At 43.9% G+C, this 62,579-nt stretch overlaps 2 protein-coding genes across 3 annotated transcripts in view; both read right to left on the minus strand.

The window, feature by feature from the left end:
* Nucleotides 1–3,228: 3,228 nt before the first annotated feature.
* CD8B (CD8 subunit beta) lies at nt 3,229–19,634 on the minus strand (the record flags this gene model as incomplete). The annotated part of the gene is made up of 6 exons (XM_081253674.1): nt 3,229–3,918; nt 6,323–6,359; nt 7,913–8,002; nt 12,709–12,798; nt 16,062–16,421; nt 19,592–19,634. The coding sequence occupies 6 exons, from the start codon at nt 19,632–19,634 to the stop codon at nt 3,906–3,908; spliced, it is 633 nt and encodes a 210-aa protein (XP_081109800.1). The 3' UTR covers nt 3,229–3,905.
* A 26,735-nt stretch (nt 19,635–46,369) lies between these two features.
* KRCC1 (lysine rich coiled-coil 1) overlaps nt 46,370–62,579 on the minus strand; it is a 19,003-nt gene continuing 2,793 nt past the window's right edge. The window contains exons 2-5 of one of the 2 annotated variants that reach the window (XM_081254613.1): nt 60,544–60,634; nt 56,010–56,116; nt 55,474–55,649; nt 46,370–47,405 (exon numbers count right to left, since the gene is read on the minus strand). In XM_081254613.1, the coding sequence (XP_081110739.1) occupies nt 46,613–47,386 (774 nt within the window). In that variant the 5' untranslated portion in view covers nt 47,387–47,405; nt 55,474–55,649; nt 56,010–56,116; nt 60,544–60,634 and the 3' untranslated portion in view covers nt 46,370–46,612. The remainder of the gene's footprint in view (nt 47,406–55,473; nt 55,650–56,009; nt 56,117–60,543; nt 60,635–62,579) is intronic. The other variant, XM_081254612.1, reaches the window with a different exon arrangement.

The following is a 62,579-nucleotide window of genomic DNA, read 5'->3' on the forward strand; positions in this document are numbered from 1 at the left end:
GTGACAGAGAAAACCTCTTTTGTCCTCCACACCTGGAAAGGCCTCTGAAGACAGGGCTCTTTCTCTCTTTCCCTTTGACTGGGTGGTAGATTCGGATCAGCTTTGTAGCCCACACAGGGCCGGGGATGACTTTCTGAAAACAAGTTGCTCACTTCCCACAGGTAGAGAGTGAGCGGCTGGGGTGAGGGGGTGGGGCTGAGTAAGGATGAAAAGGAAGGGGATGTGGGAGCCCCCTTCTTCCTTTGAACTTGGCCCCGCTGGGGCTGGGCGGGCGCCACACCTGCGAGCGGGGGCCCAGAATCCTCCACCCTTGCTTCCCACTAAGAGGAGGGGAGGGGAGGAAACAAGCACTGCCCCAGACCCCCCTCTCTGCGGTCATCCAAGGCCAACAACAAGACTGAGGAGGAGATGCTACTGGAGCCCCCATTTCAAAGGAAAGAACAGGCTCCCAGAGGTCAAGTAGCTCCCCCAAGGTCGTACAGCTGGTAGAGTTAGGTCTACCGGCTGTATCAGCGCGCATCACAGTGAGTTCTGTTGTACAGAGTTTTAAAAATCATGATTTATGAACAAATCCCTCACTGATGGATATTTAAACAGATTCCAATTTTTTAAGATTACAACCACCAGAGCCTCTTTTAAAACAAGTTGTTTCTTTTTTTCCAAACCTCCGTTTTTTTCCCCAATTTTAAAAGTAATAGATGATTATTGTAAAAATTCACAGACCACAGAAATGTACCAGGCAGAAATGGAAATTCCCCAGAGGAAATGCCATCAACAGTTTGGAGCATATCCTTCCAGACCTTTTTCTATTCATATAGGAACAAATATGTTCAGAGGTCTTGATTAGAGAAAAAAAATCAAGCAATAAGATTCAATATTCTATGTTATATATCGTATAGTATATTTTATAAGATTTCAATTTTCTGTTTAAAAAGTACATGCAGGAAAAATCTGGAAGAACAAGAAACTTTCAAATACCAACTTTACACATTTCTGAAATGTTCTGTACTTGGATTTTTAAATATCTTTTTTTTTTTTTTTTTTTTTTTGTGGTACGCGGGCCTCTCACTGCTGTGGCCTCTCCCGTTGCGGAGCACAGGCTCCGGGCGCGCAGGCTCAGCGGCCATGGCTCATGCGCCCAGCCGCTCCGCGGCATGTGGGATCATCCCGGACCGGGGCACGAACCTGTGTCCCCTGCATCGGCAGGCGGTCTCTCAACCACTGCCCCCCCAGGGAAGCCCTAAAATATCTCTTTATAGAAGTATAATGTATATCTATTTCCATAGCTAATATGAAAGTTGACATCTCATGACTGTACACCTCTATTGACTTTTCACAAATTGAACACACCCCTATGACCAGCTCCCACATGGAGAAACAGAACATGCCCACCCCAAACCTCCTACTCCCTTCTCATGATCATCCCTGCACCAAGGGTACCCATATCCTGACTTCTAACTTATATATATTTGCCTGTTTTTATCTGTGCTTGAACTTAACAGTGACAACGCATTACATTTAAAATGAGAATAATCAATACAGATGTTATAATAGATGCAGATGTAGCGGTCATCATCTGATGCCAGCGTATAGGCTTCTAGCTCATTCCTTCACAGCTGCGTGGAGTCCCTTGCATCACAACTGATCTAACTGGCTCCTTTTGAGGGACATTTGGATTGGTTCCAATTTTTGGCTAATAAGCAACGCTCCAAGGAACAATTTGATGCATATTTCTTTGCACACATCACTTTGAGATGTGTTTCTTTAAGATACGTGCCGAAGAGTGAAATTGCTAGTCAAAAGATAGCTAAATTAAGAAAAAAGTTTTTGATGTTTTGCCATAATGGCCCTCCAGAAAGTAGCAAATGCTCAGTTCCTTCTTCAAAACAAAAGTCAGGTGCTGAGTGCAGACCTCCTCACCGCAGCCCCTGCCGCTTGCAGCCAAACCAGTGCCAGCTCCCCGGGCAGATGGAGCCCAGGCTGCCCCAGCAGGTGCCTGTTGCACAGAAAACAGAAAGGCACCCCCCATCCTGAACCCCAAACCTCACCCCATGCAAACGCACAAACAACTAAACACAATCACAAAGACAGCAGCAGGGGGATGCAGCTAAATAGCAGAGCCCGTAGTGGGCTGGGGGGCCCTTGAGATCTGTTCTTACTTCCTCTGCGGACAGGGTGTGAGCCTTCAGGGAGGGTAGGCTGCATGTCTGGGCCTTAGTCTCTTATTAAACAGGGCGTCTCGGAGCAAAGTGAACCCCGGAGGAGTCTGGTCCAGGCTAACCCGGCCCTTTCCCATGACCTGTCAGCCTTGGGAGGCAGCCTGTTCTGTTGTCCTTACAGCTGATGGGCAGAATGTGTCAGTTTCTCTTGAGCACCTCCTGCATCTATGCCCTTCTAACTCCCACCCACCACAATTGGTCCTGCTGTGCCCCTGACTCCACGGGGAGCCTCTCAGATGCTGGGAGACGGTCACATTGGCCCTTCGTCACATTCTGCGGCTGCCAGAGGCCTCTGAAGACGGCCTGGTTTGCAATTGCCCTACTTAAATCCCACCTCCCAGCCCTGGGCTGGCCAGGAAAAGCAGGTGGGACTCTCTCCTCCTTTGACCTGGGCCAAGTGCTTCTGTTAATGCAGCCAAAGTTTGAATTCTTCTTTGGCTCAATAGCTCTTAAGTTGCTCAAGCCCAGGCTGGGGAACTAAGATAAGATCCAGGGGCTTTTACAACTCCTCCACCCCAGCTCAGCATTTTCTCCTTGCATCTTTCTTCTCCGACTATTGAAGCTGAGAGACAGTAAAATATTAACAGACGTGTGACAGAGACCCTGATGTGTCTCACCTTCTCTTTGGTGCAAGGTCGCCGGCCTCGTGGCCAGGAGTCCCTGGGGTTCCATGCTCGGTAGGAGTGAACAGGTGCTAGTGAAGGCAACTTGGGGGTGGGCTGGAGGGGGGGTGGCCCCTGGGGCACCTGCTACCTGGCTCTGGGTGCCTTGGGTGCTTCCAACCTGTCCAGGCTTTCTTTCTGCACCTACACAGTGGAGTACAGCACGTTTGGGGGCAAATGAAGAGCTTGACGCAAAATGAAGACATAGTCATTTTAACCTTCTCATCTCTTTTTAACTGAGCACCGACATCTTTGCTGCGTAGATGAGCTTTTGTGTGTTTACGTCACAGGAGTCATGTGCATCATTTACTCAAGACTTTATTTTTACAACCAAGATATTATCATAACAAGAACAGAGAGTAAGAGAAGAAACATACAAGCCATGGGAGGGCAGAAGTGAAAGCTGAAGGACTTCCTGGTGGGAGATCAAGTGGCCTCTTGTCCCCCAAGCCACAAGTTCCAAGCCCCAAAGGAGGTCCTCAGAATCTGAAGTGACCATGGAAGCCAGGTCAGTCCCTCTTGGAAGCCTCATTTCCAGTCTGGTTCTGCTCTCTGGGGCCTTCTGTGAGGAGGGTCAGCCCCAGCCTGGGAAGACAAAAGGGACCCATCCCAGCACCATCCCATGAGAGACTCGGGTCTCAATGTCACTGCCTTACCTGGGCAAAGCAAGGCGGTGGCTGGATGGCCAACACTGAAATTCCCAGCCCAACCCAGGAGGAGTACAGGAGCCGGAAGTGGTGCGTTGGGTGCCATTTTGTACTCAATCCTCCAGTGTGCCTTGCAAGTTGCAGAAAGTGCCCTGGGGTTCTGAAGCCTTCTCTCTAAGATTCCCGATGACCATGTTACAAGTTGCTCCCATGCATGAGGCCCACAGAAAGAACTTGCAGTAGTTAAAAGCAGGCAGCTTCAGCAGGTCAGTGACATTTCCATGGTTGAGCATGTCCTTTCTCTCTCATTTTTCCAGATCTCGCTCATCACTGACCAATGTATTTTTGTAGCAGGACACCAAAAACGTATCCTCTGCTCACTTACAAAACCTGAAAACAACAGCAAGCTGTGAAACCACTTATTATCAGGCAAATGCTATTGTATTTCCTGTAAGAGAGATAAATGGTGCATCAGGATGCAGGGCTCCACTCCAAGTAAGTAGCCTAGGGCCAAGAGTTTTGTGTTGGTATATTTTTAGGGCCCATCTCAGTCATTAAAAAAAATTGAAATGCTCAAAAAACGCAGCCCTAAGAACTCTAGCTTTGAATAGTGTTACTATCCTGCGGTACCTTCTAAGGTAAGCGATTCACCAATGCACACTAGGGGACCAGAGGAACGTGGCCTGCCGATAGATGATTTTCTAAGGCCAGTTAGAGGCTGGGGAATGTCTGCCCCAAATTGTAACTTGAATTAGTAACAGCTGATCTTTGAGGCCCAGGGACTATTTCATCCACACCTGGATCATGATAGCAAAACCAGAGGTGGTTTTCAAACTTCTTTTTAGCCACAAACCCTTTTGTTCAACGACATCTTACAGGTAAGTGTAATTACAGGCAACGGATGAAAGCAGCGCTGTTCGGAATGAAAAGGGTGAGGGGGGCTAGGGGCCCACCCGGGGCCACCCCCAGCCCCCTCCTCGCCTAAGCTGATCCTCGCAACCCCTGGGGTTTGCCATAGCATGAGGTCCTGCAGCCGATTCCTCCCAAACTGGCTTCAAATCACTGGGGAACAAGTTAAAACGAAGGGGTGAGTGGGAGGCACAGCACAGGCGGCTCCTTGAGGGGGAGTCGTTCTCCACAACAGGTCACCACAAGTTAGATTCTGAACAGAACATTCTGGAGGTCTAGAGTTCAACAAATACACTTAAGTTACTGTCTCTTAAGTACGGGGTAGTTTTTAAATCCAGCACATAAAGTGAAAATTGCACACCATCAAAATTACCATCTCAAATTGCCCATGAAATGCAGCAGGCATGTATAAGCAACTATACATATATACAAATATATACAAACACAATGTGTGTAATAATGTAGAGCAGACAGTAGAGTGAGCATATATGAAAATTTATCATTTCAGAGAATTTAAAAATACATTTTAGGTTGTACACCTGAAACGACTATAATATGGTCTGTCACTTATAATTCAACAAGAAAACATGTTGTTTCTTGGTTGTTGGGCTCATAAAGTTGCCTTTTGTAAGTAACATGAGCTGCTGCCTTGACTCCAAGGATCCAGGGGCTGTGCACTTAGACGGTGCTGCTTCAGTAAGTCCTTACAATAGGCATGTGGTTGGTACTGTTATCCCATTTTACAGATGAGGAATCAGGGGCTCAGAGAGGTGAAGTGACTTGCCTACAGTCCCAAGGCTGGTGAGTAGCAGACAGGACTCAAACCCAGATCTGCCTCACAACAGAGCCAGAGTTCTTGATCTTCAATCTAGGAGCGGGGGCTTTCTTTCTTTTTTTCAAACACTCTACATAGAGGGGGGTGTAATTAATGAGATAGGTAGATGTGAAACAATCTCTATTTTGAGGCAGAAAAGGCGGTCCAAGGGCACTGCCCGTGGCCAAACAGGGGTCCAGAGCCCTTGAGCCTGGGAGCCTCAGGCAGCCTTGGCCTCTGCCTTGGCTTCTGCTGGAGCTTACCCAGCTCAGTGGGCCTAAGCAGCGAGCCTTATAGCCCCTGTGTCTACGTGACTCAGCCAGTGGGTTTGCCAACTCCTGGGACCCAGGTGGGGTCAAGTGCAACACACAACACCAGGAGGGAAGGGATTCCACTGGTGGAGATGCTGGCCTTGGGGTGAACCGACTTGTCTTCGAGTTCAAGGCTGCGCTCTACTGTCCCTAATGCTTTGAGCAAGTCTTGACCTGTAAAAATAACCCTCCTAGGTCATGCAGGACCAAGCTGAATGAAATAACGGGTGGCAAAAAGTTTGGGATATCCTACTGGTTCTACCTATGCGGTAGTTGATTGTTTATTCAATATCTTGTAATAACGCATAATGGAAAAGAATCTGAAAAAGAATATATATAACTAAATCACTTTGCTGTACACCTGACGCTAACACAACATTGTACATCAACTATACTTCAATTTAAAAAAAAAAAGAGTTCACTATTATTCTCAGGAGAGCTAAGAGCTAAATCTTTTTTTTTCTTCCTCTAATCTTTTTTTTTTTTTTACAACTTTATTGGAGTGTAATTGCTTCTAAGAGCTAAATCTTACCATACTTGACATATACTTAGACGACTCATCGGTATTCTGTTTGCTTAGGTTCTCTCTTTGCCTGAACTCCATGAGCCCATCTATTAACACAGTGTGTGATTGTTTTGAAGGTGGTGTCTGTTTGGGGCTCTCGCAGTTGGAGGCTGTGGGCAGCAGCAGGGGCTGAGGAAGCCAGGGCCACACCCAGGGCTGCGGCCCAGGCAATTTCCCAAGGCCCCAACCACTTACTGTTTCAGGAGGCGAAGCCGAGCTCTCCTCTGCAGGCCTGGAAGGAGAAAACAAGACCGCTGGTTGGCATGGGCTCTGAGCCACTGACACCGAGCCCCAGAGAGGGAGGAGGGCGAAGAGAGGGGCAGCTGACACCTCGGGCCACTTCCTTGGTGCCAGGCTCTGCTCCAGACACCTCATGGGTTTTAACTCCCTTACTGCTCATGGCAAACCTAAGAGCTGGTACCCTTACTATCTCCGTTTTGCATATGGGGAAGCTGACGTAGACAGTGAGTGTGTTACTGAACGACTTGCCCAAAGTCACGTCGCTAGTAAGTGGCGGTCTGTGTGCCCTTAAATGCGCCACCTTGCCCTTCACAGCAGGTCAGGAAGCAGAGGTTGTACAGGCAGGTGGTCTTAAAGCAGAGCGTGTGTATTCTGGGGAAGTGCAAGATCTCCCCCTGGGATGAAGGAAGGAAAGATGAGCATGTCTATTTACATGTTTGTCTCATCCTTTTTATTTCTGAAGCACATTTAATAACATACATAGACTATTAAATAAACACAGCTAGCATAAATATTAATCATTTAAGAATATAAATATAGTTATAATTATATATTAAATATATACATACAGAATTTATTAAATAAATAAACATAGCTAATTGAAGTTAGGGTTTATAATTAAAAGACTTTTTTACTGATGAGGTCCTTGATCAAAAAAGTCTGCAGACCCCTGAACTCTAATGGTTTTTAGAATGGAATAAATGGATCCCTTTTTTGGGGGGCGGCAATTGTATGCAAAAATGTGCACATGGTGCATTTCTCTGCAGAGAGGGTCCATATTGCCATCATACGTTCAAAGGGGTCTGTGACCTATGAAAGAGCCACTGATCTAGTCCACATCCTTGTGGGCCACCCCGTCCCATTTTACAGAAGCCCAGAGAGGGTAAGTGACTTGCACAAGGTGGCACAGGCGAGCAGAAGAGTCAGGGCTAGAGTCTGGGGCTCTGGGCTCTTGGCCAGCTGTGTGGGCCTCCCTTGAAGCTCCCAGGGGGGCCTGTAGAAGGAGGTCATCCCACCTCTGAAGTGACAGGGTGCAGCAGCCATCTCTGAGTTTCCCCACAGCCTCACAGAGGGGAGGATTTCTAGCTTCTGGGAACATAACCCAAACCCTACCGCCATCTCTGTGCACTGCTTCCATCCCAACTGCTCACGGGTGTTCCTGATTACTGAGCCCATGCCCCGAGCCGGGCACTTGGGTGGGACTTAACAAAAGCAGCCCTGGGAAGTAGGTAACATGGTTACCCGGGGTGAGGCAGCTGAGGCTCAGGGAGGCCAGGGCATACGCCCAAGGTCACTAGATCAGGAATCAGCAGAGTCGGATTCAAATCCAAGTTTGCCTGACTGCAGAGACAGGGTGTCCTCTGATCCCTGAAGCTTGGCCTCAGGCCAAGAACCGCTTCTTGGAACTATCATGGGTTCGGGGTTGGAGGGACAAACTTCCAACAGGCTGCCATCCGCCCTGCTTCCCTAGAGAAGGAAGGACCCGCAGGGACACCTCCAACAGCAAAAGGGGTCGCCATGACGACCCAGGAGGGCACAACTTACAGTGTAGGTGAATGGCCACGCCCAAGGCCACCAGCAGGACAAGGACGGCAGCCACCAGTAGGCCGACAATGAGGGGGGCACAGGACGGGCCTGGAAAACACACACATTAACTAGTTGAGATGTGCAGATGAATACAAAGAGGGAAAAATCAACCGGAAGCCCCACCTCCCACAGAATACCGCTGTTTACATAGTTCCTTCCAGTCTTCTTTCTAGGCTCTTTAAACACACTGAGATCATTTCACATATAAAATTTCATGGCCCACGTGCAAATTTTAAAAATTAATAAACTCAGGAGCTATGTAGGTTCCAGTGAGATAGACAATTTGCATGCCTGGTAATGGGAGTTTTCTTATTTATTTTTAAAACCTTCAATTTCAGAAGAAATACCTGAATATATTTTCACTGTAAAAGGTTTAAGTATATGGTTAGAATGCCCCTTGGCGCTCCTTCACAGAAGTAACTGCCGTTGTTAATTTGCATGCACACATACATAATTTACATAGATACATCCCATATAGCTTTTAAAAACACAGAGGCTTATATAGTACAAATTGTTCTGCAACCAGGATTTCTTTTTTTCTTCACTTAAACGTGCCAGCACATTCTTTTTTTTTAAACAGGCATTTTGTTTGTTTCCTGTGTTTTACAAATACCTCTGCAGAAAACATCCAGGTACATTTCTTTCTTTATGCAGAAGCCTGCCGGAGGCAGATACTGTAAATGAGAACTACTAACCATAGACTATATCCATTTTCAATTATAACAGATACTGTGAAATGCCTTCCAAAGAGGCTGCAGTGAATTCCATTCCTAATCACCAGTGGTGCACCCTGCCGACCCTTGACATTATCGAAGTTTTTAGTTTTTGCCAGTCCAGTGGGTGAAAAATGATATTTCACTTCAATTCACCATTTGTCAATTTCAGCCTATTTTCATATATTGGCCTCGTATGATCTTTCGTCTATCAGTTGCCTATTTGTTCCTTTGCCCATTTTGTATGCTATGTAAACAGCAGAGTTTACATCATCGATGCCCCAAATCCTTCTCTGGCACCCTTCGTGTCCCTATGGCTGTAGCTGGGGAGCAGAACCAGGACCCATGGGTGAAAAGGGAAAGGCTGCAGATTTGGGCTCAAGGTTAAAAAAATTAGAGAGAGTTTTCGATGTCAGGGAAAGGTGAGAAGGTTTCCTGAAGACCTGCTATGTGCCAAGTATAGTACTAACTACAGACTTCCATCTTGTGAGGAAGGAAGGTATTACTGTCATTTTTATCTCTCATTTTTCAGTTCAGAAAAACCAAGATTCAGAGAAGTTCAATTACATGCCCTAGGTCACCTGGATACTAAAAGGCAGGGCCAGGATTTGGACCCAGATGCCCCGAGTTCTACAGCCCCTGCCAGTCCCATCGTGACAGCTTAAGGGCAGGAGAGGTGGCAGAAGGGATGGAGTGGGCTGCTCCGAGGGAGGGAGCCTGCCGTCACCAAGGCTGCGTGGTGCCACGTGCAGAGGAAGGTTGGCTGAGAGGCCCTTGGAAGTCCTTCCCACCTCTGATGTGTGAGGGTTTCTGTCTGCCTCCCTCTCATCTCCCCCATGTTCTCCCGACCTGGGGGAACCTCAGAAACATGGTGTGAAGTGAAAGAAACCAGGCATGAAAGACCACATATTCTATGACTCCATTTGTATGAAATGTTCAGAAGAGGGAAATCTATAGCAACAGAATGTAGATTAGCGGTTGCCAGGGGCTGGGGTGGGAACAGAGATTAGCTACAAACAGGCACAAGGGATCTGACAATTTGATGGAAATGTTCTAAACGTAGATCGTGGTGATGGTTGTATAACTCGGTAAATTTACTAAAAATCATTGACTCATGCGCTTAAAATGGGTGAATTTTATGACACGCAAATTATGCCTGGATAAAGTTTTTTTTTTTTTTTTTTTTTTTGCGGTACGCAGGCCTCTCACTGTTGCGGCCTCTCCCGTTGCGGAGCACAGGCTCTGGACGCGCAGGCTCAGCGGCCATGGCTCACGGGCCCAGCCACTCCGCGGCACGTGGGATCTTCCCGGACCGGGGCACGAACCCGTGTCCCCTGCATCGGCAGGCGGACTCTCAACCACTGCGCCACCAGGGAAGCCCACTGGATAAAGTTTTAAGTAAGGGAGGTGGACACAGGCTGCAGGGATAGGTGAGGGGTCAGGGGAGGCCTCCTGAGCTATGACCTGAACTAGAGGCCAAGAGACAGCTACCGGTCCTTGGGTCCTCGGTGAAACGTGATCACCTACCAGGAAAACTGCCGCTTCTAGTAAAGGTGGCGAAAAGCCTGCTTGGGCAGGGAGCCAGTGGCCAGTGACACTCAGCCCCACCTTCTTTGCCTCGCTCGGGTCTTGGGGTCTCCTGAGATCTGTATCTCACCACACTGTTCCTGTCACAGCACTTTAGAAATTGTCCCCTAGCACCTCCCCAGCTTGTCTCAAGGGGAGCAGGCCCCTCCCCATGGCGGCCTGTGGGTTTCTTTCATGATAACAAGCTTTGAGCTCTGCCTAGGTGCCCCGCCAAGCTGAGTGCCTTGTGTATAGTATCGCATTTTATCCTGCCTTGCCTGCAGCCAGGTGAGCATTCCCACTTGACAGGTGACAGAAACTGAGGTTCAGAGAGACTGAATCGCTTGCCCAAGGTCGCACAGTATAAGCAGCAGCAGACAGGGATTCAGACCTAGGCCTGGCTAACTTACCATTAGGCTACACTTCCCCATGGTCCCCACCCCCAATACAACCTCCACCTACTCCCCTTGACGCCCCTCCCCCCAACTTGGCCACCTTCACACACATCCTGGTTATTCTTAATAACCTACTAATGTTGGAATTGCATTTTACCCTGGGATTTTACTGAGGGTTGGTATCAGAAATGATGCAAAAAATCTGAAGACCATTTTTCCATCATTTATAAAGTGCTACTGAATTCACTATCGTGCAGCGGTCTTTACATAAGAACGAACAGAGCAGATTTTTTTCTAGAATTTAGTGCCAGGATGAAGGCTTTGATGCCCGGGTTGTTTCTTTATATCATTATGGTGGGAGGAGGGGTGTTAGTGGTGCTACGTGACTTGGGGTCTACTCTTTGCTTCACTGGGTTTTTTGGTTCCTCCAGAGCCAGGGCACAGACCCAGGTTTTGAATCCTCATCTTAGTGCCTCTACTGTCTTGGAGGCACTTTTGTGTCCTTTTTTGTGTCCTTTTTTGGGTTATACCCTGCCTGAAATCCTTTAGGCAAAGTTGGGGGGCATACTTTATAAAATGAGCTCATACTGTCTCCGCCTTTATGTTCCCTAAGACTCTGTCCTTCTGTACTTGGGTTCTGATTTGCTTTTTACTGTGAACTCATGTGACAGCTTCCCTCTCCCATGCCCTGGATCCTGCTAGATGCCTCCCCCCAGACTCTTTCTGATACTTTATATAAATATTTAAGACAAAGCAACACCAGTAGCATGAGGCGGCCCTGGTGTGGCTGCTTGTGGTTTGTCCTATGGGTGGGAGCAGGTGGCACTTTCTTTTTGTCACCAGTAACTTTTGGGGGGACAGAGGTCAGTGTTTTTCCAGAAACACATTTGGCTGATGGGTTCAAGGCAAGTGTGTGTGTGTGTGTGTGTGTGTGCGTGTGTACTCAGCTACGGTGTCTGGTTCTTGTAGCACAGAGCAGTGAGTTGGTTTACTCATTAGTAAACGTATATGAAGCACACACTGTGTGCTAGGTCTTCTATTAGGCATCAAAACTGGGGAAGGTTAAAGTGCTGGTCCTTTGTCTTTTTTTATTACTTTTTATTGGAGTCTAGTTGATTTACAATGTTGTGTTAGTTTCTGCTGTACCGTAAAGTGTATCAGTTACAATAGGCATATATCTACTAGTTTTTAGATTCTTTTTCCATATAGATCATTACAGAGTATGGAGAAGAGTTCCCTATGTTATACAGTAGGTTCTTATTAGCTATCTATTTTATATATAGTAGTGTGTATATGTCAGTCCCAAAGTGCTGGTCCTTTGGGTTGAGTTTTTTGTTTGTTAACAGCTCTATTAAGATATAATTTATATATTGTAAAGTTCACCTGTTTAAATTGTATAATCTAATGGTTTTTGTTATATTCACAGAGTTGTGCAACTATCGCCAGAATCTAATTTCAAACATTTTAATCCCCGCCAAGAGAAATCCTGTACCCATTAGCTGTCTTCCCCCCATTCCTTCCCCAACCCCCCAGCCTTAGGCAACCACTAATCTACTTTCTGTCTTCAAGGAATGTCATATTGTGGACATTTCATATCAAGGGGATCATATAATATACGGTCTTTTGTGACTGGCTTCTTCCATTGCAAAATATTTTCAAGATTCATCCATGTGGTGGCATATCAGTACTTCACTCTTGATTATGGCTAAATACTGTTCCACTGTATTGAGAGTCCATATTTTGTTAATCCATTTATCAGGTGGTAGACATTTGAGTGGTTTCTACTTTTTAATCCTGCTAGGAACACTTGTATGCAAGTTTTGGGTGGATGTATCCTTCATTGAGTTTTGTCCTGTGATGATTTGGGAGTGTGTCTCCCACTAGAGAGACTAGCTGTCTAGTGTGACTAGCTGTCGCACTCAGCTCCCTTTCAGACCCCCGCTCAGGGCTAGAGAAACAGGCTGGAGTCCACACTTGGGAAGGGCTTGAGGAAGGAAGGAAGGAAAGACGGGAGGGAGGGACGGAGGGAGGGAGGGTGTCTGCTGTCCTCCTGAGAATCCAGGGGTCTGGGAGAACTCACCCTTCAGGGTCACCAGGTTCGGGCACCGGAACACCTTCTTCTTGGGAGAGGTCTTCTTGGTGGGCTGCGGAGTGGTGGGAGGGACATCAACTACAAAAGCAAGACACATGTTTCAGCCAGGTAAACAGCAGGTGGATTCAGAGATAAAACTTACAACTGCACATCTTATATCCAGGTACTAAAGTCCTTCTCCGTGTTCCCTAGGCTGCTCTGGGGCTTGAAGGTCACCGATCACTGGGATTTTTGATCTACTTCCCCAACTCTCAGATTAATCTGAAGGCCTAGGGATGGGGGTCTGTTTGGTGTCCTGGAGAGAGGGGCTCTGGAGCCACCCAGATGTGAAAAGAGCCCCAGAACCCCTGATTAACCACTGCGTGACTTGGGGCAAGTCCTATCACTTTTCTGTGCCTCCGTTGCCCCCTTTTTAATCCAGTGTCACATGCTGAAGTGTTGGGACCGGGCAGAGGGACAAGCCCACAGGGCGAAGGGAGACACCGGAGGCTCGGAGGTGCTAAGGGAGGGGGGACACCGGGCGCCGCTGAATCCAACCCCTGCCTCTGACGGTTGGGGAAAGACATTTCACTGAAATGATTTTCTGCAAAATGGTAGGAGAGGGAATCGGGTGATACCATGAACTTGAACTCTAGAGTCAAGGGAAAAGGGAGGAGCAGCCAATGTTTGGGCCCGGTAGCTTCCATATAAAACGTGGACACTTCAGACGCTCACTGCCCTGAGCCATGAGCAGTAGAGAAAACGTGCCCCACTCTGCCTGCTCCATGAAGTTTCTAGAAGAGCCAGCTAACCAGAATTAACCCTTACCAAGCTCCCACCTCGGGCTACTGCCCATGCCAAGAGTGTCAGCTTAAGCTTATTGAACCCAACAGCTCTGGGGACTGGCACTATTTTCCGCATCTTATCTCCGAAGAAGCCTAGGCTCAAAAGGTTGAAATAAATCACTTGCTCAGAGTTCAAGAGCCACGAAACGGCAGGGCCGCCATCTGAGCCAAAAGATGCGTGTCCTAGGCTCTCACCCCACACACTGCTTCAAGAGCAAATGCGTTTTGACAAAAAGTTAAGCACATCAGGTCATCAGAGCGCTGTGGGAAACTCTTGTAAAAGGGGAAAACAGCCTCAGTCTCTTGCTCTGAAAGCCTGGGAGGAGCTCGGCCCTCTGCTGCGGTGTCTTGACCTTCCATTACCCCCTTTAGTCCGCACTGCCTTGGAAGTATTCATTCCCCTACTTCCTACACGTGGAGGCACAGAGGCTCCCAGCGGGGCAGTGGTGAGCCTGCGAGGGGGCAGCTCTGCCTGGGCACAGTGGCCTGGGGACGGATGGGGGTTTGTGGGGGAGACTTGTTCTATTTCAATGTCTTCTTGCCCAGAGGCAGGTACCCTTGATTCTTCCTGATACTACTCCGCCACACCCAGTTCTCCCCACTTCTCTCCTCTTGGAAAGGGGCAGGAGTTTTGAGCCCGTGGTGTCTTGAGGGGCCTGAAAAAGGCCCATCTTCTCTACCATCCAGGCTTCCTCCTTTAAAATGTACTGACCTTCTGGCAGGAGGGCAGGCTCTGACTCTGAATACCCGTACCCTGCAGAGATGATACGGTTGCCAGCACGTGTTTGGAGGAGGGACTGCCATTCCCGGGGAGCCAGGCAGTGAGAGGGGTTTGGGAAGATCAAAGCCAGGGGTGAGCGGGTGGTGGTACATGTGGCGGGAATCTTCTGAAAACCAGTTTTGCTTATTTCACCATCCACCTTTCCTAGACCCTGAAATCTCATGAGTGGGCAGTGTGAGGCTTAGAGAGACAAAATAAATCAAACCAAAACCCCAAACTCACAAAAGCCCAATTTTCAATACAAGAATCATTTGACACCCACCCCTCCAGGGATGCCTCAGCTTCTTGTCGGGAGAGCTCTCCCTACATTCCCTACCTCCTGATGTAAGACCCGAGGTTGGTGACATGTGACGAGGGCATCACTCTGGTTTGTGTCTTCCTGATTATGTCGCTATGCCTGCACCTCCCATGCTGAGTGGTCTATTCCTGGGGGTCCCCTTGTCACTCTCAATGCCCCCAGCCTGAAAAGATCCCAGGTGAGTGGGAAGCAAGACAGTGGGAGGCCCACTGGGCGTTGGCCTTCGCCAGGGGCTAACCTGGGGAGGGGGCCTTTGAGGATTCCTTCACACCCTTGATAGTTTAACCCTCACCATCCAATATGGCAGCCACCTGCCATGTGTGCTACAAAGCACTTGAAACGCGGCCAGTCTGACCCGAGATGTGCCGTACACATAAATATCGAGCACTTAGTATGAAAAGCGAATGTAAAATCTTTCAGTAATAATTTGTATACTGATTACACATTGAAATAATAATATCACTGATACACTGGGTTAAATAAAATATATTATTTAAATTAATTTTACTTGTTTCTTTTGATTTTTTTGAACGTGGCTATTAGAAAATCTTAAATTACATCTGTGGCTCAAAACATATTTCTACTGGACATGATGACTTAACTCCTGAGGAACTGCAGTTTCTAAGGGCTGGAGGGAGTCATGGAGGCCCTTAGCAGCCCCACAATACAGATGGGAAAACTGAGGCCCAGGGAGGGGAGTGACCTGCCCACAGGCATTGGGTAAATTTGCAGCAGAATTTGCAGCTGGGTCTGGGATCCAGCCTCCTCACTCCTTGCAACTCTGGGCGTGGGTTCAAGCTATGGGTCCCCATGCTCGTTCTTTCCCCGTGTGCACACTGGGAGGGGATTTCTGAGACCACTGGCAGGTCTGGGGACTCGGCCCAGTCCAGCCACAGCCTCAGGTGAACATAGAATGGCTGAAGGACAGTGCTGCCCTGTGTCTCCAGAAGAAGCAGTGATGCTCCTAAGCATCCTATCTGCAATGGGATCAAACAGCACCTGCCTCCCAGGGTGCTTGAGAGCATTAAGTGAAATAACTATGTACGACCCTGGTACCTGCTTGGCCCTGGGTTACTTTTTTTTTTTTTTTTTTCCCCCCCGGTACGCGGGCCTCTCACTGTTGTGGCCTCTCCCGTTGCGGAGCACAGGCTCCGGACGCGCAGGCTCAGCGGCCATGGCTCACGCGGCATGTGGGATCTTCCCGGACCGGGGCACGAACCCGCGTCCCCTGCCTCGGCAGGCGGACTCTCAACCGCTGCGCCACCGGGGAAGCCCTGGGTTAGTGTTTGTTTCTATTAGCGGTAGTGCTGTTGCTTCTGGAGGTCCTTCCCTCCTGCAGGGCGGGGCTCACTGAGAGTGGGATGTCCCAGGGCCTGGCACGCACCCGGCACCCAGTAGGTGCTCAGTGCTCATCTACAGCACTGAGCCAGATTCTTACCCACACTCAGCTGAGTTCCCTTCCCAAAGGTCAGGTCGGGGTTCCCAACCATCATGCAGAAGTAGACGCCGCTGTCGGAAGGCTTCACACTCTGGAGGCTGAGACTGTACCGGGAAGACTCTCGAAGCACAGTTAGCTTCTCCTGCTTTACCTCCTTGCCGTACACAGTCCCTCTGGTGAGATCCCAGAAGGCCAGGAACTCGTAGTGACTGTTAGAGCTCGGGGCCTGGTGTTGCCTCAGCCAGTAGATGCGAGAGTTCGTGGGGAAGGTTTTGGTTTCACAGGACAGCTTCACCGTCTGGTTGGTCTGAGCCGTCACGGACGCAGGGGTCTGCAGGAGTGCAGAGCTGCCACGCAGAGCTACGAGAAGCAGAAACAGCAGAGACCGTCAGCACCTTTTCTTGGCCAGGCTCCTGGGGCCTCAGCGTCACCCGTAGTCAAGTATGAGAGAAGTTATGAGAGCGCCTGCCCAGTTGCAGGGCCTGGGGAAATGCTGTGTGAAATGCAGCCGGTGGCCCCAGGACTCAGAGCTCGAGCACCCCATCCCCCATGCGATCATCCACCAGGCAGGTGTTCATGATGCCAGTCTGACAAAGGCGACAGGGGAGAGAGCGCCCCTTGTTGACTGCATGCTTATGCCTGGCTCTTTGCATAAATTACCTCAATCATGCCTCAGACTTACTTTGGGATTTTTATTCCCATTTCACAGATGAGGAACTGAGGCATGACATGACTTATTCAAAGTCCTGCTTACAGCTAGTAAGTGCCTGGGAGTCAAACTCAAGGATTCAATCTGAAGTCAAAGCTGGTTGCCTTTCACCTTGTCCTGCTGCTGCTCTATGTAGACCTTCAAAAGGCTCCAAGCAGCTGCAGGAGACCCAGGGCAAGCTCAGAGAGGAGCTCAGAATCACCGGCAGAGCACATGGCCGGTCTGGCCAACCTGAAAGAGGGCCAGCCACCGTTTCTGGACAGTGACAACCAGCAAGAGGAACTCACTCTCCCCTGGTAGGCACAATTCTAGCCCATTACTCCCCAAGCCCATAATCAACTGGTCTCTGGATCCCCATTCCCGAGTGGAAGGACAGACACCCCAGACGTGGCGCTGGGAGTTCATTTCAGTCGCAGATGGGAAGCCCCTGCAGGTAGGGGATTGTGCAGGAAAACTAGAGCAGAACACACAGACCTGGCCTCGAACCCCGTCTGTGCCCCATGCCAGTTGTGGGACCTCAGGCGAGTCGTGGAGCCTGTCTCCTCCTATAAAAGGAGGGCGGCTTGCTGCTGCTGTCCTGCCTGCTTCTGAGGCTTAGAATGTCCAAAAAAGCACTGCCAAGTGGAAAGTGCTCTATGTGGGTAAATCACTCACTGCCTGTGTGTCTCACATCTCAGGGGTTGTTACTGGTAGCAAATGAAATCGTAAGGAGAGGATTAGAATGGGTCCTTCACGGCCAAGTCCAACAAACTGAATGTGACCTGGCAAAGCTTTCATTTTAGCTGCGGGGCAGAGGAGACTGCAGACCAGGGCAGAGACCCAGGAGCATCAAGGTCCAGAGATGACACAGACCTGGATGGGCAGAGGAGGCCACAGAGTGTGTGTGTGTGTGTGTGTGTGTGTGTGTGTGTGTGTGTGTACCCAAGGCTTTCTGAGGTCGTGGCCCACATTCACAATCCTGCCTGTACTTGGGGCTCAGGCTCCCTGGCCCCAGAGTGACCTTCTCTAACACTGAAGAAATGAACTTAAACTTTTGGACTCCCCTCACACTCAGATGGCTCTAAGCTTCTGCTCGCACTGAGAATGAAAGGGTACCTGGGACCCAGGTGATTGCTGGGCCTTCTCTCTTCTCCCCAAAAGCCATACTGCCTTTTTAGCAGAGTAGAGATTCTTCATTGTTTGGGATCATTGACCTCCTGGGGGAGATAGTAAGAATCGACAGGGAATTCCCTGGCGGTCCAGTGGGTAGTACTCCTCTCTTCCACTGCTGGGGGTGCAGGTTCAATCCCTGATCAGGGAACTAAGATCCCGCATGCTGCGTGGCTTGGCCAAAAAAAAAAATAATAATAAATAAATAAAGAATCACTGTACTGAATATGGTACGTGCATTATTTTGTTTAATCCTCACCAAATCTTTTGGGAGGAAACATACCATTTTACACATGAGGAAACAGAGGCTCAGGAAGGTTAACACCGCTGCTTAACCTTATAACAGAGGCTGCTTAAGGTCACACAGCCTCTTTGTGGTGGATCCAGATTCAAACTCAGGTCTGGGACCCCAGAACCTGAGCTTTGAGCCACTCCTTGAATTGAGGAAACCCGGATCCACATCATGGGCTCATGTGCACGTAGTAGGGCTGCAAATAAGATTCCAGAAGCTCTATCAAGAAAGCCCAGAGTGGAGAGGGGTTGGAGGGGCCTTGGGCTCTGTGTACGATCCTCTCCTGCATCCTGACTTGAAGACTTCCTGGCTGAGACACACCCTGGTCTCTCTCGTGCCCACTTGCTTTTCAGCCCCTGGAGGCTGAACCCCCGGCTGTGGCTGAGTCCAGTCTGAACTCCGGACCCAGAGCCAGGCCTTACCACACACATGGTCTCATTTGATTCATTTGATGGTCTCAGTCCCCCCGTGACTCCACTCTCAGAGGGACCTGCTGTTTCTAAAATGACCCACAGTAACACTAGTAGCTTTGAATGGCCTAGACTAGCTTCTACTTGAGATGTCGTTGAGTTCATTAGGTCAAAGCCCAGGCAGGCAGGCTTTATCACCCTGGCAGGAGGATCAGCTTTGGACTTCTTGAACAAGACAGCAAATCAACCACAGGTTAGTGGGCAGCTTGGGGTGTGGAGATGTTTCTTCTAAAAAACAGACTGACTGGGCTTGGCCAGAGGGACAGACTCTGCTGTATTCTAACCCCAACATTCGAACTCCATCGCTGCTTGTCCGGGGAGCCACACTGCCTATGACACCCACGCCCAGGGAGTATTCGGGAAACTGGGGACCCTCAGGGGGTACCCTGACACTCCTGCCTGAGAACTGGCAACAGCCTGGTATTTGGCGGATTGTGCTACAGATACTTCCCCGGAAGTAATAAAAGTATGTCTACAGAACCCTGGACCAAGTGCACCAAAGCCAGAACTAGGCCCCTGGCCCCTTCCTGGGGGCACGTCTCGGCCAGACCTGGATAAGGGCATTTCCCCTTCCCCTCTGGACCTCCGTTCTCTCTTTTCTTCCTTCCCATCTCCTTCAACCCTCCCTCCTCCTTCCTTTCTCCCTCCTCTCTTCCTGTCTTCCCTTCTAGGTTCAGGCTTTGGGGCACTGAGGCTCCCGGGAGCCCTGGGGTCATGAGCTCCCTGGGGAGGTTTTCCACCCCCAGGGACTGTGCCTGCCGGCCGCCTCCCGGGCGCCACCGCAGCTCCGGGCTCTGGGTTGGGCATCCTACGGGGACAGTTTCCCCAAACTCCACGGCTCAGGCTCTTCCCGGGTCCAGCGAAGCCCACCCGCTCCGGCCCCGCGCGCCCCAGGGTCCCCCTGCCTTACCTGCCAGCTGCGCGGCGACAAGAAGCCAGAGCCGCGGCTGCATCTTGGCGCGCCCGGGACATCTGGTCCTGGCGGGGCTCGGCTAAGATGGTCTGGGCTGGGACCTGGCGGGGCAGCTGGGGGAGGGCGGAGCGGGTAGCAGGGAGGGAGGGACCTGGCGGGGGAGAGAGGCGGGAGTCTGGTGAGAGGATGTCGAGGTCTCTGCCCTCATCCTCCCCGCATTTCAAAGGTCTTGGCTGCGTCTCCAAGCAATCGCACGTGTGTGATCGCCTCCTGCCCTGGGAGGTCAGAACAGGATCTGCACTCCATGTGACCCCAGATGAGGCAACTGAGGCTCAGAGAAGTGAGGATGCTCAGGAGGGTCCCACGGGAGTGGTGGTGCAGCAGGACCTTAACTCCGGTCACTTCCTTCCTTTCTGAGTGGTTATTGACAGCCTCCTGTGCACTCCAGGGCCAGCTGGACCTGAAGTCACCAAGACCCAAGCCCTTCCCTCAAGGGCACAGAGTTGTGAGGGTGAAGGAAAGTTAACTGACAGTGACACGTAGTCTGACGCTGAGGAAGGTGAGCTGGGGAGCCAGCCTGGACCGGGGGCAAAGCCAGACCTTGACCTTCAGAGTCTGGAAGAGCTGAGAAGTTTAGGATGCTCTCTCTACCCCCCCCCACCCCCCAATGTGTAATTTCTGTTAAAATAACACTGAAATGGGGAGTTAGCAGAAGATCAACAAAGATGCCCGCCCACTTTGAAGCTGTGTGTGTGTGTGTGTGAGTGTGTGTGTGTGAGTGTGTGTGTGTGTGTGTGTGTGTGAGTGTGTGTGTCCTCTCGCCCTGCCTCTCCCCTCCTGCTGTGCAGTGCCTTGCAGCTCTGTTTGCCGGTGGTGCAGTCAAGCTCTGGGCAGGGAGACCTGTCAGGGTGATCTTGCTGTTCACGTGCAGGTTAGCAGAGGAAGCGGGGAGTGGGAAGGTGGGGGAGGGATCCAAGCAGGAGAGCTGGGTATGCGAGGGCCTGAGGGGCAGAGGGAACCCGGGGAGGGCTGTGGGAGAAGGTCACAATATCAACAGGGACCTAGACCCGCAGGCCGTGCGGGTCACCCTAAAAGCCTGGAGTTTACCCAACTGGGGATGGCGTGTCCTTGGAGGTCTAAAGCAGGCCATGGGGCAGGGATACTTTCAGCGTCCAAAGCCAATCTCCTTTCCAACCTATTCCTGCCTCAGCTCCCTTACCCGTCGCTGGGGACCGGCACTGCTGAGCTGGGTTTAGAGAGTTCAAAGTCACTAGAGGGGGAGCAGCATGTCCTGAGTGTGGGGCTGCTCCTACAGCCCCGCCAGAGGCCAGAGTCTCCCTCCATATTTCCTAACCAGGAGCAACCGCTGAGGCCTGAGCGTACACAGGGCAGACCTGGGGAGACCACACATTAGTGTGAGCTTTTTTTTTTTTTTTGAAATGAAAACACAAAATTACCATTTAAAAACGGATATAATCCAGTGGTATTTAGTACATTCACGATGTTGTGCAGCCACCGCCTCTATTTAATTCCAAATCATTTTCATCTCCCCAAAGGAAATCTCTGTACCAATTAAGCAGTCTCTCCTTATTGCTCCCTTCCCCCCGCCAAATCCTGGTAACCACTAATCTTCATTTTCTCTCTACTGATTTACATATTCCGAATATTTCGCATAAACAGAATCGTACAATATGTGGATTTTTGTGTTTGGCTTCTTTCACTTCCAGTAATGATTTTGAGGTTCATCCATTTTGTAGCATGTATCAGTACCTCATTCCTTTTTTATGGCTGAGTAATATTCTGTTGTATGTATATACAACATTTTGTTTATCCCCTCATCTATTAATGGACATTTGGGTTGTTTCTACTTATTTGGCTATTGTCAATAATGCTGCTATAAACTTTCTTGTGTAAGTATGTATTGAGTACTTGTTTTCAGCTCTTTTGGGTCTATACCTAGGAGTATAATTGCTACGTTATATGGTAATTCTGTGTTTAACTTTTTGAGGAACTGCTGAACAGTTTTTAGAGCAGCCGTGCCATTTTACATTTCCACCAACAATGTATGAGGGTTCCAGTTTCCCCACATCCTCACCGACACCTGTTACTTTCTGTTCTTTTTTATTTATTTATTTTTAATATATCCATCCCAGTGGCTGTGAGGTAGTATCTTATTGTGGCTTTGCATTTTCTTAATGGCAAATGATGTTAAACATCTTTTCATATGCTTCTTGGCTATTTGTATTTCTTATTTGTGTGTCTATTCAAATTCTTTGTGCATTAAAAAGATTAGGTTGTCTTTTTGTTGTTGAATTATAAGAACTCTTTATATATTCTGGATACCAGACCCTTCTCTGATATATGATTTGCAACTATTTTCTCCCATACAGCTGCTTGTCTTTTCACTTTGTTAATAATGTCCTTTAATGCACATAACTTTCTAATTTTGATGAAGTCCAATATTTCTATTTTTCTCTTGTTGCTCATGCTTTTGGTGTCATATTTCAAAATCAATTGCTAAATCCAAGGTCATGAAGATCTACCCTGATGTTTTCTTCTAAGAGTTTTATGGTTTTAGCTCTTATAATTCAGTTATTGATCCACTTTGAGTTTACTTTTATACATGGTGTGAGGTAGGAGTCCAACTTCATTCTTTTGCATGTGGATATCAAGTTGTTCTGGCATCATTTGTTGAAGAGACTATTCTACCCCCATTGAATAGTCTTAGTATGCTTGTTGAATGTCAGTTGACCACAGAGGTATGGGCTTATTTCTAGACTCTCAATTCTATTTCATTGATGTATATGTCTATCCTTATGCCAACAACACATCATTTTGATTACTGTAGTGTGATAGTCAAGTTTATGTCAACTTGACTAGGCCACGGATGCCCAGATATCTGTTTAAACATCACTTCTGGGTGTGTCTGTGAGATTGTTTCTAGAAGAGAGTAGCATTTGAATTAGTGGACTGCTTAAAGCAGATGGTCCAACCTAGTGTGGGTGAGTAACATCCAATGTGTTGAGGGCCTGAACAGAACAAAAAGGTGAAGGAAAGTTGGATTTGCCCTCCTTCTGCCTGTCTGCCTGAGATGGGACATTGATCTTCTCTTGCCCTTAGCACTCCTGGTTCTCAGGTCTTTGAACTAGAACTGGAATCTATACATTTGGTTCTCAGGCCTTTGAACAACACAACCCAGGCTTTTGCGGGTCTCCAGCTTACAGACAGAAGTTCATGGGACTTCTCAGCCATCATGCTTGAGACAGCCAATACCTTTAATAAATCATGTATATCTATCTATATGTATATGTATATCTATATCTATACCTCTTATTGGTTCTTTTTCTCTGAAGAGCCCTGATTAATACATGTAATTTTGTAGTAAGTTTTAAAATGGAGAAGTGTGAGTTGTCCAACTCTGTTCTTTTAAAATATTGTTTTAACTATCTGGGGCCCCTTATATTTCCATGTGAATTTAAGAGTCAGATTTTCCATTTCTGCAAAAAAAAAGCTGTTGAAACTTTAATAGGAATTGCATTGAATTTGTAGACTGCTTTGGGTAGTATTGCCATCTTAACAATATTATGTTTTCCAACCCATGAACATAGAATTTCTTTCCACTTATTTAGGTCTTCTCTAATTTCCTTCAGCAATTTTTTTTTTCTTTTCTTGGTTTCAGTGTACAAGTCTTTCACCTTTTTGGTTAAACTTATTCTTTGGTATTTTATTCTTTTGGATGCTATTGTAAATTGAATTGTTTTCTTAATTTCCTTTTTAGATTGCTCACTGCTGGTGTATAGAAACACAACTGATTTTTGTATATTTTTTGTGCAACTTTGCTTAATGTTTATTAGCTCTAGTAGTTTTTCTGTGTGTGTGGATTCTTTGAGATTTTCTACATATAGGATCATGCCATCTCAGAATAGAGATAGTTTTACTTTTTCCTTTCCAATTTGGATGCCTTTATTTCTTTTTCTTATCTAATTGCTTTGGTAAAACTACCAGTATAATGTGGAATAGCAATGGTGAAAGCAAATAACTTTGTTTCATTTTTGATCTTAGGGGAAAAGCTTTCAGTCTTTCACCATTGAGTGTAATGTTGGCTATGATTTTGCTGTACACATAAGTCTATTCTATCGTGTTGAAGAAGTTCCCATCTATTGCTAACTTTCTGAGTGTTTTTTACGATGAAAGGTTATTGGATTTTGTCAAATGCTTTTTCTGCTTCAAGTGAGATGATTCTGTGGGGTTTTTCCCCCTTTGTTCTGTTAATGTGGTGTATTACATTGATTAATTTTCTTATGTTGAATGGTCCTTGCATTCTTAGAACAAATCCCACTTGGTCACAATGTGTAATCTTTTTAATATGCAGTTGGGTTTGGTTTGCTAGTATTTTGTTGAGGATTTTTGTATCTATATTCTTTTTTTGGGGCGGGTACGCGGGCCTCTCACTGCTGTGGCCTCTCCCGTTGTGGAGCACAAGCTCCGAACACACAGGCCCAGTGGCCATGGCTCACGGGCCCAGCTGCTCCGCAGCATGTGGGACCCTCCCGGACCGGGGCACGAATCCGTGTCCCCTGCATCGGCAGGCGGACTCCCAACCACTGCGCCACCAGGGAAGCCCTGTATCTATATTCTTAAAGGATATTGTTCTCTAGTGTGACCTTTGTACAAGATCGACCACTGAGCTGCTTTGGCCTGTGAATGCTTTTAGAGCTGTAGCCATTCCTGTGCTGTAGTCAACACAACAGAGGCATTAATGACTGTAAATCATCTAAGCTGAACCACGTTTCCAGTTTTACTCTCCAGCCTCTGCAGGCTGTGCTGATCTAGAAAAGCTTTCTGGCCCTCATGCCATTCATTCAACAAACACGTAGAGGGAGCCATCTAACCCCGTGCTCAGCCCGGGGAAATCAAGGTGTAGGAGAGCCAGTTCCTGCCCTTCAGGAGCTGCATCTCCTGACTCACACAGACATGTTGCCAGACAATGACAATTGCAGTCAGTTCAAGCTCCACATCACCCATTAACTCACGTGCTAAAATCCACGGTCCTGATACTTACCTGCCCTGGGCCCTCTGTCCCTGATCCTTCTGTACCCATCATTCTCAGCGGGTGGTTGCAGGGAAGGGAGGCAAGAGTGGTGCTGGGAAAGCAGGGGCCCCTTCTAGTCCCGCCACTCACCATGTGGGTAACTTGGGTACATTTACTCAACTCTTTGAGCCCCAGTTTTCTCAGTTGTATACTGGAAAAAATGATCCTAACATTGCAGGGGACAGTGATGTAGGCACGTGAACTTTCTAGTAAAGAACTTTCAAGTTAAAGAGCTCAGATGATGTGAAGTGCATCTGAAACAGCCAAGTGGTTATTGCTTCCTGATGAAACACAACTAGCCCAGACCCTCCTAGAAAGCCCAAGCCATTCAGCCGAAAAACTTTCCCAACCTCCAGACACAGCTTTAGATATGCTAAATATTCATAACCAGATTTCAACACCCCCCCCCAATTATTCCTTATTTGAATCTTTACCTTATCCCTCAACATGTCAGCCTGTATTTGAAACATATAAGGCGTGGTTTAAGCTGGTGTTTCCCTCCCTGTGGTTATTCACCCCTCACCTTTATTTTTCCAGATTTATGTATTCCAAGATGGCATTTTCTTGAAATTGACCTAAAAAGAAAAGCTCAAGTAAATTAATTTTTTAAAAAAAAGTCTAATAACAAGTGCCATAAATGGAAAGTAACTGTTACATGCGATGCAAACAAAAGCTGAAGTCAGCAGGGGAAGTTAACAGCCTGGGAGAGGGGTGTAAAGACACATTAGCACTGAATGGAGCCTCTCTCCTTGCACAAGGAGTGGAGGAGAACTGAACAGTGAACCGCCTTCTCCCTGTGCCATTCAATGTTGTTTGATGCTGTGTTTGTGCATTGCCTAAAGTAGCATTTGGAAACAAAGGTGGGAAGAGCGCTGGGTCAGGTGACAGAGGATCTGGGTTGGAATTGTTGCTTGGTTCTTCCAGCCCCTGAGGTCTTGATTTCCTCCTTTGATAAATGGAGGTAAGATAGCAGCTTTGTTTATCTCACTGGGTTGTCTTCAGGGACAAAGGAAATCAGGGACTCAATTTCTAAATTTTTGTTCAGTTGAACTCGAAGGCTAAGCCGGGCATTCTCAGAGGGAGCAGAAACCTCTGGGAAGGGGGCACATTTTGTAGATTTATGGGGGCCCATGTTGATCGTCTGTGGGGTAGGGAGAAGGAACTACCGGCATTTAGTGGATGGGGACTAAGGATGCCAGATGTTCTACAAATGTGGGATGATACCAAACAGCAAACAATGGACACTCCAACAACCTGCAAGACTCTCAAAGTCCATCCGGACCCACATCCAGGGGGTTACCTGCTCATTATGACCCAGTCCCAGAAATGAGCTCTATTATATATTACATCCACAAAGCCTTCCTTCCTACTTTCCTTCTTTGCATCTCGCTTGTATTTCATTCTCTGCTTTATCTCAGTGCCTAGAACAATGACAGGAATTCAGTATTTGTTAACTAAATGAATAGATAAATGCCTATTTTCCTATTGGGTTGTTCATATTTTCTTATTAAATGGTAGAAGCTATTTGTCTATTAGGGTTATATCATTCAGGGCCAAATCAAGAGACAAACCATACCAGTAATTTAAACAGAGAAAATTAGATATAAAGAATTTTTAACTAATAAAAGGTGGTTAACAACCAAAAGGGGTATAAAAAACTACAGCAGGCAGACTTCCCTGGTGGTCCAGTGGTTAAGACTCCGCACTTCTACTGCAGGGGGCACGGGTTCGACCCCTGGTGGGGGAACTAAGGTCTCACGTGGTACGGCCAAAAAATAAGAAAAAAAAAAAATAAAAGACTGAGGTAAGGATTGGCGAGCTTTTTGTGTAAAGGGCCAGGTGGTGAATAGTTTAGGTTTTGTGGAATAAGAGGCACAATCAAGGATATTATGTAGGTACTTATATGATGACACAGAAAACAAATTTCCACAATCTTTGTATTGATGAAATTAAAACTATAATAATAATTGAGTACAAGCTTTGTAACAAAGTTCTTTAATGAGAAGAATGGGATCCACTGTTCTGGGATAACATTTTGCTTCTTTGGGGTTCCAGTGTGAAAACGGTTCTTTGATGAAGGGCTGTACACGAAACAGGCAGAGGGCTGGATCTGGCCTGCAGGCTGAAGGTTGCCCAGCCTTGACGGTTAAGGGAGGGTGAACAGGGGAGAGAAACTTGGAAGAGGGCCTCCCATGACTGAGGTTCAGAGCTCTGCAGAGAGAACATAGATCTCTCAGGTCACACAGCCCCCCAGTGACAAAGAAATATGTCAGAGGGCATGGGCTGCCGCTAGATCAAACACACACAAAGGCAAGGGTTGCTTCCCCGGGAAAACTGGCAAACCTGGGAAAAGGAAGAAAGTCCCTCCAGCTCCCAGTTTATGATGTCCCTCCAGCGCCCTCTACTGGCAGAGACTAACTAGCCGGCTGGCAAAGGAGACAGGTTTACAGGGTCCAGTTTCACAAAGCGGAGCAAAGAAGCTGCTTGGAGCTAAGACGCAATCATTTGATCACGGGCACAAGAGATATTAGTAGAGAGTGTTGCAAATATTTCTTCCCAATCTGTTTCTTACCTTTAAAATATTTATTTATTGGAAAGGTAGTAGTCTCATATAGTACAAAATTCAAAATAGAAATGTGCACTTTGAAAAGTTAGTCTACCAGCTACCTCCGTCTACCCCCTTCCCCCAGCTCAGTTCTTGCCCCCAGAGCCCAGTTACCAGTGTTTCGTGTATCTTTCTGGAGCTGCTCAATGCATATGCACAATGCATATATTATAATTTCTGTTTTTAAGAAAATGTACCACAAAATCTTCTGTTATATGCAGAGTTTAAGTGTTTTTGCAAATACATGCATTATTATTTTCTTCTTTTTTTTTTTTTGCGGTACGTGGGCCTCTCACTGTTGTGGCCTCTCCCGTTGCGGAGCACAGGCTCCGGACGCGCAGGCTCAGCGGCCATGGCTCATGGGCCCAGCCGCTCCGCGGCATGTGGGATCTTCCCGGATCGGGGCACGAACCCGTGTCCCCTGCATCGGCAGGCGGACTCTCAACCACTGCGCCACCAGGGAAGCCCTATTGTTTTTTTCTTCTTTTATGGCCCCCGGCTACCGTGTCTTGTTCAGGAAAGCCATTCATATTCCAAGATTGAAAACAATTTTCCTCTATTTTCTTCTAATACTTTTCTATTTTGGTTTTAAATTGACACCTTTAAACCAACTGGGTTTTTACATTTGAACAGAGTCTGAGGTGGGTATCTAATTTTATTTTCTTTGAAGTATGGCTATTGAATTGCTTCAATACCATTTCATCCAGCCTTTCCAACGGATCCAAATCATTTAATATCCAGGTCCCAAATCTCCAGCGTCAGTAACAGCCACCGAGGATAGCTTCATCCCACAAGTCCCACTCGTGGGTGCTCTCTTTGCCAGGATGCTTCTTCCCTCTACTGGACCTTCTTCCCTCCTTCGTGGGGTCCCAATCAGGGGTGCTCTTCTTTCTGTACTTGGACTTCTCTGTGCTTCCTGGCGCTGCTCTGGCCTTCCTCCTGTTCTCCTTGTGGGAATCTTTATCCTCTTCATCCCTGTGGTGCTTCCTCTTCCACGATACCTGCTCCTCATCGCCATGTCCTCCTCCTCCCTTCTCCCTGGACCTTCCCGTCCAGCCTCCGTCTTGATCTCCTGCCTGATGGATGCCGGTGTGGTCCTCTGAGAAGCAGCTGGCCTCTTCTCTGTGTTGTGCTGTGTGGGGGCCCGTGGTTTTTCCTTGCACAGGTGGGCTTGGAAACCACCGGATATTGAAGAAATGGCCGTGTTTTTTTCTGAGAGTGATTTACAGGTTCCGGTCTTTGCCGGAAGTGATGAATATTGGACAGTGTGGGTAAGCGGCTTTCCACCGTTTTTGGCCTTTTGTAGGAACTGGGGGACTTATGGGGCCTCCTGAAGGGGAATCTCTGCTCCAGCATTGGAGGTCTGTGTGAAGTGTGGTCCTTTTCTCTGTACACAGAGTCTTCTGTCTTCTTTCTAATGCAAACCTCTGGTTGTAATCCTCTGGCTCTTTGCTTTCTAATATAATCCTGAAGTTTATGTTGAAAAGAGTCATAAGTCTTAGAATTTTCCATTATATTGACTATGGATGAAACTCTGCCAAGGAAGATGAAGAAAAAACTTTCTGTTAATTGTTTTGCTACAAATGTATGCTTTTTTCTTGAACAGATCAGGTTCTCCAATTTCTAGTGGAGATTATATTATAATCATGTGCTGTAAATACCATGTAGCCATTGATTTTGAAAATATGTGGTTTTGAAACAAACAACCCAATCGAAAAATGGGCAGAAGACCTTAATAGACATTTCTCCAAAGAAGACATACAGATGGCCAGTAGGCACATGAAAAGATGCTCAACATCACTAATTATTAGAGAAATGCAAATCAAAACTACAATGAGGTACCACCTCACATGGTCAGAAAGGCCATCATCAAAAAATCTACAAACAACAAATGCTGGAGAGGGTGTGAAGAAAAGGGAACCCTCCTACACTGTTAGTGGGGGAATGTAAGTTGGTGCAGCCACTATGGAAAACAGAATGGAGGTTCCTCAAAAAACTAAAAATAGAGTTACCATATGATCCAGCAATCCCAGTCCTGGGCAGATTATCCGGACAAAACTGTAACTCAAAAAGATACATGCACCCCTATGTTCATAGCAACACTATTCACAATAGCCAAAACATGGAAACAAACTAAATGTCCATCGACAGATGAATGGATAAAGCAAATGTGGTACATATATACAATGGAATACTACTCAGCCATAAAAAAGAACAAAATAGTGCCATTTGCAGCAACATGGGTGCAACTAGAAATTATTACACTAAGAGAAGTAGGTCAGAAAGAGAAAGACAAATACCATATGATATCACTTATATGTGGAATCTGAAATATGGCACAAATGAACATATCTACAAAACAGAAACAGACTCACAGACATAGAGGTCAGACTTGTGGTTGCCAAGGGGGAGGGGGGAAGGAGAGGGATAGACTGGGAATTTGGGATTGGTAGATACACACTATTACATTTAGAATGCATAAACAATAAGGTCCTACTGTATAGCACAGGGAACTATATCCAATCTCTTGGGATAAACCAATATTAAAGAATATTAAAAAAGGAATGTATATATGTATAAAACTGAGTCACTTTGCTGTACAGCAGAGATTGGCACAATACTGTAAATGAACTATACTTCAATAAGAAAATATATGATTTTGACATAGACTGAGAATCATAAAATATAAAGGACTAAGAAAATGAGTCTTAAAACACTGTGTAAATTTGAGGATCTGGAAATATATCATTAATGTCTAAAATTTATCAGTGGTTATTGCTAGGTTTGGGGATTATAGATGGTTTTAGTCTTTCTACTTAATTGTACTTTGTGGGGTTTTTGCCATAAATAATATAACGTGTAATAAAAATAAGAAAATTGAGTCATTTTAAGAAAACAGAACATCAGGCAAATAAATTAAACTAAAATTATTTGTAAATTCTACAGAAACAGAACTGGCTAGTCCCTGTGCTTATGTGCCAAGAAAGAAATAATAGGGGCGCTTCCCTGGTGGCACAGTGGTTGAGAGTCCGCCTGGCGATGCAGGGGACGCGGGTTCGTGCCCTGGTTCGGGAAGATCCCACATGCCGCGGAGCGGCTGGGCCCGTGAGCCATGGCCACTGAGCCTGCGCGTCCGGAGCCTGTGCTCCGCAACGGGAGAGGCCACAGCAGTGAGAGGCCTGCGTACCGCAAAAAAAGAAAATAAGAAAGAATAGGGATCATCATACATTCTCTCTCTCTCTCTCTCTCTCTCTCTCTCTCTCACACACACACACACACACACACACACACACAATGTGTATGTATGTATATATACACACACACAGGTATACTTTAATCTCATAACTGGGGTAAAAGAACAGAGGAAGATGCCACTTACTGTGATAAAATCTGGACCTATTATTATTCCTTTTTTTAAAGATGAGGAAACTGAGTTAGAGTTTAAATAACTTACTTAAGATCACACAGCCAAAAAGTGGAAGAGCCAAGATTTGAACCCAGGCGGAGGGTCCACAGCCTGCTCACTTAACCAGTCCAACATCAGTACCAACCTTCTAGGTGTTATGAGGACTAGAAGAGTGATGGGTACAGAGCAACTGGGCCGTGCCTGTCAGCTATGAATGTTCTCATTAGGATGCCGGAATGACAGCCAACAGTACTTAATGTGTTACTGGTGGTCTATTCTGAGAACTTTTCTGTTATACTTTAGTGTTTTTCTCTCTCCAGTTAATTAAAATAAATACCTGTTTGTGCTAAATGTAAAAAGTCACAGCAGCAATATACACTATAAAATTAAACTCAGCTGACTTCACTCTCCGGAGATAACTACTGGACATATTACTGTGTTACTGAAGACTAAAACTCAGTTCAACCAGGCGTGAGGTCCGATCGTAGGTTCTGGTTCGCAACTTAGCTTTTCTTCCCGAACAATGTATTCAGACGCATTTTCTGTTTCAGTGCACGAAGGCTCTACCTTATCTTTAAGAGAGCTGCTTGGAGTGACAGAACAGGTGTGGACCATGATTCACCCCCGCGCCGTGCTGCGAGGCTTGCGGGGATCTTATTTCCCCAACCAGGGATCGATCCTGGGCCCTCTGCTGTGAAAGTGCCGAGTCCTAACCACTGGACCACCAGGGAATTTCCTCCCCCTTTCCCCCCCACTTTTCTCCCCATGATTCTTTAAAAAAAACATCAGATCTCTGCAAATTTAGGTGCTCCGAGTTTTAAGCTAGGGCCAACAAAGCAGCAGTGTTTTGCAGACACCCAGAGACCTGGTCGGTAGGGCACAGTAGGGTGCTGGCCCAGAGCGGGGGCTGCCGGGCTAGGGCCGTCCTCCTTGGGAAGGATCGGCTCCTGAAACACTACTGGCCAGGAGGGAAACCCCCTCCCCTAAATAGAATCTGAAGTGAGAACGAATTTAACAGCAGAGAGGTTCCGTTTTTTGTGGAGGGTTCAAATTGATTCTGGATTCTGGCGAAGTGAAATGTAATTTCAGAGAGGCCTCCGGTCACTTCCTCAGCATGGGAGAATGAGGAAGAGAGAAAATGTGGACAGTGACGATCTGTTAGTTCAGGGTGGTGGCTGAGAGCCCTGGACACCCAGCCTTCGGGAGGAAGGTGGAATGCAAAGTCCCCGGGAGGACTTGCCTCCCAGGCACGGTGTGGTGCGGGGCTGGGTTCCCGCACCCTCCGCTTCCGGTCTGGATGCCTCTGGACAGGTTACAACTGTGGGCAGACGGGGATCTGGAGCCAGGCTGGCCACTTGTGCTGTTGACTTACATCCCTGCCTTATTCCCTCAGGGTCTCCGTTTCCTGTGTGCAGCGAACCCTGTGATGTGAGAGGCAAACTGGTGTGATGTTGTATGTTGTATGTTGTATGTTCTCGCCTGCTCATGATGCGTGTTCAGGGAGCACATACCCCGAGCCAGGCGCTCTGCTCGGCCCCGGACACAGATGTGAACTAAAGAGACGTGTTCTCTGCCCTGAGGAAGCTTACAGTGCAGTGTGATGGCCAGAAAATACCCTCCCCCCCCCACCAAGCCCCCTGTCCAAATATGCAAAACAGCCATGACAAGTGCCGGTAAGGAGAGAGAGGAGAGGTTGAGGCCTGTCCACTGGGAGGTGGATGGGAGGCAACAGTGGCAGGGGGGAGCAGGCCCTGCCTACATGGGGCTCGGATATACGCAGAACATGTAGGCACCGTGAGATCCAGCAAGCCCGGCCTATGTCACCCACTACGCACCTCTGGAATCTACCCACTGCCCTCTCTCCAAGCTGCCGCCTCCCCGGTCCAAGCCCCGTCTCCTCACCGGCACCACAGATCAGCCTCCATCCCCTTTCACCCACCCTTGAGTTCTTCTCCAGGAAGCAGTCAGCGAAACCTTCGAAATCTTTTTAAAGTCAATCTGATTACAGCCAGCGCGTTTTCACAGCCGCAGATACCGAGGCCAGACTCAGTATTCATTGTCCTGCGCTATTTCGTACAGGGACTTGAGCACGGGGGTGGGGCTATCCTGGGAACACTTCCCATGGATGCCGAGGGACGACTGGATGTGTCCTCCAGCCAAGCCCCTCTGTTTCTTACTGCTCTAAACAGTCCTTAGGAAGTCCCCAGGCCATCCACGTCCGACCTCCACATATTCCTCCGTCTCCAAGTACCAGCCGCGAGTGCCACCTCCCTTTTTTTTTTCCAGCCTTTATAGAATCCATGTTGCCTCTGGTCTCTACCCGCAACCCCCATCAACTTCTACCTTTCTTCACAGTCTGCTAGGTTATCGCTTTCCAGCCTACTTCTCAGCCTCATCTCTGTCCCTCTGGCTTTGTTTTTAGTTGGAATGCTCTATATGAAGACAAACTTGGCCACATTATAGGGTAGGAAGCAAAATTTGCCCCCCAAAATCCAAAAAACAAAAAAAAACCACATCCAGTTGAAACCAAACTCTCTAAGGCATTTCCTTCTGCTCAGAGCTGCCATCCCCCCACGGAGATTCCAGTCCACTCTCCTCCGAGGGGACTTGTGGGGAGTTTGGGGGGCTCGCACCGCCCGCAGGCTCTGTCTCCCTCAACTCCCATCCCTTCTTCTTTGACTCCGACCAGAACCCCAGGAGACACTCGCCGCCCCCTGCTTCCCTCACACCGCATGGGCAGCGCCATCAGCAGCAGGTCCAGGCTGCTCTGCTTTCAAAATGCATCCAGGCCATTGTGACCGGTGTGAGATGATATCTCATTGTAGTTTTGCAACCTAAGTGTCCATCAACAGATGAATGGATAAAGAAGATGTGGCACATATATACAATGGAATATTACTCAGCCATAAAAAGAAATGAAATTGAGTTATTTGTAGTGAGGTGGATGGACCTAGAGTCTGTCATACAGAATGAAGAAAGTCAGAAAGAGAAAAACAAATACCGTATGCTAACACATATATATGGAATCTAAGAAAAAAAAAAAAAGGTCATGAAGAACCTAGGGGTAAGACGGGAATAAAGGCACAGACCTACTAGAGAAAGGACTTGAGGATATGGGGAGGGGGAAGGGTAAGCTGTGACAAAGCGAGAGAGTGGCATGGTCATATATACACTAGCAAACGTAAAATAGCTAGCTAGCGGGAAGCAGCCGCATAGCACAGGGAGATCAGCTCGGTGCTTTGTGACCACCTAGAGGGGTGGGATAGGGAGGGAGGGAGGGAGGGAGACGCCAGAGGGAAGAGATATAGGGATATATGTATATGTATAACTGATTCACTTTGTTATACAGCAGAAACTAACACACCATTGTAAAGCAATCATACTCCAATAAAGATGTTAAAAATAAAAAATGCATCCAGGATTGGACCACTTCCACACAAGCTGCTCCTGCCAGGGCCGGGCCACATCTCTGCTGAATCATGGTTGTCAGCTCTTAACTGGCCTTCTAGCGCCTGCTTGCTGAGTCTGTTTCTAAACCAGCAGCCGGAATAATTCTTTGAATGTAACGTAATCCTGGCTAATATCACTCCTCTGCACAAAATCCCTCAGGTCAGCTCCTTCACCCAGCAGGAAGCCCAAATCCCCAAGGGTGCCTACAAAGCCCAGCCACTATTGGGTGTCTCACTGTCCTGCGGTGTCTGGTTTCTCTCTGATGACGCTCCGCTTGCTCCTCCTTTGCAGCCACAGTTCTCCCGAGGGACAGGCAGGCATACTCTAGCCTCAGGGCCTTTGTACTTCTCTGAGCCAGCAAAGCTCTTTACCTATGTATCCCACGGGAGGACTCTGCTTTCCCATGCCTTAGTGGGAATGTCACCTTCTCACAGTTTTGACTGCACTTCCCCCAACCCCCCGGGACACCCTAGGCCACTTCCCTGATTTAGTTTTCTCCATGGCACTTACCATCACCGAACACAGTGCTTCCGGATATTGTTAAAATGCTCATTCTGGTTCAGGGGGTCTGGGGTGAGGCCTGAGATTCTGCATTTCTACTGCAGTCCCAGGTGATGCTGCATGCTGCATCTGACATACAATTTAATTGAAACATTTGGTCTATTTTCCATCTTACCGCCCTTGCCAAAGGACTTCCCTGGCGGTGAAGTGCTGAAGACTCCACTCTTCCACTGCAGGGGGCGCTGGGTTCGATCCCTGGTTGGGGAACAAAGATCCCGCAAGCCTTGCGGTATGCCAAAAAATTAAAATTTTTTTAAAAAATTAAAAAAAAAAAGGAAATCCCTCAGCAAGCAGAGATTCCTTATTCACTGCTGTCTCCGCGTCATGTCAAATTGTGCTTGACCTAAAGCAGATGCCTCATAAACACTTGCTGAATGAATACAGGAGTGACGAAGGGCCCTGACCTCTCTCCACACTTCACTTCCGCGTATCCAGGTCCCCTGGGAAGCCCAGATCCAAGGAGTCCTACCTGCCTCGGCGGTACTTCTCACCCAGCCTCCTCCTGTTTGCACCTCAAGCCACCCTCCCTCCCAACTAGTGCACCCAAGGCCACCAAACAAGACAGCAAAAGAGCAACACGTCTGGTTCACCTCTTACCTGGAGGCACCACCATGCACTAGTTTACTGAGCGAAATTTCCAGAAACAGATGGAACCTCACTTCCTCAAGCCTACAAGTCTTTGGGGTTGTGTAAGTAGAAGATCTGTGGGTCCACCGAGAGCAGAGTTTCGCCTGCCAGGAACCTCAGAAGGAAGGAAGGAAGGAAGGAAAGAAGGAAGGAGCCCTAGCAAGGGGTAGGATTTACTCAGCTCCAGGAGAAGAGTCCCAACTTCTTTGCAGCTCGGAACTTCTCTGCCAGGCCCCCTGCGAGCAGGGAAGCTGGGAAGCAGGAAGCCATGCCTCTTTGTCTCAGGCTTTTGAGTTTTAGAACCTCATCATCTCACAGCTCCAGGCTCTCAGGAGAAACAAATCCAATCACAGTTCTTAAGGTGATTTAGGGACACTTAAGCTTGGGACACAGTCTATAACCTAAACCCTATTATTCTATCCTGTTTGAAGAGTTTAGTTTGAAACATTTTAAAAATAAAACATGCCATTCTCAAGTTGTAAAATATAGCACACATGCAGAAATGTGCACGAAACAAATCTACAGCACGATGATTTATCACAAAGGAAATGTCTACCAAACAGGTTGGTAAATAAAACACTGCCACATCCCAGAAGGCTGGCTCCTTTCCTTCTTTTTTTTTTCCGGACACGCAGGCTCAGCAGCCATGGCTCACGGGCCCAGCCGCTCCGCGGCATGTGGGATCTTCCCGGACCGGGGCACGAACCCGTGTCCCCTGCATCGGCAGGTGGACTCCCAGCCACTGCGCCACCAGGGAAGCCCTCCTTTCCTTCTTAATCTTAATTTTTTGCACTTGTCCTTCACTAGCATGATTTTTATGGTAATCTCATCCTTCCTCTTTACAGTTTATCACTTAAATATAAACCTCAAAATATGCTAGTTTTGCCTGGTTAATTTTGTTTGAACTTTATATAAATGGAATTATATGCTTCTTTTGTTCTGAATTTCACCACAGTGCATTCATTTTCATGGCTGTATGGTATTCCATTCTATGAAAAAAAAATATATACATACATACATACATACATGATCACAGATCATTTATCCATTCATGGGCATCGTGAGTGTTTCCAGTCCAGGGCCATTTTAAACAACACTGTCATGAATATTCTTACGTACATCGTACATCTCCTGACATACATAAGCCTGCATTCCTATAGACTGTAGGCCCAGGAGAGGAATGTCCACTTTGCACGTTACACAGCATGGCACATTCAGTTTTATCAGACAGAGTAACACCAAATGTTTTTCAAGAGGCTCTATCAATTTAAATCCTCCCCCAGAAGCTTTTGAGTGCTTCACATTCTTTCTAACACTTGGAATGTTCTGACCTTAAATTCTGTATCTAATTACAACAATTAAAATCAATATTTCCATGTTTACAATGATTCTGAGTACCTTTCCTAGTATCTGTTGGCCATTTGGATTTTCTCTTTGTGAAGTGCTGGTCGAGGTCTCTGGAATATTCTTCTGTTGCCTTGTTTGCATTTTTCCTTACCTGTATTCTGCAGATGAGCCCTTTGCTGGCTCTATCTGTATGAGATCTCTTACTCTGTGCCTTGCATTTTCGTTCTCTTGGCAGTATCTTTTGATGGACAGACGTTCTTCATTATAATGTTGTCAAACTTAGCAACTAAACTATTAGAGTTAGAACCTTTTTTGTGTCATATTTAAGATGTAATTTCCTAACCCTAGACCAGAGTTTCTCCACTTCAGCACTACTGACATTTTGGGTTAGGTAACTTTTAGTTGTAGAGGTTGTCCTGCGCATTGTAGGATGTACGGCAGCATCCCTAGTCTCTACCGACTAGATGCCAGCAGCAACCATCTACCCCCAGGTTTAACAACCAAAAATGTCCCCAGGGATTGTCCAATGTCCCCTGGGGGGCAATATTGTCCCTGACTGAGAACCACTGCCATAGATCGTAAAGATATATTCTCATAGGATGTCTTGTAAAAGCGTCATGGATGTATGATTCAACTGGAATTGATTTTTGTCCAAGCTGTGAGGTAGGCATCCTACTTCATTTGTCTTCCCATACAGAGACCGTATTTCCTCAACACAGTTTATTGAGAAGTCTGTCTTCCTTGCTGCTCTGAAGTGCTGCTTTCATTACATTAAAAAAACAAAATTCAACTGAGTAAATTTGAAGATCGAATTGGCTTTATTTGATAATCTGGCAGCTTCCCTTCTAGCAAATAGAAAGGGGCTCTGAGGAGTTGAACAAAATGGAAGGTTTTCATAGGCAGAGGGAGGGTGGGACAAGGAAGTTAAGAGTGGATCATTTCAGGCAAGGTCACTGTCCCTTAGAGGAAGGCAGGGGGGTTTAGGCAGGTTACCTCACTGGAGCTGACCAGGTAATTCCAGACTGACTGGTTTAAAATTCCACTCCTGGGAGAGGCTGAAACTGCGATCAGGTTAGGTATTAAGTCTCTGTGGGGCTTAGCACAGGTGATTCCATCTTCGGCTTGTTTCTTTTAACAATTATTGACCAAATGTCCATCTGTTCATGGTTCTGCTTCTGGGTTCTGTTGTATCTTTGCACCAATACCACTCTGTCTTAATTACTATAGTTCATAATAAGTCTTAAATAGCTGCCAGAGCAAGTCCTCTCCCTAGCTTTTCCTTATTTGAGTATGTTTTGATTATTCTTGACATTTTGATTTCCTTAAATCTTAAATTTGGCTCATCAATTTCCAAAAAACACTTGCGATTTTGCTTGGGAGTCACTGAACTTTTAGATTAATTTGAGAACTGACATCTTTCCAATATTACATCTCTCAACATATGGATGTAGTTTGTGTCTCTATTTATTTGGCTATTCTTTATTATTCTGTATTCCTGTGGACAGACTTTGTTCTCTAAACCTCTCCTGGTCACAGAATCATGAAAGGCCAGAACTTTTTTTTAAAATTAATTAATCTTATTTTTGGCTGCATTCGGTCTTCATTGCTGCACATGGGCTTTCTCTAGTTGTGGTGAGCGGGGGTTACTCTTCGTTGTGGTACACGGGCTTCTCACTGAAGTGGCTTCTCCTGTTGCGGAGCATGGGCTTTCGGTGTACTGGCTTCAGTAGTTGTGGCTCGTGGGCTCTAGAGCACAGGCTCAGTAGTTGTGGTGCACGGGCTTAGTTGCTTCTTGGCATGTGGGATCTTCCCGGACCAGGGATCGAACCTGTGTCCCCTGCATTGGCAGGCGGATTCTTAACCACTGCGAAAGGCCAGAACTTTTAAGCCCTGGGCTCAATGCCACCTGTGATACTTGTGAAATCTGTGGGCTTGTGTACTAATTTATGTCAGGCTTCATTTTAAGTAGCTTTGAGGCAGTTCACAAAGATAAGAACTTTATTTGAAGAATGTTTGTAATGGGAGAAATGGGAGAAAGGAAGTTAAGGTGGGTCGGATTCTGACACCAATTCCACCAAGCAATTCACTGCATTCTGACCTTATCTTCTGGGAGATAGCATCAGATCCCACAGGCTAAAGGCTCGGTCCAGAAGACTCCCTGGTGGTCTCCGCCCCCTTCAGATGCCAATCACAAGTTCAAGTTGTCACCTATGCAGTTACAGATCATATGATTCAACAACTGCCTCCTGGGGTTTTGTTAATTTGCTAGAGCAGCTCAAAGAATTCAGAGAAATATTCTACCTACTAGATTGCCAGTTTCTAATAAAAACACATAACACAGGAACAGCCAGTTAGAAAAGATGGATACCCCATGTCCTTCAATGCAGTCGAAAATGCACACAAGCGGATCTCAGTCCATTTCTTAACTTCAAAACTCCACTTAATGTTACGGTATACAAAGCAAAGAGCATGTCAAATACTACGCTGAAAAAAACAGATTAACATCTGAGTCCTCAGACCCCGCCCCTCTCTAAGTCCTCCCTTCTTTCATGCATCCTTAGTTCACCTCATGCTCGGTCTAAATCTCACCTCATTTTCTTTTTTTTAATTTTTGGCCTTAGTTCCCCCACCAGGGATGGAACCCATGCCTCCTGCAGTGGATGCACGAAGTCTTAACCACTGGACCTCCAGGGAAGTCCCCTCACCTCCTTTCTTATGTGAATACTATACCGAAAACATTAGCCTCTCTCTCTCGCAGACATGTTTGTTCGCTTCTTGATTGACCAGTGACTTTTCGCGTCCTTTCTTGCGCGCGTCTCCCCTGGGTTGAAGCGCCAGTGAATTTGCACGGCCGGCGCACTATCCGCCCCTGGGGGCCGTGGCCACCACAGCTATCGCCTCAGCGATCGCCGCCTTCTTAGGGGAGAGTCGTTTGAGACGCTCTGCGGCGATCCTAGTGCGGGGTGAGACACAAGTTTTGTCCGGAACTGAAGGGAATCTGGGGTTGGGTGGCGGTACGAGTAGGAAGCGAAGCTGCTTCGTGCAGAGCTGTCAGCACTCACCAGAAGACAGTGTGCGCACCGGTGTCGCTGACATGAGTTAGTGATGGAGGACCAGGTGGCCTCGCGGCGCCCTGGGTACGCGAGCGAAGGCAGCAGCGCGACGAAACCAAGGCTGCGGGGCTGCACCGAAGGGCGCCGCTTGGGGTCGTTTCCCGCTCCGCCCTCGCCAGAGACCTTGGGCGGGGAGTGAAATGGAGGGGAGACCTGGGAGGGAGCGAGAAGCCAGGCTTGGGGAGGAGCTCACAGTCGCTAGGTTCAGGCTGCTCCAGATGCGGAAATGAGGTCCCCTTGTGGCGGAGCCTGCTGCTTGGAGGGGAACCTTCTAGCCCATCCAGTCTTTTCTGCCTAGAAACCGCCCGTTACTCCCTTTCCTATTAGACCAAGGTTACACCTCACTTGCCAAGTCCCTCCAGGACTCTGCCCACCGTCCTCTGCATAGTCTGTCATACACCGTGGGGCCAGCGACTCCTTCCTTCCTTTCAAAGTCTGTGGTAAACCCAGTTCCTCACCCTTGGCCCCTTGGGGAAGGCAGCATGTATCTGCCAGGTACCCCGACCCAGCACAGCTCCTCCTGGACTCCAGCTCCCTAAATGGGGGGGCGAGGATTCGGGGGAGGTGTTTCAAACCTCAGTCCTGGAAGGAGATGGGCCTGGGCTCCAGAGTAACCCTGGACACATTAATCTCTCTGAGCCTCAGCTTTCTTCCGTTTCTTCCATGTAACATGGTGGGGGTAATGGCAGTTCCCTCTGTGGTGGCCGTGGGCATGAGGTATACAAGGATGTACAATATCTGCCAGGACCCAGGGCCCAGTCGGTGTCCACTGTTATTAGGGACTCTGGTCTTCAGGCAATCTGTGATACATTTCTTTGATTTGGACATCCATCCTGCCTGGGAGGGTTGTCCTTTTCTTTGGCTTGTTTCTTTCTTTCTTTTTTTTTTAAAATTAAATTAATTAATTAATTAATTATTATTTTTTGGCTGTGTTGGGTCTTCGTTGCAGCACGCAGCCTTTCTCTAGTTGCGGTGAGTGGGTGCTACTCTTCCTTGCAGTGCGCAGGCTTCTCTTCTTGCAGAGCACGGGCTCGAGGCACGTGGGTTCAGTAGTTGTGGCACGCGGGCTCAGTAGTTGTGGCTCATGAGCTCTAGAGCGCAGGCTCAGTAGTTGTGGCGTACGGGCTTAGTTGCTCTGTGGCATGTGGGATCTTCCCGGACCAGGGATCAAACCCGTGTCCCCTGCATTGGCAGGCGGATTCTTAACCACTGCGCCACCAGGGAGGCCCTTTGGCTTGTTTCTTGTCCGTAGAGGTCCATACTTTACGTTCCCAGAGGAGCCAGCTAAGTCACTGAGTGCCCCTGCATCCATCGCTGGTGGTGGTGGGGGCGCTGGAATGGGGTGGCGGGCGGTGATAGTGGCAGGGAATAGCCTAGACTGCACTCCCCCCCACCCCCAATGGCTAGTGCTGTGGCCTGAGGCATGCACCTGGTAGCTTGGCCTCTGTTGCCTCATCCTTCCAGTGCTTTCACAGGCTCCCTCTGGCATTCTAGATTTGAGGAGTGCTTACAAAGCACTAAAACTGTATACCCCAGCCTGAGGATGGCCACCCTTGCAGCCTGCAGAGGTCGGTTCGCCAGGAACTTCACATATATTTCCTCATTTAATCCTCAAAAGAGCCCTCCATGGGTAATTGTTTTATCTCCACATCACAGGTGAAAAAACTGAGACTCAGATTAAGAAACTCACCTAAAGTCATGCAGTATATAGTTTTTGCTGCATTATAAACCGCCACAAAACTTATGATTTAAAACAGCAAACATTTATTTCTCACAATTTTGTGAGTTGGTTGGGCTGGCTCAGTGCGGGCTGGGTGGCCAAGGTGCCTTGTATCTGGGGAGGAGGAAGAGAGTTCAATGGCAGCTGGGTGGTGCAGACATAGCCACAAGTCTCTCATTATTCAGTAGGGCTTGTACGAGGTGGCTGAGTTCCGAAAGCAGCATGAGGGCAAGCACAGGCACTTTCCAAATCCAGCTCGCATCTTATTTGCTGTTCTCTCATTGGCCAAAGCAGGTCACATAGCCAAGCCCAGCCTTATCGGATGGGAAACAAGGGGTGGCTACAGGGAGGGGAAATTATCGCTGTCCTTTTCCCCCGACAAAGAATCTACCACGCACAGCTTGTAAGTGCCCAACTGAAATTCAAAGCCAAAGTTGTCAGAGTTGAAAGTTCAACTGTCTTGGAGTCTGAGAATTCAGAACACTCCATGCGTTGCCCAAAGTCAAGAGTCAACTGTTTTGCAAATGTGTATACATATTGTTGTCATTAATAAACAAATATAGAGTTTTAAATGTTTGTGCTGCTTCATTGATTCTTCTTCTTTAGAGACTCCCAGTATATTTGGATCTCCTTTGCTCATCTTTTATCTTTATCGCCTTCTTGCAAGGTGTAAATTTACTTTTGTTGGATTATCTTCATTACTCTCTTTCTTACCGTTTATTTCCCTGTTCTTTCTATGGTGTCTATACTCTCTTGTATTCCTTTTATTTCTGAAATGACTTTTTTTTCTTTTACTAATTTTTTCCCGTGTCTGTCAAGGTCATTTTTTAGTAACCATGTCTGGCTCAAATTTGATGCTCAATGAATATTTTTGACTAAAAAATACAAATACTTTTTCTTTACTGCATTATATTGTATTTTTCTTGGAATTAATTGTTGTCTTTTTCAGTTGCATAGTTGTCTGGCCATTTTATTTCAGAGTTCTTTTTCCACTTTATGTGCTTTTCTTAAAGTTTTAATTGCTTTCTTGATCTCTTGCAGCCTTGTTTGAAGGGTCAGATTAGAGTTTTCATCTGCTTTGTGTCTGCATTTTTCTGGTGTCTTGTCAAAGTATTTTAGTCCAATTTTCTTTTGTAACACTTTGTGTGGCTAGATCATATTCTCCTCCTCCTTTCCAAAGTTTAAATGAAATGTGGTGACGTGGACTACTGTGAACACATTTTTGTGGAGAGAGAATGGCCTAGGGTACCTTTCCCAGCATCACGGCTTGAGGGCTCCCTCTTGTTACAGTGAAGGGCTCAAAATATGGCTACTTCTCTGCCTTTCAGAGCTAAGCTTGGTTCAGAAAAGTTTTTCTGCTCTATTTCCTACAGGCCTACGGGTCTTGCTTGGCAAGGTGGTATTCTCACCTCAGATGTATTTTGCTGTTGCAGAATTTTCTGGGTTCTTCATCGGGGACCTTCCCCTTCTCCCTACTACTGGTACCTTCTCTTTCCCTTACCTCTGGTGTTACTTCCCTGATCTATTAGGTTTCTTAGCCTAGCAGTTTTCTTTTCAGGTAAGGCTTTGTCTTTCTGGAAGGAAATATTTGCTGGATATTTTTGAAATCCTCAGTGCTAGATGACCATGATACATTTGGTCTCTCAGTACTCCTGTTGCTGGTTTTGTGCTCACCAACTCAGAGCCTCTGATGACTTCTCCCAGTTTTCAGCTTCTCTCAGACCTATTAGTCCTGTTTGGTACAAATAAAACCAAAATAATACCAGAGTTAAATGATGGTTTGGGTCAGGGTGGTGGCAATGAAGATGGGGAGAATTGGACAATAGGAGAGATAATTTGGTGATATAACCAGGAGGGATCACTGATGGCTCTGATGTAGGAGAGAGTCAAGTGTGCTTTCAGTGATTTTTGGCTTGAACAATCAAGATGGTGCTGTTATTTGCAGAGATGAGGAAGACTGAGGGAAGAATGACTGGTGACGAGGGATGTAAGTGCCCTTTTGGTGTTCTAGGTGGAAATAACAACAAATGTAGTTGGTTATGAGTCTAGAACTCAGGGGGAAAATCTAGTCTAGAAATAGAAATTTAGAGGTCATCAACTGTCTTAGTTTGGGCTGCTGTAACACGTTGCTGTAGACTGGGTGGCTCAGCTACCTCTCTGACCTCTTCTTATAAGGGCACTAAGCCCATTCGTGAGGGCTCCAGCCTCATGACCTAATTACCTCCCAAATGTAGGGAGGTACCTGCTCCATATACCATTACATTGGGGATTAGATGTCAACATATGAATTTGGGGGATGACACAAACATTCAGTCCACAAATCAACATACAGGTAAATTTAAAGCCATGAGCCTGGATGAGATCACTTAGGATGTGCGATTAGAAAGAGTGGTGGTCTGGGATTGACTCCTGATGTAATATACATGATGCATTTAGAGGTGGGTGGAAGAGGAACCAGTAAATGAGCCCATAAGGAGCAGCAGCTATGGAGGTAGGGAAAATCAGGGGAATGTGGTGCTATGCAAGCTGAGAGAGGAATGTTTCAAGGAAGAGGGTGTGGTGCTATGGAAGCTGAGAGAGGAATGTTTCAAGGAAGAGGGACTGACTGACCAAATGGAAGCTGCAGAGAGGCTGAACTGAATACAAATAAAAAATATCCATTGGATTTGACAACATGGAAGTCATTGGAGACTTTGACAAGAGCAGTCTCAGAGGAATGGTAGGAACAGAAACTAGAATAGGAGGTGAGACTGAGAGGTGTGAGTATAGACAGCTGTTGTAGACAAGTTTGATGTGGAAGAGAAAGGAGATAGCTGAAAGAGGATGTAGGGTGTCAAGGGAGTTTTGCTTTTCTGTCTGTTTGCTTTGTTTTTTGAAGAGGGGAAACAGAAGCTTGTTTGCATATAAAGGAATAATCCAGTAGAGGAGAGTTTCAAGGTGCAGGAGAGAGATGAAGTCCTTGAAAAGGTAAAAGCGTGTAGGATTCAGTGCATGAGGCGAGGGATTTGTCTTTATTAAGGGACACTATTATTGTAGAGAAGACAGAGAACAGAATACTTGAGGGAAGTTTATAGATCCAGTGGTAGGACAATGAATAAGTCCCCCCTCTGAAGGTTTCTGTTTTTCTCACTGGAGTGTAAGGTGAGGTCATCAGCTGAGACAAAGGGGGCCCTGTATGGCAGGTACCAGGGAGGGGGAGGTTTGAGGAGAGAGGGGAAAATATAAGACGTCTCTGAGGATGGGAAATTTACCAGGGAAACCTGATGGGTTGGAGGTTTGTGGTCATTAGTTTAAAATAAAATGGGTCACCTGCCCTCTCACCTTCCTCCCCTTCCTTTTTTTTTTTTTTGTCTATTTTATTTTTATTTATTTATTTATTTATTGGCTGCGTTGGGTCTTTGTTGCCGTGCGCAGGCTTTCTCTAGTTGCAGCGAGCAGGGGCTACTCTTCGTTGCGGTGTGTGGGCTTCCCATTGCGGTGGCTTCTCTTGTTGCGGAGCATGGGCTCTAGGTGCGCAGGCTTCGGTAGTTGTGGCATGCGGGCTCAGTAGTTGTGGCTCACCGGCTCCAGAGCGCAGGCTCAGTAGTTGCGGCGCACGGGCTTAGTTGCTCTGTGGCATGTGGGATATTCCCGGACCAGGGCTTGAACCCATGTCCCCTGCATTGGCAGGTGGATTCTTAACCACTGCGCCACTGGGGAAGCCCTCCTTTCTTTCTTCTTTGCTATTTGGGACCCACTGAGGTAGGAAGCTAGGCAAGGTGGGGACCCAGAGAGGGGTCAGAGCTGAGTAAGGCAGCAGCCTAGCAAGGGTGGGGAGACTGGTTGCATGCAGAGGGTTGAGTAGGGGAAGGGAATATATATGATTAAAAATAATTTAAGCAAAATAATTTTAAAGTTAATATTACAATAAACATGTAAGCACAACATTGTAGAATGCAAAGAGAGTTTTCATATCACAGCATCTTGTTGTTATCCAAGGCATTTTAGAGGCCAGTCCTTCTAGGTATATTTGATAATGAGGAAAATAAAGTGAATTCCCCAAAGTCACATAACAACTTGATGGCATAGTTGAGTCTAGAATCCTGGGATTCAGATTCCCAGGCCACCACTCTTTCTACAACAAAATAGCAGTGCTCAAACACTTGATATACTTATTGTAAAAAAGTGGATTATCAGAATGAAAACACTGGTCAGGAAAGAATATTCCAATGGCTTTTTTTTTTTTTTTTTTTGCCACATCACGCATCATGGGGGATCTTAGTTCCCTGACCAGGGATGGAACCTGTGCCCCCTGCAGTGGAAGCTCAGATTCTTAACCACGGGACTGCCAAGGAAGTTCCTCTAATGGCATTTTCTTATAAATTCCCCAATTTCAACTATTTGGAAAAATTGTGGTCGTTCAGATTTCTGCCCTAAAAAGTAGGTTTATATATGCTCAGTTATTGCTCTTCTAGAAGAAAATCTTTGTTGAATAGGAACACATCACTGTGTGTTCAAAAATGTAGAAATTAGAAAACAAAAAATTGTAGAAATTAGAACTTTATTATATTATAAATATTTCCAGAATATAAACTGATTTTGTATCAAGACTTCTTGAAACATTTAAAACTGTATGTAACTTAAGCTTATTATAATGTATGTCATTTTCCACTTTCCAATCTAGAAAATGTACTGCAAGTTAGATCTAACAAAGGAAAAAAAAATCAATCTAAACTGCTTCACAGAGAAAACGAATATAAAAACACCCACCCCAAACTAAAACCCAATCAAGAAATAGATTCTGTAAAGCCTATTAATCCTCCAATTTAAAATAAATGACCTCCCAAGGGAAAAACACTTCCACCATCATAGCAATTTGATGAATAAAGCATTTTATTTACCTCATTAAGGGAAATTACATTATGTATAAGAAAAATGTAGTAATGATTTTAGAAGGAGGAAAAGTAATTTCCATGTTGGACAGCAAGTACACTGTTTTCTGTTCACTTAGCCTTTGTACCTGTTCACATGAAAAGAGCGATATGAACGTGGACATCATAAAACCAAGCTCCTCAACTATGTTTTCAGTTTAACCTCAGGAGAACCAATGCAAGAGCTTCAAAATCCAAGGATAGACTGGTCCCAAAGCATCTCCTCTTCTGTCCTTTCTTTCCCTTGTTCCTTTTTCTCTCTTCTACGCTTACGTTCCTCTTTCTTAGAGGCTACATCTCGGCCTTTTTTCTCCTTTCGGTTCTTATGCTTTTCTGTACTGACTCTGACTGTTTCCACCTCTGTTTTGTTTCCTTGGACACTCTTGTGTTTGTCTAAATCTATTTCCTCGTAAGCTTTCTTCCTCTTATGCTTGGGCCTCTCCTCTTCTGGTTTTTCCCGGCCTTCCTCTGGGTGCCTTTTTCTCTTCTGATGTATCTGTTTATAACTAGTTTGATGGGCACTGGTACTGTCTTCTGAGGAGAGGTGCCTGTAAGCTCCAGATTCTACACCGTATGAGCCACAGTTATACTCTTGTGGACTAAAGTTCAGGGCTACTGGTTTTCCTGAGAAACAGTCCCTGGTGAATTGATGGTAGGCCAGGGAGTCCAGTCTCAGTCTGCTGTCATGAGCTGGTAGCCACTGAGGTAACCGCTTCTCCACTGCTTGTGACATATTGCATGGTCTTCGGTAGGTCTGGGTGGGTTCATAAGGGAGTCTTTGATCAAACATTCTACACCTGGGTCTAGAATCAACCTCTTCTTTGTATCCACAGGTTTCCAAATAATCCTCTCTCATCTTTCTGAAACACGTCTTTGGCTCTAAGCCTCTGGCTTTCTGCACTTGGATATAATCCTCAAGTTCATCTTGAAAAGAGTCAGATGTCTTCTTTGAATGCTTCATTAGGTTGACAAGGGATTCTCTGTAGAGAAGATGGGAGAAAATTCTTCTTACTATATTATTTTATGCTGAATATTTCTTTTACTCTTGAAAAGAGTCTCAAAAAACAAAATAAAGAAGCCCAAACAAATTAAAACCTACTTTGGCATGGAAGTTAAACATCATGACATTAACTGCCAAAAAGGAGCATCAGAAAGGTCAAATATTGCCTAGGTCACTCACAAATAATTTTATCTTTCTCAGAAGTGGGATGAAGAGGGTAGAAAGGAGCTGACATATAGAATTCTTTGGTAGGGCTAAAAACGTTAAGGAATATAGGGATACAACGACTTACACATCCATGGTGACTGGCCTGATCTGAATGTTCAAACGATTTCTAAAGTTCAGATTAGTCAATTTTTTGTATACTGCTATCTAAGAAAAGTAACAAACCATAGAGAAGTAATTTGATCTTTAAAATCTTCTGTTTACTCAAACAAAATAAAATGAACAAATATACTCACCTGACTAGAGTATTGTAAGACTTAATAATAAAAGGATGTTTGTAAAATGGTTTGGGAATGCTGGAAATTAGAAATTCAGCTATGAGACAAAACTAATCATAGGTATAGGGCATGAGGAAAGACGAGGGAAAAGAGTTCCGTATCTTCAGAACAGGGTCTTGGATTTCATTCCATGACTTCTGATTGGTGAAAAAAGCGTTCTAGAATGCCTTCTGTTTTGTTCTCTATTATTAAAGGACTGGTGGGAGGGTTAAGGAAGGCAGTGGAGGTGACACCTGAGAGGGGCTAGGATTTATGTGGGGAAAAGTTTCAAAAGAAATTTAAAGCGGATAATGCTAGTCTTCGTTTGCTTGTTTAAATTTCTTTTGGGGGGTGGGGGTAGTACAACTACTATTTCTCTTTCTCTCCCCTCACCTCAAATCCTGCATTACAAATCTAGCAGAAAAGGTACTCACTATGAGATGATAATGCGCTAGATATTTTTGTGTTATACTTTATTTCCAAAAATTAGGAGGCAGTGTAACCCATGCAGAATCAAACATTTCTTTCCATGAACAGAACAAGTCTGAGAGCAATCTAGAGTCACTAATGATGAGCTAGCTTTACTGGCAATTTGAGGTTAAAAAGAAAGTCTAAATGAAGCCTAATTTGGTGAGTCAGAAAATTTAGCTCTTATTCTACTCAAACAGTATAAAAATTCTGACTAGAGCAAAATAATGTAACAAATAATTGATTAAATATGGGTAAAAAATTTGAACAGACACTTCAGAAAAGAATATATACAAAGGGACAATAAACAAATGAAAGATGCTCAATGTCATTCATCATCAAGCAAATGTCAATTAAAACCACAAAAAGGTACTACCTCACACTCACTAGAATGACTGAAATTAAAGAGACTGGTGAGCATGTGGAACAAATGAAATTCTCATACATCGCTGGTAGGGATGTAAAAGGATACAATTACTTGGAAAACAGTCTGGTAGTTTCTGAGGAAGTTAAACATACACTTAACATACGATACAGTTATTCCACTCCTAGATATTTATCCAAAAGAAAAGGAAGTATATGTCCACATAAAGACTTATACATGAATGTTCATAGCAGTGTTATTTGTAATAGCCCTGGAAAGGAAAAAAAAAACCAAATATTGATCAACAGGTGAATGCATAAATCAAATAGTGGTATATCTATAGAATGGAATCAATGATAAAAAGGAATAGATTATTGATACACTTGAAATAGATGAATCTCAAAATAATCATGCTGAATGAAAGAAGCCTGACCAAAGAGTACATAATATATGATTCCATATATATAAAACTCTTAAAAATGCAAACTAATCTGTAGTAACACAGTGGTTGCTTGGGGATGAGGCAGGAAAAAGTAGGAGGGAGCGATTATAAATGGCACTTTTGTGGGTATGGATATGTTTACTATCTTAATTGTGGTGATCATTTCATGGGTATATACACCTTTCAAGACCTATCAAACTGTATACCTGGAATACATACCGTTTACTGTATGTCAACTATACCTCAATAAAACTGTTAAAAGTCACTAATAAGATTAAAAAGATGTTGATAATTGTTAAAACTGGATGGTGGGTACATGAGCATTCATAATACTGCTTTCTCTCCTTATATGTTTAAACATGTTTATAATAAAAAGATTTCACTTCATAGCCACTAGGATGGCTATAATCAAAAAGACAGATAGGTGCCACTTGTTGAGACACAGATCAAGAAAGAGCCCCTGTAGCAATCATCTATCCTATAAGCTTATAGCCTCATCCACCAGAGGGCAGACAGTAGAAGCAAGAAAAACTACGATTCTGCAGCCTGTGGAAGGAAAACCACATTCACAGAAAGATAGACAAAATGAAAAGGCAGAGGACATTGTACCAGATGAAGGAACAAGGTAAAACCCCAGAAAAACAACTAAATGAAGCGGAGATAGGCAACCTTCCAGAAAAAGAATTCAGAATAATGATAGTGAAGATGATCTAGGACCTCGGAAAAAGAATGGAGGCAAAGATCGAGAAGATACAAGAAATGTTTAACAAAGACCTAGAATAATTAAAGAACAAAGACCTAGAAGAATTAAAGAACAAACAAACAGAGATGAACAATACAATAACTGAAATGAAAAATACACTAGAAGGAATCAATAGCAGAATAACTGAGGCAGAAAAATGGATAAGTGACCTGGAAGACAGAATGGTGGAATTCACTGCTGTGGAACAGAATAAAGAAAGAAGAATGCAAAGAAATGAAGACAGACTAAGAGACCTCTGGGACAACATTAAACTCACCAACATTCACATTATAGGGGTCCCAGAAGGAGAAGAGAGAGAGAGAAAGGACCCGAGAAAATATTTGAAGAGATTATAGTCAAAGACTTCCCTAACATGGGAAAGGAAATAGCCACCCAAGTCCAGGAAGCGCAGAGAGTTCCAGCAGGATAAACCCAAGGAGAAACATGCTAAGACACATAGTAATCAAATTGACAAAAATTAAAGACAAAGAAAAATTACTGAAAGCAACAAGGGAAAAATGACAAATAACATACAAGGGAAAAATGACAAATAACATACAAGGGAACCCCCATAAGGTTAACAGCTGATTTCTCAGCAGAAACTCTACAAGCCAGAAGGAAGTGGCATGATATACTTAAAGTGATGAAAGGGAAGAATCTACAACCAAGATTACTCTAACTGGCAAGGATCTCATTCAGATTTGATGGAGAAATCAAAAGCTTTACAGACAAGCAAAAGCTAAGAGAATTCAGCACCACCAAACCAGCTCTACAACAAATGCTAAAGGAACTTCTCTAAGTGGGAAACACAAGAGAAGAAAAGGACCTACAAAAATAAACCCATAACAATTAAGAAAATGGTAATAGGAACATACATATCGATAATTACCTTAAACGTGAATGGATTAAATGCTCCAACAAAAAGACACAGGCTCGCTGAATGGATACAAAAAAAGGACCCATATATATGCTGTCTACAAGAGACCCACTTCAGACCTAGGGACACATACAGACTGAAAGAGGGGATGGAAAAAGATATTCCATGCAAATGGAAATGAAAAGAAAGCTGGAATAGCAATACTCATATCAGATAAAATAGACTTTAAAATAAAGAATGTTACAAGAGACAAGGAAGGACACTACATAATGACCAAGGCATCAATCCAAGAAGAAGATATAACAATTATAAATATATATGCACCCAACATAGGAGCACCTCAATACATAAGGCAACTGCTAACAGCTATAAAAGAGGAAATCGACAGTAACACAATAATAATGGGGGACTTTAACCCCTCACTTACACCAATGGACAGATCATCCAAACAGAAAATTAATAAGGAAACACAAGCTTTAAATGACACAATAGACCAGAGAGATTTAATTGATATTTATAGGACATTCCATTCAAAAACAGCAGATTACACTTTCTTCTCAAGTGCTCATGGATCATTCTCCAGGATAGATCACATCTTGGGTCACAAATCAAACCTCAGTAAATTTAAGAAAACTGAAATCATATCAAGCATCTTTTCTGACCACAACGCTATGAGATTAGAAATCAATTACAGGGGAAAAAATGTAAAAAACACAAACACATGGAGGCTAAACAATACGTTACTAAATAACCAAGAGATCACTGAAGAAATCAAAGAGGAAATAAAAAACTACCTAGAGACAAATGACAATGAAAACATGATGATCCAAAACATATGGGATGCAGCAAAAGGAGCTCTAAGAGGGAACTTTATAGCTATACAAGCCTACCTCAAGAAACAAGAAAAATCTCAAGTAAATAATCTAACCTTACACCTAAAGGAACTAGAGAAAGAAGAGCAAACAAAACTCCAAGTTAGTAGAAGGAAAGAAATCATAAAGATCAGAGCAGAAATAAATGAAATAGAAACAAAGAAAACAATAGCAAAGATCAATAAAACTAAAAGCTGGTTCTTTCAGAAGATAAACATAATTGATAAACCATTAGCCAGACTCATCAAGAAAAAGGGAGAGGACTCAAATCAATGAAATCAGAAATGAAAAAGGAGAAGTTACAACAGACACCGCAGAAATACAAAGCATCCTAAGAGACTACTACAAGCAACTCTATGCCAATAAAATGGACAACCTGGAAGAAACAGACACATTCTTAGAAAGGTATAACCTTCCAAAACTGAACCAGGAAGAAATAGAAAATATGAACAGACCAATCACAAGTAATGAAATTGAAACTGTGATTAAAAATCTTCCAACAAACGAAAGTACAGGACCAGATAGCTTCACAGGTGAACTCTTTTTTTTTTTTTTTGCGGAACGTGGGCCTCTCACTGTTGTGGCCTCTCCCATTGTGGAGCACAGGCTCCGGATGCGCAGGCTCAGCGGCCATGGCTCACGGACCCAGCCACTCCACGGCATGTGGGATCGTCCCGGACCAGGGCATGAACCCATGTCCCCTGCATCAGCAGGCGGACTCTCAACCACTGCGCCACCAGGGAAGCCCTTCACAGGTGAATTCTATCAAACATTTAGAGAAGAGCTAACATCCATCCTTCTCAAACTGTCCCAAAAAATTGCAGAGGAAGGAAAACTCCCAAATTCATTCTATGAGGCCACCATCACCCTGATACCAAAACCAGACAAAGATACTACAAAAAAAGAAAATTACAGACTAGTATCACTGATGAATATAGATGCAAAAATCCTCAACAAAATACTAGCAAACAGAATCCAACTACACATTAAAAGGATCATACACCATGATCAAGTGGGATTTATCCCAAGGATGCAAGGATTCTTCAATATACGCAAATCAATCCATGTGATACACCATATTAACAAATTGAAGAAGAAAAACCATATGATCATCTCAATAGATCAGAAAAAGCTTTTGACAAAATTCAACACCCACTTATGATAAAAACTCTCCAGAGAGTGGGCATAGAGGGAACCTACCTCAACATAATAAAGGCCATATATGACAAACCCACAGCAATGTCATTCGCAATGGTGAAAAACTAAAAGCATTTCCCCTAAGATCAGGAACAAGACAAGGATATCCACTCTCACCACTATTATTCAACAAAGCTTTGCAGGTCCTAGCCATGGCAATCAGAGAAGAAAAAGAAATAAAAGGAATACAAATTGAAAAAGAAGAAGTAAAACTGTCACTGCCTGCAGATGACATGACACTATACATAGAGCATCCTAAAGATGCCACCAGAAGACTACTAGAGCTAATCAATGAATTTGGTAAAGTTGCAGGATAGAAAATTAATGCACAGAAATCTCTTGCATTCCTATACACTAACAACAAAAGATCAGAAAGAGAAATTAAGGAAACAGTCCCATTTACCACTGCAACAAAAAGAATAAAATACCTAGGAATAAACCTACCTAGGGAGACAAAAGACCTGTATGCAGAAAACTATAAGACACTGATGAAAGAAATTAATGATGATACCAACAGATGGAGAGATATACCATGTTCTTGGATTGGAAGAATCAATATTGTGAAAATGACTATGCTACCCAAAGCAATCTACAGGTTCAATGCAATCCCTATCAAATTACGAATGGCACTTTTTACAGAACTAGAACAAAAAATCTTAAAATTTGTATGGAGACACAAAAGATCCTGAATAGCCAAAGCAGTCTTGAGGGAAAAAAACGGAGCTGGAGGAATCAAACTCCCTGACTTCAGACTATACTACAAAGCTACAGTAATCAAGACAATATGGTACTGACACAAAAACAGAAATATAGATCAATGGAACAGGATAGAAAGCCTAGAGATAAACCCATGCACCTATGGTCAACTAATCTATGACAAAGGAGGCAAGGATATACAGTGGAGAAAAGAAAGTCTCTTCAATAAGTGGTGCTGAGAAAACTGGACAGCTAGCTACATGTAAAAGAATGAGATTAGAACACTCCTTAACACCATACACAAAAATAAACTCAAAATGGATTAGAGACCTAAATGTAAGACCGGACAGTATAAAACTCTTAGGGGAAAACATAGGAAGAACACTCTTTGACATATATCACAGCAGGATCTTTTTTGATCCACCTCCTAGAGTAATGGAAATAAAACCAAAAATAAACAAATGGGACCTAATGAAACTTAAAAGCTTTTGCAAAGCAAAGGAAACTGCAAACAAGACGAAAAGACAACCCTCAGAATGGGAGAAAATATTTGCCAACGAATCAACGGACAAAGGATTAATCTCCAAAATATATAAACAGCTCATGCAGCTCAATATTAAAAAAAACAAACAACTCAATCAAAAAATGGGCAGAAGACCTAAATAGACATTTCTCCAAAGAAGACATACAGATGGCCAAGAAGCACATGAAAAGCTGCTCAACATCACTAATTATTAGAGAAATGCAAATCAAAACTACAATGAGGTATCACCTCACACCCATTAGAATGGGCATTATAAGAACATCTACAAACAACAAATGCTGGAGAGGGTGTGGAGAAAAGGGAACCCTCTTGCACTCTTGGTGGGAATGCAAATTGATACAGCCACTATGGAGAACAGTATGGAGGTTCCCTAAAAAACTAAAAATAGAAGTACCATATGGTTCAGCAATCCCACTTCTGGGCATATACCCAGAGAAAATCATAATTCAAAAACACACATGCACCCCAATGTTCACTGCAGCACTATTTACAATAGCCAGGTCATGGAAGCAACCTAAATGCCCATCGACAGACGAATGGATAAAGATGTGGTACATATATACAATGGAGTATTACTCAGCCATAAAAAAGAACTAAGTTGGGTCATTTGCAGAGACATGGATGGATCTAGAGACTGTCATACTGAGTGAAGTAATTCAGAAAGAGAAAAACAAATATCATATATTAACACATATATGTGGAACCTAGAAAAATGGTACAGATGAACCTGTTTGCAGGGCAGAAATAGAGATGCAGATGTAGAGAACAAACGTATGGACACCAAGGGGGGAAAGTGGTGGTGGGGGGGTGGTGTGATGAATTGGGAGATTGGGATTGACATATATAAACTAATATGTATCAAATGGATAACTCACAAGAACCTGCTGTATAAAAAAATACAAAAAAAAGACATAATAATAAGTGTTGACAAAAAGGAGGAAAAACTGGAAACTTCATTCATTCTTGGTGCAAATATAAAATGTGCAGCTACTTTGGAAAACAGTTTGGCAGTTCCTCAAAGTGTCAAACATAGAGTTACCACATAACCCTAGCAATTTCACTCTTAGGTTTCAACGCAAGAGGACTGAAAATCTATGTCCACACAAAAACTTGTACAAAAATGTACACAGCAGCACTATTCCTAACAGCTAAAAGCAGAAATGACTCAGTGATCATCAACTGATGAATGGATAAATAAAATGTGGCAATTCACACAATGGAATATTATTCAGCAATAAAAAGGAATGAAATACTAATAAATGGTACAATGTGGATGAACCTTGAAGACATGCAGAGTGAAAGAAGCCAATCCCCAAAGATCACAGATGGTGCAGAGATGAATGAAGAGGTGAATGGAACCTTACCTTTATCAGGTTGAGAACTTGGTGGAGAAATTTGATCATATTCACCCATTAATTGCTTCAGTTTTTTAGCATGAACTTTCCCCAAATAGTGAGACTGTACAACCACTGAGGAGCTAAAAACCATGATGCAGAGATTAAAAAATCTATTTTTTGTCCAATACTCCACTCCTATTCACCTGAAACCAAGCACAGTCTTGTTATAACAATTAAATAATTCAAAGTTTAGAATTACATCAACATAGATCAACCATCTGAAAACTCATAAAATACATCTTCAATTTCTTATTTTGCTTCCTGTAAATCTGAAAGTAAAGCTAACTTTTTGAGTATGTATTTTACCTTGAAAAATAAATAATATTGTTTATTTTAGAGAAAGTGATCCAAATTTATACCTCTGAATTTGAAGATAGCACTCATGCGTTTTAATATATTTAGTCTGAACTAACACTTTTAGAGTTTTGCTTGCTTTCAAGTCAAAGTACCAGCTTCCGTATAAAAAATACTAACAATTTAGAAGCTCTTTATTTTCAACCTACCTCATAATGTGAAATCCACTGCGATTCAAATTATGGCACTATTCCTTATAAGTCTTTTACAAAAGGTATCTGTAAAAAGTTCAGTCTTTGCTCATTCAACATGGTATCTATGAATAAAATAAAGAGAGGTAAGACATTTAGGGTAATATTTTCAATCTTCAACTGGATATCATTTCATATACCATCTCAAATCTTAATTTCCTAAGTGCTTGCAAGGCTAAAGTACTGGCTTTTTGCTTATTAGAATGACAATTTTAGTATAAAAACATTTAGTAAGCCTCTGATATTTACTATGGTAATATATTTTTTAGTCCAGAAAATACCATTCTGAAGGAGAAGTTATTAGGGCACCAGTAGAACTCTGGACTTTATGGAAATGATCTGGGGCATCCAGCCCTAGTACTTCGTGTCTTATAGCAGACATGTTACTGACTTCTACTGACCTTTGTAATTGCTAAAATCCCAGAGGTAGCATTTCTCTCCCCACGTTGGCTGTCTTCTCCCATCTGGTACTTAATGTAATTGACTAATTTCTCTAAATGCAGGACTTTACACTTCATCTTGTAATGGGTTTAGGCCACCATTCCTACCTCTGACGATCTTTAAAATTCAAATTGTTTTAATCTTGACATTTGCTACTTTTCCCACACATAGTTTTTATATGCATTCAGTCTATGTGTTCATCCATGTTACTGGCGAAAACTTTAAGTAGGAAGACAGTAAGATAATACCTATGGCACGCTACAAAGAATTCACCCTTTTCCTTCATCTAGGATTGATCTATTCATTCCCAATAAGAAAGACATTAAGAATTTCATAGAATCTTGAGTTTATTCCAAAATTAAATTCAGCATCTTTACGTGAACACTCAATGCTTCTCCACTCCGCTCCCCACCATCTTCCTTCTTATGAGTCTGATTATTCAAATCTATTTGTACTATATAAATGTCTTATTTTTCCATTTTATTAATATTTGAAAAACACATGACATGTCTTCCTAAATTGTAACTATTCTTTCTACAGCAATCGTTCTCAATCTCAATCATTTTGACCAAAGCATTCTATACAGTCAGACAAGTGAACTCTTATTGCCTGGAGGTCTAGGGAGTATACAGCCTAGAGATCAATCACAGAAAGATGTATTTCAAGTTTCATGATTAACCTTAAAAACTCGTCAACTTCTTGAATACTAGCCTTAAAACATCCATTTTATGTAAAAGTTTGAATTTAATCTTTAAATAAAATGTGCCATTTAAACTTCAAGTACCTCCTGGCACACTGCTGGATACCCCAAAATCTCACAGAAATCTGAGTGTCCTCACTGAAGAATATGATCCCACAACATTCCTCTGACCTACCAGATGGTTCACAAAAGAAAATCAGGCATGGCATCACTTGTACTTTTAGTAAACCTGAAATTGCCTTTTATGGTCACTTCAAAGTATTACATTTACAAGTCACCTATTAATAATTTGTTCTGTAACACTTACCCAGCATTGCCCTTACCATGTACCAGGTACTATTTCAGCACTTAAGAATAGTAACTAATTTTATCCTCCTAAGAAGCCTATGGGGTAAGTACTATTATATAACTACATACATAGTTAATAGATGAGGAAACTGAGGCATAGAAAAGTTAAGGAACATGTCTGTGATTGCAGTTAATAAATGACAGGAGCAGTCTGGCTCCAGAATCTGTTATTAACTGATATGCTTGGCTGCCTTTCCAACTGATGTAAAACTTCTCCACATTCTGGAATCCACTTCTCTGCTTTTACAAAACCTGAAATATTTCCTGATCTCCAGGGCTTTACACAGCTTTCCATTAAAAAAAATGAAAAGTTAGCCACAAAATGGTGGAATGCATTCTTATTTCATACATCAGACAAAGGACTTATATCTAGAATAAATAAAGAACTCTATGACTCAATAATAAGACAAACTCAGTTAAAAATGGGTAAACGATTTGAACAGACATTTCAGAAAAAAATATAAACAGCCAAGTAAATGCAAATTAAAACCATGAGATAATACTACACCATCATCAGAATGACTAAATTAAAAGGATTGAAAATACCAAGTGTTGGGAAGGATACTGAACAACTGGAACTCCCATACACTACTAGTTAGAATTTAAAATGGTACAACTTTACAATCTGACAATTTCTTTAAAAGTTAAATACCTACTATATGATCCAGTCATTTCACTCATATGTATTTGCCCAAGAGAACTGAAAACATATGTCCATGCAAATACCTGTACATGAATATTCACAGAAGCTTTATTTGTAATAGCCCAAAACTGAAACAACCCTAATGTCTATCAACAAGGGAATGGCTAAACAAAATGTGGTATATCCGTACAACAGAATTATTCAGCTGTAAAAATGAACGAAATAGCAAGACATACAACATGGATGAATCACAGAATCATCATGTTGAGTAAGAGACAAAAGAGTACCTACTATGAGTCTACTTATAAAAAGTTCTAGAAATGCAAACTAATCTATAGTGATAGAAAGCAGATTAGTGGTTGCCAGGGACAGGGGTGGAGGGAGGGATGGACTGTAAAGGGGCAGGAAGAAACTGTTGGGGTTGGTGGAAACATTTGGCATTTTGTTTATGAAGGTGGTTTCGTGGGAGTATACACCTGTCAAAAACTCATTGAACTGTACACTTTAAATAAGTGCCGTTTATTTTAAGTATACCTCAGTAAAGTGTACGAGAGGAGCTTAAAGATCTATGATGAATGTTTTGAAAAAAAACTTCTACCTTAATTTGTTAAACTGGATTTTTATGTGTTGGCTTTGTTTCTAGAAAGATCACCCACCTAACAAAGCTCAAGTCACCTATGCAGAACTACTGGTTGTCATACTATGTTAATTATCCCACTGCTTCTAGGAGCCAGACACAGGGACTCTGGAGTCAGTTCTGGCATTTATTAGTTATATGACCTTGGTCAAGTTTCTCAACCTCTAACATAGGATATAACATACACCTCAGAGTTGTTGTGTGTCTTAAGGAAATTAATACATGTAAAGTGCTTAGAGGATTGCATGGCACATACTGAGTGCTGTACAGCTGAGCTGTTTTTTATTGTTATTCAGGATTTCATCTACTTAACTGATAGAATGAAATATTTTTCCAACCAATTATTCTAGTACCTACAGAAAGTAGAAAAGGTTATGGGTAAACAGGTCAGGAGTGCCTGACAGGAGTATCTGTTCTTTGTATCTCAAGCTAACTCATGTTTCAGAGGGACTTTGTTTTTTTTTTTTTTTTTTTTTTTGTTTTCTTTTAATGAAAGCTGAACGTTCAACTTGATCCTTGTTATCTTTTCTGATTGCTCTGACTTTAAACCAACACTTTATAAAGATTTCACTTTATGTCCTGTGTTAATGTCTGCTACATATAATGTCTAAAAGAATATGGAATGTCAAGCAGAAACACGCAGGCTATTTACAAGCTGGTATTAGGTCTCAAGCAAGAAATAGTTTGTCTCTTCTGAAACTAATCTGGAGTATTTTTTCAGTTGTACCTTCTAAAATTTTTGGAAAAAATCTAGCAAAATTCTGAAAACTTGACATTCCTATTTGTACACCACAAGCCTAGTTATAGACCAACACTCACAATACCATTTACTTTCAGGAAAGATATCATAGTGGAAAGAGAAAGAAAATGGAATCTTTTATTTTGGAGAAATGAAACTATGCACGTTGTTATTCAATAGCTGTACAAGGTTTGGTCTTTTTTATTTCAATATTAGTAGCTAAAGCCATTGCAAAAGCTAAAGTAATAAAAACACTGCACATGAACTACTGAGTTAAATATGAAACACATGAATAGTATGAATTACTCGTAATTCAAAACTGTCTTAAAAATGCTTCATATCTTAATAAAATACTAAGAACCACTCCACTTTTCCTAATTCTAGACCTGTCAGAGAGAATTTGTTACATTCCAACCACCCTTTTAGAAATAGCAAAACCTGAAATTAACTTTTGCATTGTATGAAATGTTTTTAATATGCCTCAATAGGTTTAATAGGTTGAACGAGCAAATCAACTCAATTTGAGTGAAAAATTTACTAAAATTTTTCACGCCCACAGCACATTATTTGATTTGTGTTGTGACATGGTATTAAAACATAATACAGCATAAAGGTTTTAAAAATATTTATTAAATATCTTTAATCAGTGAAGAAAAAAATGTTTGAGCAAAATTAGGAATGTTAATTTGCTAAGTTTTAGGTGTAATTAGGTTCCCTTTAATAAATTCTTCCTCTTTAATAAATATACCAAATTAATGGCATGGTCCTATACTTTTAAATTTAGTTCACTAAGAAAGACAATTTTCCCCCCTATTTGCATCTTCTTTCTCTCAGCAATGTTATGTAGCATTCACTGTACTTTGTTAAAGTTATCCAAAAGTGTTTTGGTTTTTGATGCAATAGTAAATAGTATTTTTAAGAAAGCCTCAATGTCTAATTGCTTGTTGCTAACATTTAGAAATACTATTGGATTTGTATATTGACCTTGTATTTCGTGTCCTTGATAAACTCACTTCTTATTCTAGTAGCATTTCCCAAAATTCCTTGGGGTTTTCTACATAGATGATCATAGCATCTGCAAATAAAGACAGTGTGATTTCTTCCTCTCCTATCTGTAAACGTTTTTCTTTTTCTTGTCTGACTATACTGGTTAGGGCCTCTAGTACAATATTGAAAAGAAGTGGTGAGGATGGATATCCTTGCTTTGTTCCTGGCTCTTGAGATTTGCAATCTTTTAATACCATTATAATCTTAGGAGAGACTAAGTAGAACACAGCACTAAGTTTTAGGAGACGAGGTAACGGATTCTGTTATCTTAACCAAAGTATGCTGGGATTTCCCTGGTGGTCCAGTGGTTAGGACTCCACGCTTCCACTGCAGGGGGCACAGGTTCGATCCCTGGTTGGGGAACTAATAAGATTTTACATGCCGAGTGGTGCGGCCAAAAAAAAAAAAAACCCCAAAGAAACCATTAACCAAAGTATGCTGTTTTATTTCTTTTTGTTTTGACCTTGTGGGTCAAATCCCATTTAAGAAGTTTTGAGAGATGCAGCGTGTACCTGTTAGCATCATGAATATTCTTAACTGTGTTAGTTATTAACCCTGCCTTTTCAGGAAATGAGATTAGTACGTGACCTATGAGTTTGCCAAGCTCTAGCTATTTTACACTAACACTACAACCATAAAAGTAACTGAGGATTTACTATGGCATATTTCCAATGACAAAATACAAAGAAATTAACAAAATCATTAATTACGGGCACTAGTTACATACTTAACATATAATATATGTCTTAACTTGAACTAAACCTTTGAACATCAATAATTATAAGTAATCTATGGCTAGCTAGCTCACGGCTCTTGCTTGTGAAATTAGTGTTACTTGGACCCATGGCAGACATCCTATCTCAGAATGCCATCAAACACATGCCAGTCCTTCTAAAAGATCAGTAAACGTGAATGGGTCTGTGAATGCTCTTGTCCTAACACACAGTACCTGGTCCATAGTAGGAGCTCTAACTGTTTTCTGAGTAACTGTAAGAAGGGCTGTTAGCTAGATTTTCTGTCATTTGACTCGAATCTCTGCTTACTGTCAAGAAAACAAAGGAACATTTTGGCAATTGCTATGTAAATGGATTTATGATTCAGTAAGAATTCAGAAATGTTCTTCATTCTTAAAATGAGTCTAATTTTTTTCCTAAAAAGCAGATAAGCAAGAACTGTTTGCTGTGGTTTTGTTTTTACTGATTTCTTAGGAATATTATTACTCAGTAGAACATTTTTAACTATCAAAAATATCTGAGAAACTTGACTGAATGAATTACAAAGTGTCCTGGAAAATCTTTCCCTTGACCATAAATGCAATGTATACTTCTTTTCATAGAAGTCTGGTCATGTGGTATTTCTTTGGGTTTTTGTGATTGAGTTTAATTTCTCAATTTCCTATTTATAATCTTACACTGTCTATATATTCCCTGCTTGCTAATTTTTAATCCTTACTGACCTTTGTTTGTTATCAAGCCCGATATAGAGGAGCTCCTTATAAGAGTGTTACAGCTATAGGTGAAAATGGATCAGCAGTTTTAATAGTATCAGGATCTTGAAAGTGAGAGTGGAATTTTAATAACTGGAAGCATGACAATTCTTTGATACCTTTTGGAGGAATCTCCTAATAAAGTCTTTTAAGAAAAAAAAAAGATACTGGCCAAGTACTAAGCAAATTTTTTTTCTCTTATTGTTCATGTACTATTATATTGGTAATTACGTTAGGCTTTTATAAATATTTAAACTAAAAATACCTTGGGTCTTACTCCTACTAGTGTTTTAAACAGTATATCAAATATTTACCATGTGTTAAGTAGCAGTTAACTGAAAAGTTAATTAAGGATATTTACTTAAAGCGACAAGAGGTAATTTTTAGGTAACAAGTTGTATTTTGTTTTTCAAATCCTAGTGGTCTCAAGCATAACTCAACAGACTTCACTAGTCTTTGAATGTCATTTGATGGCCATTAGAGGTCA

The sequence above is a fragment of the Mesoplodon bidens genome (genome assembly GCF_964165515.1).
Source record: "Mesoplodon bidens genome assembly, chromosome: 14".
NCBI lineage: Eukaryota > Metazoa > Chordata > Mammalia > Artiodactyla > Ziphiidae > Mesoplodon > Mesoplodon bidens.